Source organism: Rutidosis leptorrhynchoides, chromosome 4 (assembly GCF_046630445.1).
Source record: "Rutidosis leptorrhynchoides isolate AG116_Rl617_1_P2 chromosome 4, CSIRO_AGI_Rlap_v1, whole genome shotgun sequence".
NCBI lineage: Eukaryota > Viridiplantae > Streptophyta > Magnoliopsida > Asterales > Asteraceae > Rutidosis > Rutidosis leptorrhynchoides.
Window position 1 is genome coordinate 487,208,912 of NC_092336.1, and position 72,089 is coordinate 487,281,000.

Sequence of the window (72,089 nt, forward strand, 5' to 3'; positions counted from 1 at the left end):
TCCATGTAAAGTTCAACCCTTAAAGCTTCGGGGTTCACAAGATTTGGGCACATCAAGGCTAGTTCAGAAAATCGTTGATTATAAGCCTTGAGATCATTTCCGATCGCCTTTAAAGTTCTTAGCTCTTGTTCGAGCCTTCGGGTTTCTTCACGAGGGAAATATTCGACAATCATCTTTTCCCTCAAGTCGGCCCAAGAGAGGGCGTGAGCTTCATCGGTACCCACCGATTGTACATAAGTATTCCACCATGTAAGGGCGACACCGGCGAAGGTGTGAGTGGAGTATTTGACCTTGTCTTGGTCCCAACAACCGCTTATGCTAAAGACGGCTTCCGTTTGCTCAAACCATGTCCCCCGGTTCCATCAAAAGTGTGAGGTTTGCACCCCATGAAAGCTTTATAGGAGCATCCCTCGTTTGAGTTTCCGGCTCCATTGTTGTTGTTGTTGTTGTTGTTGTTGTTGTTGTGGTTGTTATTATTATTGTTGTTGGATGAGTGACCGGCCATGGCCGCATCTACGGCGGTGGCTATCATCCGTTCGAGAGCTTGTTCGGGAGTTTCATTGCGGCGTACACGACGAGGAGCCATTGTTCCTTCAAGACACAAGAATATCATTGATTAGCATTCTCGATAATACTAACCGTGATATAGAATAAAGATAAAGAGAAGTTTTTCCTCGAATCGCCTTAAATTCTTTATGTCATAATGTCGGAACGTTCATATGAGTCACCGTAATATAATCCCGGAAATTATATTACCCTGATTCATATGTGCATTCGACATCATTTCATATAGTCAAGGTGGCGTGTCAATCAAATTAAACAACGTGAGATTAAGATGAACTAAGAGTAGATATGAGTAGAAGCGTTCGAGTATAAATGCACAAGTAGTCAAGTAATTCCTACTTCAAGTCTATATGCCGGTTGTAGTCTAGACTCACCAATGTACCCTATGACTCGGGGTTGACACTAATGAACTCTAAATCCCTACAACCAACGCTCTGATACCATCTGTAGCGACCCGACCAAATCATATTTGACGGCGCCGTCTACTTAGGTCCCGTTACGTGGTCATAAGTCTTTAAAACAACTTTTGACCAAAAGATATGTCGCATTCATTTCAAATGTAAAGATTGTTCAAAGTTTACAAGAATAGTTCCACCACAAGTTACGATACAAAGTTTTAAGTACAAATGAAACTTATGCGACACAATTTGAAAGTAGCCAAGAGACGCTCCATGTATGCATATATACTCGACATCCAATGCAAGTATCAAAATAATGAGCGGAAGCATGTAACACATATCGTTCAAAGACCTGAGAAAAACATAGAAATCTGTCAACGAAAACGTTGGTGAAATCAAAGGTTTAAGTAAGTAAGTACAAGTGAACCACAAGATTTGCATCAATGAAATAATAGTAATACATTCCAAAAGTTTGTTTCACGAGCACCCAATTATCAATGCTTAACATTTCTCCCATTGAACCCCATCACTTAGTGCTAGAACATACACTGTTTCTCGAAAATATATTTCATTCGTAAACGGTAGCGAACCGTTTGAATGAGGGTTTGTCAAACCCATATGGATCCATACAACATAAGTTCTCGCTTACACCCGGCAAGTGTAACTAATGATAATCGAATTGAGGATTTTGTTCTAAACTCGTATGTAGAATGTTTGTTTTCCTGTACTTGTGTTCACTTAGTAAAGAAATGTTTATGTTTTCTCATCCCAAATGTAAGTTCAAAAAGAGTAAAAGTGGGACTATGATCTCACCTTGAGTGCACGAGTAGTAAAGTACTTCAACAAGTAAACGTGTGCAAAGAACAATGCAAGTCTTGACCTAAACAATAGGTTGTATCAATAACGGTAAGCACGATAGGTCAAAGATGTTCAATTAGTCCTATGGCTCGTTAAGACTTGATCATAATAGCGTGTGAATCAAATTGTCATGTTTCATGCAAGGTACAAGTATAAAAACATGTTAGAATGATTGCACAATTATTTGGTTAAGTTTGATTAAAAGTCAACTTGGTCGGGTCAAAGTCAACGGAAAAGTCAACAGGGTCGGGTTGGGTATCCGACAATTTTTCTAAGTTATATAATCATATATGAGCATGTTGGCCAAGTTTCATGTTAATCGGAGGTCCGTAGCATAGCAAACATTTTTATGTCAAATGACCAAAGCAAACAGCCAGTTTTAGTACAATGGGACGGCGTCCCAAATGGCTAGACGGCGTCCCACAATGAAGGGTGGGACGGCGTCCTGATATCCTAGACGACGTCTAGGTTCTAAAGGTGGGACGGCGTCCCCAGTATCTGGACGGCGTCCTGATCGGTTTCCAGGCCCTGTTTGCTGTATTCCTCAAATGGACGAACCAAAACACAAACAATCACATTTTATGATCCGCAAACAATTAGAACATGTATTTTATATCATCGGAAAGCTCTTTCGACAAGGAACGCAACTAAGCACTTTTAATCAACCAAAAACATCATATACTATAACCGAAATCCCGCCAAGTGATCAATAGAGGTTTATTTTCAAGTTTCAAGTTTATCAATTGCAATTTAAGTTTCGGGAATCCAATTTATACATATGATATGCCGTTTTGAAGGTAATGAAACATGTAATACAACTAAACACTTATCAATAACATTAACAAGCATTCAACGCATCAAAAGTTCGTTTTAAGAGTTGTCAACCCTAACCAAAAGTTCACAAAATCAATAATTGCGTTTATGAAGTTTCTTTAATCAATCTATACATCAAAATGAAGCTAATGATACTAGTAACACTTTTAAAACATGCACATTAACAATCTAATAACATTTGATCATCCAAAATCAAGGATTTAGCAAGTAATTTTCATAATGAACTAGTTACACCAAAAACAACAAATCGAGCATACAAATTACATACACGACATCACAATGAGCCATAGACACTAATTAACATACTTTTAAGTCAAGAACACAAATTTAAAGAAAACTAGTGTTTTAGAAATGTTACCCAAACGAGATGAAGTTGGTACCAAAATGAAGAGGATGAAGAGAGGATCACGAATATGTAATTTATTTTGTTGTAAGCCTCCTAAATCGAATTTAGATGATGATTGAATGAATTTGGAAATTGGGTGTGTTCTTGCTAGAGAGAAAGAGAGAGAGAGAGAGATGGTTGAATGGTGGTGATTGGGGTGGACTAGGTGACCTAGTCAACTAGTTTGCCCCGTGTCAATTTTAGTCCCTCGAGTTTGTAGTCGGGTGCGGAAAATACCTAAACGGAATATTTTAAAACGCGTATTAACGGGAGATGTTATAAACATATAACGGAGTTTAAATTAGTATAACGGAAAAGAAAACGGAAAAAGGCGGGATGTTACACTATACACTAAACTCTAAACACTATATCTAAACCCTAAACCCTAAACCACCAACCCTTAACCCTACACACTAAACCCTAAACCCTATACCCTAAACCCTAAACCATAAATTATGTCCCCGCGATGGTAGCCTAGTGGTTGAGGGACATGCAGCATAGCACGGTGGTCATGGGTTCAATCCCTGCCCCATATCCTTTTAAGCATGGGTTACACGATTTTCCTCTCACATGTTGGCCGTGGACCGGTCGGTGTGGGGCCGCCAGCGGGTCGGTTTACCCTTTTTCTCTAAACCATAAATTCTAAAATCTAAACCCTAAATCCTAAACTCTTAAACCTAAACCCTATACACTAAACCCTAAACCCTATATCTAAACCCTAAACCATAAAACATAAACCATAAAAATCTAAAATCCTAAACCCTAAACTCTATACCATAAATTCTAAAAACTAAACCCTAAACTCTAAAGCCTAAGCTCTAAACCCTAAACCCTTTACCTTAAACCCTAAAAACTAAACCGTAAACCCTATACACTAAACTCTAAACCATAAATCATAAATTCTAAAATTTTAACCATAAACCCTAAATCTTAAACTGTAAACCATAAACCGTAAACCCTAAATAGCAATTTCTAAACCTTAAACCATTAACTCTCAACGTTAATCTTTTTTGTCCCTTAATCTTATATTAGTTGTTAAAATGAATTTAGTTTGTACTTTAAGTATATATAATTAGAGATGTACAAAAAATATTTAAAGGATATTTCACCATAGCAAAATTAGTATAAAGAATAGGGTTAAGCAAATGCATACCTAGATCGATTCTCATTGTTAATTAATTCATTCATTCAGTATGTAATTGTCATGGAAAAAAATCGATTTCACCAATCTATTGTTGACGATGGAGATAATATAGATAGTGTAGATTAGGTTACCCGTGTTTTTTTTTTAATTATTAGAAAAAGGTATTTTATAGATGGAGTGGTATTTGAATCATTCCATCGTCGTCCAATATGATTGGTTTTAATCTTGGTGGTATAATTCGTTGTTTACAAATGGAAGCAATATAACAAAAGTTCAAATGTTTAATAAAAATAAATAATTGATAAGTCCACGTTCAATATGTTACTTTATTTGGAGATGTACATAATTGCCCTTTTTCGTTAAGCTACTTACTTTTTAGAAGAGATTCTCGGATATTAATCAATACAACTAAGCGAAACACACAAATGTTGGTTGATGTGGGAAAACAAATGAGTCAGGCAGGCAGGCGCTTGTTTATACCAAACACTCGTGCCTTTTGTTCCATGGAGTAGGGTGAACATTAGTTTGCGTATAATATAAAATTGGTTAATATGAATATTTTCTAAACATTAACTAAGTCTAGGATCGACCATCTACCTGAATTACATCTCTTTACGCCCTGCATTGTGACAACCCGGAAATTTTTGACCAAATTTAAACTTTATCTTTAAATGATTTAACATTTCCGACACGATAAGCAAAGTCTATGAAGTTGAATCTCAAAATTTTAGAACTGTTTCATTACATTTGACTGCTTCGACGATTCATGAACAATTATATGTATGTATATATATATATATATATATATATATATATATATATATATATATATATATATATATATATATATATATATATATACAAGTAAAAACGACTTTCCTACAGTAAAACACTATTTGCTACAGTAAAATGACTTTGCTACAGTAAAACACTATTTGCTACAGTAAATCACTATTTGCTACAGTGAAACACTATTTGCTACAGTGAAACCGTATTTTGCTACAGTACTACAGTGAAAACGACATTAGCAGTAAATTTACCAACAACTTCATTGATCTTTGACCTTCCGAAAAATCCTTATACTCATTGAAACTGTATCATGTACTCATCCACATCTTGTAACAATAATTGCCATATCAACTACCAGGAATTAGCAATTAGTATTTCGAATATCGCAGCAATTCTACGTCAACAGCTATATATACATATAATGTCTATCTTCTAGACTTACATACTTCGAATGTGAAGTTTCTGAAAAACATCCCAAACTATGAACTAGTTCTCTGAAATTGGAACAATGCTGATGAAGCAGCAAAAACTGTAAACGACCTTAACAGTCAAAAGTTTAATGATAAAGAATAGTATGGTGGTAAAGCTGAGAAAAAGAGAAGGTTTGGAACTGGAAAACGGATTGAGCAAAGTATGAAGGAGGCTGTGGATAAATCACAAAGACTGAACCTGCCTTCAAAGAATCCAAATGATTCAGTGTCTGCTGAAATCCTTAGTAAATACCTTGCTCTTTACTCTAAAACCTTTGCGGACAATATTCTTCATCATCATCATCATCATTATCTTAAATATTCTAAGATATCATCATATCTTTCATTATAAATATCCTCGATATTTCTGAAGATATTTTCATAACCATTCTTATTTGAAATCATTCGTCTCTTCGCGCTATTTGTGTTATAACATAAAAGAAACTATTTTAGTTTCTAACATCTGAAAAATTCGAAAAAAATTTAATGTTTTGAAGTAGTGTTGGGAACTGAAGCATGAATTAGTATAATATAATGACACTTGATCAACGTGATTATATCACAGTAAGTCATGCTGAGTTTCTAATGGAACGTGATAAGGGTTCACAGATTCCACCCTCATCATGTGCCATGTTACACGACTCTTACATTCTAATCTCTAAACATATCAAGAAAATATTTTTCTTGATGATTCGGTCTTTTCCAGATATTCTGGTAATTTGACAAATCAAGATCGTGCCATTACAATTTCTTTCTTTGAACGTTAGTATTGTTTATCCAAAATTTCATACCTACGAATTCTGAACCATTATTCGCTTGACTTAAAGTCGGGAAGAGAAAACGAAAGCATGAAGCTCCGAAATATAAAGGAGAATATAAGCCCGATAACAACCCCGAAATTTACAAACCGTGTATATCAATGCGTATAGCAATATAAAGACACGGGAGAATGAAAAACACTATAACCCCAAGGTAATGGTAGAAGAAAATAACTTCCTCTGGTGGCAGATGAAAAAGAAGAATGAATGATATGATAGCCAAGAAAATATCAAGAATCAGAACTGGATGAAGCATTTTCACAAATCTTTTGTAAGTATGAAATAAGAAAGAAGATTATAGGAGTGGTGAGAATAAATGAAACGGAAGAGGTTAATTTATAGCAAAATATCAGACATAGCAATCGAGGCAGATTACGCATTTAATCAAAGGAAATCCTAATTTCCTTAAATTTCGAAGAACCAAATCTTATTTAAATTATGAAGATTTTCTATTCCTTAAATTCCGAAAATCAATCGTTACTACATCAAGAGATAAGACGAATCTCTATTCTCCAATTCATTCTATTACGATAACTTCTCACATACGCTTCGAGTAATCGGATTGTTTTATTCGTATTATTCAATGGTGATAAAATTCTATTTACCAACTCATATTCGTCATGAAAACATTTTTATTGTCAGCCATGATGACCTCACTCAAATTTCGGGACGAAATTTCTTTAACGGGTAGGTACTGTGACAACCCGGAAATTTTTGACCAAATTTAAACTTTATCTTTAAATGATTTAACGTTTCCGACACGATAAGCAAAGTCTATGAAGTTGAATCTCAAAATTTTAGAACTGTTTCATTACATTTGACTGCTTCGACGATTCATGAACAATTATATGTATGTATATATATATATATATATATATATATATATATATATATATATATATATATATATATATATGTGCAAGTAAAAACGACTTTCCTACAGTAAAACACTATTTGCTACAGTAAAATGACTTTGCTACAGCGAAACCGTATTTTGCTACATTGAAAACGACTTTGCTACAGTGAACACTATTTGATGTCGACGAACTAGCAAACAAAAACGGATAAGGCGGCCATGCGATCGCATGGCAAAAACACTGAAAACTCATGCGATCGCATGAGGTATTGTAGCAGGCCACATACTATAAAAGCTCGATTCATTCCTCCGTATTATTATTTTTTTATATTATTATTATTATTATTATTATTATTATTATTATTATTATTATTAAGATTAATATTATTATTATTAATCTTATTATAATATTATTATTAGTAGTATATATACCTAAAATACTACGACGAGGTTATGAGCGTGTCACCTTCAAAATGGGTTTTTGAGCGGGATAAAGCTAAGGAAATTATGGGTTATTGCCAAGGAGGTTATGGGTAATGTTCGAGGGTATATTTGTGAATCAAATCTAGTGTTTATCATCTCTGTTGCGTCTACGTACTTTCCTACAATATTGAATCTCAATATTGATACGTAAGCACTCATATTTTATCTTTTATACATTAATTGTGTATCCATGTCTAGTGCTCGAGTATATATATTTATGCATGCTTGTATGCTAAATTTTGTCGTTAAACAGTTATGATGAATCACGAAGTAAATACATATATTACTGATAAAAGGTATATGATATGCATGTTTTTGGAAAGATTGCGAAAAATCAATAACTTTTCATTTAGAAATCGCGTAATTTCGGTGAACGAATTAAAAGATATGATCAACTGAATTATGATTGACATTGATTGAAATTGCTTTTGAAACTTGTTTGTAAGAATGATAAATTGGATTTTTGAATATTACCAGCCAAGTAAATGAATCCATATATAAGGCACGTCTCGTTTTGTTGAATTATTGTCAAAATTGACTTTTTGAAACGACTTTGGATAACTTTTGTATGTCGATCTCGAGCATTAGGATTGTTATACACTATGACCTGACCTAGCTTGATAGACATTTATTGACCAACATATGTTCTCTAGGTTGAGATCTATGGTTATTTGGTAATCCGAGTTTCGATCACATTTTGGTGAACGACTTTATATGCTGCTAAGGTGAGTTTCATTTGCTCCCTTTTACTCATTACATTTTTGGGCTGAGAATACATGCACTGTTTTAATAACTGTTTTACAATATTTGTATGCGTGAGTTTCATTTGCTCCCTTTTTAAATGATTTTGCAATATATGTTTTTGGGCTGAGAATGCATGCACTTTATTTTAAAAACAATGGACACAAGTACATACTAAATTCTATACTGAGTTTGAACCGAAAATCCCTTAGCTTTGGTAACTAGTAACTGCCAGTTATAAGAACTGGTGGGCGCGAGTAGTAGTATATGGATCCATAGAGCTTGATATCCCCGTCCGAGCTAGAGCACTAGCCTTTTAACGGACGTATGCTATTCGAGAAGCGAACACGTTGGTTTGCGTGTATTATTAAGATGATTATACAAAGGGTACAAATTATATATACGTTAAGTTTAGTTACCAGGGTGCTCAATTTCGTAGAATATTTTGATAAACGTTTCTGGATTGAACAACTGAAATCTTGTGATCCACCTTTATATACAGATTATGCGCAACATTAAAACTATGAACTCACCAACCTTTGTGTTGACACTTGTTAGCATGTTTATTCCCAGGTTCCCTAGAAGTCTTCCGCTGTTTGCTTATATGTTAGACAAGCTATGTGCATGGAGTCATACATGGCATATTTTTCAAGGAAACGTTGCATTCACCAAATCATCACCATGTATCTTATTTTGACTGCATTATCAATGGAAGTATTATTGTAAATTATTATATTACGGTGATTGTCTATATGTAGAAATCATCAGATGTCGAAAACCTTTGATTTAAATATTCATTTATGGTGTGCCTTTTCAAAAGAATGCAATGTTTACAAATCGTATCATATAGAGGTCAAATACCTCGCAATGAAATCGATGAATGACGTGTTCGTCCATATGGATTTGGAGCGATCGTCACATGCATAGTTAAACAAAATGGACTCAAATGACCGGTAAGACTTTTTACTCGGATTCTAGAGGGCGTGAATCATTGAACATGTATACTTTATCTGAAGGGCTTTATATTCGATGCAACAAATAAGTAATAGAGAATTTGATTTGTTTTGATTTTCAGTTGCAAATTCATGACTACAAAACTAAATGGGCATCTGAAGTGAATGAGCCTGTTGCTAAATATTATTATCATGTATGGTTCTCATTTATTTGAATATACAACTCAAGTTAGACTTGCAGGTTAATCTGAGAATGTACTTGAAAAATGATAAAAGTGAGCTCTCAATCTTGGTAGATAGATCCAGTAGTAGGTGCAACATAGTCGTCTCAATCTTGGTAGATAGATACAGTAGTGGGTGCAACATAGTTGATAAGGCAGTTGATAGGTAATTTTGTTAAAGTTTGATGACAGATATTACAAGTTCATATATAATATCTAAACCCAATGATGTAGCATGGAGATGATTTGCACGATCTTCGCAGCTAGCTAACAATACAGGAGGTAGACCATCATCCTTTTCAATCGCTTTATCCTCTTCATCTATTGCCTCAAACACTTACTCCGAGTTCCGCCTAAGATCAACAACAAACGTATAAGTAATCAACCACCGACCATGTTATCCACAAACACATATACACAAGTAGCAATTGAAAAAAAAAAACACCTTTTTCTCTCTCCTGTGTTCACACTACATCTGGCGATTTTTTCCACCCTCGTCACTATTTCAATTTGTTTATCAAATCTGGTGGGTATTTAACTGGTAATCGATTGGTTTGACTGTCATGGGCAAGAATTCAGGAGGAAAGAAGAAGAAAAAGGTAGTTGAAACTGTTCCCAGGGTTCTAAGGAATCGGAAAATAGGATTTGACGAGTATAATCAAATCGAATCTGAATCTGATGCGAGTAACACAGATCGTGTTAGTATTCATTCAAGGGATGAATCGTCAGATTCTTCTGCGGGAAATGAAGCGCCACCATTTAAATCGACAACAACAGGTATTCCTAATGACTACTCTTTTTCTGGTTTGAATAATGAGGCTGCAAAAGAATCTGTTGTAGATGACAACACTGGTATTACGAATGGAGACCAATTGAATATCAAAGATGGATATCAGTTTCCTGAACTTAATTCTGCGTGCACTAACAAGCACCAAGGTAAAGTTCATTATGCAGAGGGAGCTAATAATGGAACTGAAGCTCAGGTCCGTGACCAGGGGACTGATTCTATTGATATCCTGGAGAATCAAGAAATAGTGAAGGATGCATCTCACTTGAATCCACTTGATCAGGTTAATGTTAGTCAACCTCCAAGTTCGTTCGCTAAGGCTGTGGATGGTTCTTCTTATCTCTCTCAAAAGAAAAGTGTAAATTTTCGTTTATTTGAATCGACCGATATTATGGAGGATGGTGTGGATGTTGTGATACCTGTTTCCTCGATCAAAGAAGCGTCTAAGCGGTATAATAATACATTGTACGGTTACTTCATAGGTAAACGAATTGCGTTCCCGGTTGTACAAAAATATGTTTTGAATGCCTGGAAGAAATATGGAATAGAAAACTCCATGATGAATGCAAAAGGATTTTTCTTTTTTAAGTTTGGTACGGAGGATGGTATGATGAAGGTTCTGGAGAACGGGCCATGGATGATACGTGGTGTTCCTATCATACTTAATAAGTGGTCCCCACATATCTCGTTGACAAAGGAGAATCTAACGAAGGTGCCGGTTTGGGTAAAGCTTTATGATGTTCCTCTAGCAGGTTTTACAGCTGATGGTCTGAGTGCAATCGCGTCTAAAATTGGTAAACCTATGATGCTTGATTCGTTTACTAGCACAATGTGCATGGAGTCATGGGGTCGGCCAAATTATGCGCGAGCAATGGTTGAAGTTTCAGCTGAATATGAGTTAAAGGATAACCTTACTGTTGCCACGCCAAGCTTATTATCTAATGAAAAGGTTATTGACGTGGTTACTATCGACTATGAGTGGAGACCGCCAAGGTGTGAGGGCTGCAAATGTTTTGGTCACACGGATAGTCAGTGCCCTAAGAATATAGTTGTCCAGGTTAATGTAGCGAAGGATGTTACGCTAATTCCTGGACAACGACAACAACATGTGGATGCAGATGGTTTCGAAGATGTCATAAAGAAGAAGGGAAAAGGTGGTGCTGTTGTGGATCCAAAGAAGGGGAATAAAGGGGGTTTTGGGGTTGGTAAATCTAATCCAAAATTGGTCTATCGTCGGAAGGTTGTTCATGATGAGAAGAAGAGAAGTTCGCAAGCTGGGACAAGTAAGGGTGCTCAAGTGGAGATTCAAAATTCGTTCGGAACTTTAAATAATGATAATCTAGTTAATGAACCGAGCGATGTTGAATCTGATAAAGAGGAAACGGCTATGTTTATGGCAGGAAAAAATGCTCCTAAGACAAAGGCACCATTTGGCATGAAATCGGGTTGGTTGTGATAGGTGTTATTGTATAGGTGGGTCGTTATATGTCTTTGTTTTTTGCTAGTCTTGGTTGTTTGTAGGTCTAGCGAGGTTTGTGGTTGTTTGTGAGGTCGCAAGGTGCGCTTGTGGCCGTTGTTCTTATTTGTATTTTTATTATTTTTTTATAAATAATATTTACCGGGTAGAACCCTTTACCCAAAAAAAAAAAAAACACACATTATTTTTCTTTTTTCATATGGTTATGCAACCAAAATTTGATCAATCAATCCAAAACCTATATTCCCGATTTACTTAAAAACTCTACTCGGTACTCATTGATTAATTTCATTTACTATATACTTTCTTCATTAATGTACGAAACTGAAACGTAATAAACTACAACAACCATATCCAATTATCCATCTACCATATAATGCAAGTCCTGGTAGCTTCAAAACCCTAATTAATCAAATTAAAGCCACACATATATTTCTATGCTAAACACACTTTATACACACACTATAACATCAACATTTTAATCAATCTTGTTCACACAAACACACACACGATACAAATTTCATTGATGCCCTGTTCACTTCGAATATATGTCTTCCAACGACAACCTTTTTCAACATCTTAATTTGAACACGAGCTCTACATTGTTCAACTTCATCTTAATTTGGAGTTATGTCATTTATGATCAGAACAAAATAAACTTAACTCAACATGACATTTTATAGTCAAGATAAAGATATACTAATTTTCTACTGAAAATTAGAACAATCATAAACAAAATTTTAGAGAAATACCTCATGTTATGTTTAAATTTTTCAACATCTTCCCAAGCAGTGGCCCGTTTCTCAAATTCGAACCTCAATGACTGCCAAATTGTTGACATCAACACCTGATAGGTTATCCTTATCTTCTCTCTTTTTTGGATATCGAATGCAGCAATGTTCATCTTCCACATTGACCCCAAGCTGTAAAATGGATAACTTATTCAAATAATCAGACATATAAAAAAACTCCTAACTCTCTTATAAAAGACATTTAACAATATTTTCATAATCATATTTGACACATTATTTATATAAGACCTTAAAACAATGGATAATAAGAAAATATTTAAGGGCCAGCCAAACTCGGACGAGCCATCCATTTTGGCACCTTCAAATTTTGCTATGTAAGACCCTAATCTTCATTGTACAGCAGAGTAAATAGAGTACATAAAGTGTGGGAATGATTGAGCAGTTAAACAGAAGTCAGAGAGTGATCTGAGCTTAGTGCGCGCCGCGCACCCTTTACTGTAGCCGGGTTCAGCCCTTTTTAATCAGATATTTTGATGGGCATTTTGGTAATTGCACTTGTGGACGAATTAAAGGCAGTTTGGTCAGTTTGTGGAGTATCATTCACTCCATTTTCAACAACCTTATCTTCTTCACTTTAATTTAGAGAGAGATTGTGATTTCTTGAGTGAGAGAGCTTAAATCCAAGAGGAAGGAGCTTGTTTCGGGATAAAGTTCAAGCATTAAAGTTGTTCATTTCATCTCTATCTTCGTTTTGGTTGTAGTGGTATGCTCTAACTTTAATTTCCTTACTTTGATTTTGTGTAAGGGTTAGGGTTTGAGTAAATGATGAACATAAAACCCATATTTAGTGATTTTGGGTGTTCTTGGGTAAAATGGAGTCATGAAGGTTAAATGGTAACTAACCTAGGGTTTCAAAGTATTAAATTATGTTTATGAACCCTAATTGGTTAGTTAATTGCTAACACACTTAGTTAATTGGTAAATGGGTGTTAGTTGGGATAATGGATGACCCGAAATGGGTGTATCGACTTTAAATTAGTCAAAGGTTTGATTATTGACCTAGTTGGGAATTATGGGTGTGAAATACCCTAATTATGTCTTAGTAAGTGTTATTGTACCTTAATCACTAGCTTCTAAGTGATTGATGATGGTCTTGACCCTTAAGGGGCGGTTTTGATGAAAATGGGGCATTTAATGCATTTAAGTCATTAAATGCACATGAGTGAATTGTTGGCATTTAATCCAACTAGTTTGTTTGTTAATTAAGTACTTATTGCATTAGGTACTTTGCTTTGAAGCTTACGGAAGTATTTAACCGTCACCAAATCGTTAAGGTGAATGGAATAAGTATACATGTACGTATATGATGTGTTTACTTGTAGAAATGGATATGTGTTGTCCGAGTTAGTGATATATGCGTTGTACACTAACGGTTTTATGAATGGATATATGTTGTCCAAATTAGTGGTATATGTGTTGTACACTAACGATTTATGCTTGGATATGCGTTGTCCATTTTAGTGTTATATGTGTTGTACACTAACAATTTTATAAACGGATATGTGTTGTCCAAGGGTTAGTGATATATGTGTTGTACACTAACGGTTGTTACGAACACCGATGGGAAATTTGAGTACCATTCCTTTTACGATTGGTTAACCATGGTTGTATGAATTGTGTATTAGCATATTTAATTATGAGCTATATGCTATTGGTATTGCTAGCTCATTGTGAATTGCGATTAATGGTATATGCATAATTTTTGCATGGTTGTTGAATTGCTAGCTTGTGTACGGTATTGAGTAAGTGATGCAAGTAAGTAGATTATATATGTATATGTATAATTATTGCATTCATTAAGCGTTAGCTTACCCTCTCGTTGTTTACCTTTTTATAGGCACAGGTGTGGACAAGGGTAAGGGCATTGTTTTGGAGTAGAGATCCCGCTTGTTGTTAGGGGACGCTTTTTGGAAGTATTATCTTTTGGAGTTTGACCGAGACTTGGGTAGTTTAACCCCAAACACCATGCTCGTAGGGTCATTTGGCATTTAAACTTTTTGTGGTCGAAACTCATGATTCGTATGAAACACGTATTTTGGGCATTGTGGGCCCCGCATTACTTTTATGTTTGATTCGTGTTAGTTTTACATATATAAACATGTTGTGAAAAGCGTTTGGTCTAATTAGGTCGGGAATTGCGCACATCTTTTTACGTGTAAAAATCAGTCCGGACATAACCTGGATGGAGTTGTGCGCGCCGCGCACTTCAAGGGGAGCGCGCCGCGCACTCCCCTGTACAGCAGTTTTTAATTTTTTTTTTGGGGACTGTTTTCGGTCGGTTATTGGTTGGGTCGTTACAAGTGGTATTAGAGCATGGTCTAAGGGATTTAGGCGACTTGAGATAGGTGCCTAGACTTAGACTTTATTGTGTGTACGCTTTATGCGAGACTTGTAGGATTTTGGGTCTAATCGGGAATTGTTAGTGCTTTGGTTTATGTGAACTAACCTTGTGCTAATTATTTTGTGTTGTGTTTAGCAAACATCAAGCGAGATAGACGTTGTACTAGCAAGTTAATGCGAGGTGCTCGCGTAACAATGATTAGCTACCATCGTTACGGGTGCAATTCGTGTCAAACAAGTAATGTACGACGATTGTTGAGCAAGATGGAGTAGTGTGGTGTATATGTATATACGCTTGTGTTATGTCCCTTTGTTTCACCGTCTAATCCATTTCGTTTTATAGAATGAAGACGAGAAATGGACCCGATAATGGTAACGGGGATACAAGTGAGGACGCCGAGTTGACGGCCAAAGTTGAGGCCATCTTTAAATGTCAAAAGGCGGAGTTTCTCGAAGATGTTAAGAAGAAGTTCCTAGACACGATTGACGAGCAACTGGTCAATGTGGTAAAGGAGCAAGTTAAGGCCGTTCTTCAAGAGGATAATGTGGGGAGACGGGACTTCTTCTATAAGAATTTCAAGGACTCTCAACCTCCCACCTTAGACGGTGAACGGGACCCACTTAAGAGTGCCCGTTGGATCTCCGATATGGAGGGGGCTTTTCGTACATGTGAATGCCCTCTCGATAAAAAGACGAGATATGGTTGTAGCATGTTAAGAGGTGATGCTAAATTGTGGTGGGACGCGAAAATCCAACTTTATGGTGAAGAACAATGCATGGAATTCACTTGGGATGAATTCAAGAAGGAGTTTTTCGATGAGTACCGAACTTCGGCCGATCTTACTAGGCTTAAGGACGAGCTACGTTCCTCGAGGCAAGGGTCTATGGATTTGGACACTCTCAAATCTGTGTTTTTGTCCAAGACCCAATTTTGCCCGGAGTATGTCGGGAATGATAAAATGTTGAAAGAAGATTTCTATCGAATCTTGAATGATAACTATCAAGAGAAAATTAGTGTGAACGTGGTGAAGAGCTTTGATGAATTGTTCAATATGGCGAAGGGTTTTGAAGCGCTTGTGTTGAGAAAGAGTAGTTTTACTTTTGGTAAGAGGAAGTTCGAGAATTCGAGTCAATCGAGCTTTTCCAACAAAAAGAACAAGAAGGGCTCCGAAAGTGTTAATAGCGTGAAGAAAGGTGGCTCCGGTGGTCATGTACCCACTTGCTATACTTGTGGGCAAAAAGGTCACATCTCTCGTGATTGCCCCAACTCACCTTCCACACCCAAATTTACTTGTTTCAATTGTGGTAAAGAAGGGCACAAGAGGCCCGAGTGTCCCGAGTTGCGCAATGATAATGTTAAGCGATTAGAAAAGGCGGCGGGTACGGCTAGGGGTCGAAATTATTTGATGACCAATGATGAAGCCAAACAATCGAACGAAGTTGTCTCAGATATTTTCATGGTTAATTCTAATCCGACAAGGATACTTTTTGATAATGGTGCTAACTTGTCGTTTGTGTCTCCTAAATTTGTACCTAAACTTAATAGACCGCTAGCTAAGTTAAGTCGTCCGGTAGAAGTTGAAATAGCGGACGGCAAGGCGGTGCTAGTGGTTGACGTGTGTAAAAATTGTGATGTTGTATTTGGTGCCGAAAGTTTTAAAATCGATCTCATTCCGATGACTTTGGGTGATTTTGATATCGTTGTTGGTATGGATTGGCTCGATCGTCATAGAGCCGATATTGCATGCCATGATAAGTTTATTTCAGGTAAAAACCCCAAGTGGGGGAGAGTTAATTATTCATGGCGATAAACGAAGAAGACTTATGCCGATATGTTCCTTTGCACGGGCACGTCGTTTTCTTATTAGTGGTGGCATGGCTTTTCTTGCCCATGTTGTTGATACTCGTGATAAGCCACCACCTATTCGTGAAATTCCGGTGGTAGGTGAATTTGAAGACGTTTTTCCGATGATGTTATAGAAATTATCCCAACTGAATTTAAAAAGGCAAAAGAAAATAATAAGGGAAAGGGCATAAAAATAGAGAAATCTAATTCCAACCCCGATGAACTTTATATGTATCATCAACCCCCGAAGTCCTTAAGTTGTAACAATGACCCGGGAACCTCTAAACCACCAGGTTTTTCTAAACCAATGTGGAAAATGATGGCTCGTATTAGGGGAACATCATATATCCCTAGAAACTTGGCAAAACGAACTAAAACCGAAGAAGAAGAAACAAGCGAGTCGGAATAAGATAGTTGTATTCGTGTGGTGTAATATATGTAATATAGTGTGCTTATGCTTTATGATATATGTAAAAATTGCTTGTATTAATAAGTATTTTTTTTATGAATCTAACTCTTGTCTATTTTACAGTATAAAAACACAAAATGGATAGACAACCCAATATTTTAAGAGACCTACCCGGAGACATGATTGATGAAATCTTGTCTAGAGTCGGTCAGAATTCTTCGGCACAACTATTTAAGGCGAGATCAGTTTGTAAGACATTCGAAGAACGTTCCAAGAATGCCTTGGTTTATAAAAGGCTTTCGTTCGAAAGATGGGGGATATCACATTGGGAAATCCATAAGTTACGATGTGTTTACTTTGACGCATATATTGCGGGGAACCCAAATGCTATTTTACGCAATGGGTTAAGAAATTATTTTGACTCAATATATCCGAATATTGGACTTCGTGATTTAGAAAAAGCGGCTAACATGCAACATAAAGAAGCATGTTATGCTTACGGATTAGTAATGTTCGCTTCTCACCAAAGTGAGAACAAGAACATCGGGCTACAACTATTAAACAAAACGTTCCCACAAGTGACGGAGTCGGTAATTGGGGTAAGAAATGAGGTTTTTAGATTGTTACGGGACTGTTGGACATTACGTAACCCTCGTCCCTTTGACGACGTTACAACACGCTGTCTTATCAACGGCCATAACGGTTATGTTCCACAAGACCAAGGATGGGAAGTAATCCTAGTAAAACCAGAATGCATGACTTGTTTCTGGACGTATGAATTACGTGTCTTTATTGCCTTTGCTGAACAACTTGTGTACTAGCTAGAATTATCTTCACAACCATCTCGTATCAAATTTATTGTGTGCTATATTTCATGCTATATGTAAAATAAGCGGTATTGTAAGTTTGTAAAATATTGTGTAAAAGTTTGAACGCGAAATATTATTATAATCAGTTTTTCATATAGAATTGTAGTAGTTGAATTGTATATTAGCTACTAAGTATGAACTTAACGGGTAGGTACTACCCGAATTTAAACTTATAAAACGCTAATATGAAGAAAAAGCTTTTATAAATGAGTTCATATTATGCTATGAAATACTATTAACTACTCTTAATATTCTGTATGATTAACTTGTTCCATTTGACTATTTTGAAGGAAATGGCACCGACTACTCGACACACCGTGAATATGAATGAAGAGGAATTCCGTACTTTTCTAGTTTCAAACATAGCCGCAGTACAGGCTGCACTACATACCAACAATAACCTTGGATCTAGCAGTACAGGAAATCGTGTAGGATGCACCTACAAAGAATTCACTGCCTGCAAACCTTTGGAATTTGATGGAACCGAAGGACCGATCGGATTGAAACGGTGGACCGAGAAGGTCGAATCGGTGTTTGTCATAAGTAAGTGTACTGAAGAGGACAAAGTGAAGTACGCTACGCATACCTTCACAGGTTCTGCGTTAACATGGTGGAATACCTATCTAGAGCAAGTGGGACAAGACGATGCGTACGCACTACCGTGGTCAGCATTCAAGCACTTGATGAACGAGAAGTACCGTCCCAGAACCGAGGTCAATAAGCTCAAGACAGAACTTAGAGGGTTACGATCCCAAGGATTTGATATTACCACGTACGAAAGACGATTCACAGAATTGTGCCTATTATGTCCGGGAGCATTCGAAGATGAGGAAGAGAAGATCGACGCGTCTGTGAAAGGATTACCGGAAAGAATCCAAGAAGATATAAGTTCACACGAGCCCGCCTCCATACAACAGGCATGTAGAATGGCTCACAAACTAGTGAACCAGATTGAAGAAAGAATTAAAGAACAGACTGCTGAAGAGACCAATGTGAAGCAAGTCAAAAGAAAGTGGGAGGAAAACGGTGATAAGAATCACCAATACAACAACAACAGCAATTACAACAATAATCGCAACAATTATCCCAACAACCGCAACATCAATCGCAACTACAACAAACGGCCCCACAACAACAACAACAACAACAGCAACTACAACAATCATCCCAATAACAATAATAACCGCAACAACAACAACAATCAGAAGCAGCTATGCCAAAGGTGTGAAAAGTATCACTCGGGGTTCTGCACCAAATTTTGCAACAAGTGTAAAAAAAATGGTCATAGCGCGGCGAAGTGTGAGGTCTACGGAACAGGGGTTAATAGAATGAAAGGAACAAATGGTGTCGGAACGAGTAATGGCGGAGCAAGTAGTGTCGGAGCAAGTTATGCCAATGTAGTTTGTTATAAATGTGGAAAACCGGGCCACATTATTAGAAATTGCCCGAACCAGGAGAACACGAATGGACAAGGCCGCGGAAGAGTTTTCAATATTAATGCGGCAGAGGCACAGGAAGACCCGGAGCTTGTTACGGGTACGTTTCTTATTGACAATAAATCTGCTTACGTTTTATTTGATTCGGGTGCGGATAGAAGCTATATGAGTAGAGATTTTTGTGCTAAATTAAGTTGTCCATTGACGCCTTTGGATAGTAAATTTTTACTCGAATTAGCAAATGGTAAATTAATTTCAGCAGATAATATATGTCGGAATCGAGAAATTAAACTGGTTAGCGAAACATTTAAGATTGATTTGATACCAGTAGAGTTAGGGAGTTTTGATGTGATAATCGGTATGGACTGGTTGAAAGAAGTGAAAGCAGAGATCGTTTGTTACAAAAATGCAATTCGCATTATACGAGAAAAAGGAAAACCCTTAATGGTGTACGGAGAAAAGGGAAACACGAAGCTACATCTTATTAGTAATTTGAAGGCACAAAAACTAATAAGAAAAGGTTGCTATGCTGTTCTAGCACACGTCGAGAAAGTACAAACTGAAGAAAAGAGCATCAATGATGTTCCCATTGCAAAAGAATTTCCCGATGTATTTCCGAAAGAATTACCGGGATTACCCCCACATCGATCCGTTGAATTTCAAATAGATCTTGTACCAGGAGCTGCACCAATAGCTCGTGCTCCTTACAGACTCGCACCCAGCGAGATGAAAGAACTGCAAAGCCAATTACAAGAACTTTTAGAGCGTGGTTTCATTCGACCAAGCACATCACCGTGGGGAGCTCCTGTTTTGTTTGTCAAGAAGAAAGATGGTACATTCAGGTTGTGTATCGACTACCGAGAGTTGAACAAACTTACCATCAAGAACCGCTACCCACTACCGAGAATCGACGACTTATTTGATCAACTACAAGGCTCGTCTGTTTATTCAAAGATTGACTTACGTTCCGGGTATCATCAAATGCGGGTGAAAGAAGATGATATTCCAAAGACTGCTTTCAGAACACGTTACGGTCATTACGAGTTTATAGTCATGCCGTTTGGTTTAACTAATGCACCAGCTGTGTTCATGGACCTTATGAACCGAGTGTGTGGACCATACCTTGACAAGTTTGTCATTGTTTTCATTGATGACATACTTATTTACTCAAAGAATGACCAAGAACACGGTGAACATTTGAGAAAGGTGTTAGAAGTATTGAGGAAGGAAGAATTGTACGCTAAGTTTTCAAAGTGTGCATTTTGGTTGGAAGAAGTTCAATTCCTCGGTCACATAGTGAACAAAGAAGGTATTAAGGTGGATCCGGCAAAGATAGAAACTGTTGAAAAGTGGGAAACCCCGAAAACTCCGAAACACATACGCCAGTTTTTAGGACTAGCTGGTTACTACAGAAGGTTCATCCAAGACTTTTCCAGAATAGCAAAACCCTTGACTGCATTAACGCATAAAGGGAAGAAATTTGAATGGAATGATGAACAAGAGAAAGCGTTTCAGTTATTGAAGAAAAAGCTAACTACGGCACCTATATTGTCATTGCCTGAAGGGAATGATGATTTTGTGATTTATTGTGACGCATCAAAGCAAGGTCTCGGTTGTGTATTAATGCAACGAAAGAAGGTGATTGCTTATGCGTCTAGACAATTGAAGATTCACGAACAAAATTATACGACGCATGATTTGGAATTAGGCGCGGTTGTTTTTGCATTAAAGACTTGGAGGCACTACTTATATGGGGTCAAAAGTATTATATATACCGACCATAAAAGTCTTCAACACATATTTAATCAGAAACAACTGAATATGAGGTAGCGTAGGTGGATTGAATTATTGAATGATTACGACTTTGAGATTCGTTACCACCAGGGGAAGGCAAATGTGGTAGCCGATGCCTTGAGCAGGAAGGACAGAGAACCCATTCGAGTAAAATCTATGAATATAATGATTCATAATAACCTTACTACTCAAATAAAGGAGGCGCAACAAGGAGTTTTAAAAAAGGGAAATTTAAAGGATGAAATACCCAAAGGATCGGAGAAGCATCTTAATATTCGGGAAGACGGAACCCGGTATAGGGCTGAAAGGATTTGGGTACCAAAATTTGAAGATATGAGAGAAATGGTACTTAGAGAAGCTCATAAAACCAGATACTCAATACATCCTGGAACGGGGAAGATGTACAAGGATCTCAAGAAACATTTTTGGTGGCCGGGTATGAAAGCCGATGTTGCTAAATACATAGGAGAATGTTTGACGTGTTCTAAGGTCAAAGCTGAGCATCAGAAACCATCAGGTTTACTTCAACAACCCGAAATCCCGGAATGGAAATGGAAAAACATTACTATGAATTTCATCACTAAATTGCCAAGGACTGCAAGTGGTTTTGATACTATTTGGGTAATAGTTGATCGTCTCACGAAATCAGCACACTTCCTGCCAATAAGAGAAGATGACAAGATGGAGAAGTTAGCACGACTGTATTTGAAGGAAGTCGTCTCCAGACATGGAATACCAATCTCTATTATCTCTGATAGGGATGGCAGATTTATTTCAAGATTCTGGCAGACATCACAGCAAGCATTAGGAACTCGTCTAGACATGAGTACTGCCTATCATCCACAAACTGATGGGCAGAGCGAAAGGACGATACAAACGCTTGAAGACATGCTACGAGCATGTGTTATTGATTTCGGAAACAGTTGGGATCGACATCTACCGTTAGCAGAATTTTCCTACAACAACAGCTACCATTCAAGCATTGAGATGGCGCCATTTGAAGCACTTTATGGTAGAAAGTGCAGGTCTCCGATTTGTTGGAGTGAAGTGGGGGATAGACAGATTACGGGTCCGGAGATTATACAAGAAACTACCGAGAAGATCATCCAAATTCAACAACGGTTGAAAACCGCCCAAAGTCGACAAAAGAGCTACGCTGACATTAAAAGAATAGATATAGAATTTGAAATTGGAGAGATGGTCATGCTTAAAGTTGCACCTTGGAAAGGCGTTGTTCGATTTGGTAAACGAGGGAAATTAAATCCAAGGTATATTGGACCATTCAAGATTATTGATCGTATCGGACCAGTAGCTTACCGACTTGAGTTACCTCAACAACTCGCGGCTGTACATAACACTTTCCACGTCTCGAATTTGAAGAAATGTTTTGCTAAAGAAGATCTCACTATTCCGTTAAATGAAATCCAAATCAACGAAAAACTTCAATTCATCGAAGAACCCGTCGAAATAATGGATCGTGAGGTTAAAAGACTTAAGCAAAACAAGATATCAATTGTTAAGGTTCGATGGAATGCTCGTAGAGGACCCGAGTTCACCTGGGAGCGTGAAGATCAGATGAAGAAGAAATACCCGCATCTATTTCCAGAAGATTCGTCAACACCTTCAACAGATTAAAATTTCGGGACGAAATTTATTTAACGGGTAGGTACTGTAATGACCCGAACTTTTCATGTATATATATATTAATTGAGATTGATATTTACATGATTAAATGTTTCCAACATGTTAAGCAATCAAACTTGTTAAGACTTGATTAATTGAAATATGTTTCATATAGACAATTGACCACCCAAGTTGACCGGTGATTCACGAACGTTAAAACTTGTAAAAACTATATGATGACATATATATGGATATATATATAGTTAACATGATACTATGATAAGTAAACATACCATTAAGTATATTAACAATGAAGTACATATGTAAAAACAAGACTACTAACTTAATGATTTTTAAACGAGACATATATGTAACGATTATCGTTGTAAAGACATTTAATGTATATATATCATATTAAGAGATATTCATACATGATAATATCATGATAATATAATAATTTAAAATCTCATTTGATATTATAAACATTGGGTTAACAACATTTAACAAGATCGTTAACCTAAAGGTTTCAAAACAACACTTACATGTAACGACTAACGATGACTTAACGACTCAGTTAAAATGTATATACATGTAGTGTTTTAATATGTATTTATACACTTTTTAAAGACTTCAATACACTTATCAAAATACTTCTACTTAACAAAAATGCTTACAGTTACATCCTCGTTCAGTTTCATCAACAATTCTACTCGTATGCACCCGTATTCGTACTCGTACAATACACAACTTTTAGATGTATGTACTATTGGTATATACACTCCAATGATCAGCTCTTAGCAGCCCATGTGAGTCACCTAACACATGTGGGAACCATCATTTGGCAACTAGCATGAAATATCTCATAAAATTACAAAAATATGAGTAATCATTCATGACTTATTTACATGAAAACAAAATTACATATCCTTTATATCTAATCCATACACCAACGACCAAAAACACCTACAAACACTTTCATTCTTCAATTTTCTTCATCTAATTGATCTCTCTCAAGTTCTATCTTCAAGTTCTAAGTGTTCTTCATATATTCTACAAGTTCTAGTTACATAAAATCAAGAATACTTTCAAGTTTGCTAGCTCACTTCCAATCTTGTAAGGTGATCATCCAACCTCAAGAAATCTTTGTTTCTTATAGTAGGTTATCATTCTAATACAAGGTAATAATCATATTCAAACTTTGGTTCAATTTCTATAACTGTAACAATCTTATTTCAAGTGATGATCTTACTTTAACTTGTTTTCGTGTCATGATTCTGCTTCAAGAACTTCGAGCCATCCAAGGATCCGTTGAAGCTAGATCCATTTTTATCTTTTCCAGTAGGTTTATCCAAGGAACTTAAGGTAGTAATGATGTTCATAACATCATTCGATTCATACATATAAAGCTATCTTATTCGAAGGTTTAAACTTGTAATCACTAGAACATAGTTTAGTTAATTCTAAACTTGTTCGCAAACAAAAGTTAATCCTTCTAACTTGACTTTAAAAATCAACTAAACACATGTTCTATATCTATATGATATGCTAACTTAATGATTTAAAACCTGGAAACACGAAAAACACCGTAAAACCGGATTTACGCCGTCGTAGTAACACCGCGGGCTGTTTTGGGTTAGTTAATTAAAAACTATGATAAACTTTGATTTAAAAGTTGTTATTCTGAGAAAATGATTTTTATTATGAACATGAAACTATATCCAAAAATTATGGTTAAACTCAAAGTGGAAGTATGTTTTCTAAAATGGTCATCTAGACGTCGTTCTTTCGACTGAAATGACTACCTTTACAAAAACGACTTGTAACTTATTTTTCCGACTATAAACCTATACTTTTTCTATTTAGATTCATAAAATAGAGTTCAATATGAAACCATAGCAATTTGATTCACTCAAAACGGATTTAAAATGAAGAAGTTATGGGTAAAACAAGATTGGATAATTTTTCTCATTTTAGCTACGTGAAAATTGGTAATAAATCTATTCCAACCATAACTTAATCAACTTGTATTGTATATTATGTAATCTTGAGATACCATAGGCACGTATACAATGTTTCGACCTATCATGTCGACACATCTATATATATTTCGGAACAACCATAGACACTCTATATGTGAATGTTGGAGTTAGCTATACAGGGTTGAGGTTGATTCCAAAATATATATAGTTTGAGTTGTGATCAATACTGAGATACGTATACACTGGGTCGTGGATTGATTCAAGATAATATTTATCGATTTATTTCTGTACATCTAACTGTGGACAACTAGTTGTAGGTTACTAACGAGGACAGCTGACTTAATAAACTTAAAACATCAAAATATATTAAAAGTGTTGTAAATATATTTTGAATATACTTTGATATATATGTATATGTATATATTGTTATAGGTTCGTGAATCAACCAGTGGCCAAGTCTTACTTCCCGACGAAGTAAAAATCTGTGAAAGTGAGTTATAGTCCCACTTTTAAAATCTAATATTTTTGGGATGAGAATACATGCAGGTTTTATAAATGATTTACAAAATAGACACAAGTACATGAAACTACATTCTATGGTTGAATTATCGAAATCGAATATGCCCCTTTTTATTAAGTCTGGTAATCTAAGAATTAGGGAATAGACACCCTAATTGACGCGAATCCTAAAGATAGATCTATTGGGCCTAACAAACCCCATCCAAAGTACCGGATGCTTTAGTACTTCGAAATTTATATCATATCCGAAGGGTGTCCCGGAATGATGGGGATATTCTTATATATGCATCTTGTTAATGTCGGTTACCAGGTGTTCACCATATGAATGATTTTTATCTCTATGTATGAGATGTGTATTGAAATATGAAATCTTGTGGTCTATTATTATGATTTGATATATATAGGTTAAACCTATAACTCACCAACATTTTTGTTGACGTTTTAAGCATGTTTATTCTCAGGTGATTATTAAGAGCTTCCGCTGTCGCATACTTAAATAAGGACGGGATTTGGAGTCCATGCTTGTATGATATTGTGTAAAAACTGCATTCAAGAAACTTATTTTGTTGTAACATATTTGTATTGTAAACCATTATGTAATGGTCGTGTGTAAACAGGATATTGATAATGCTAAAAACGAACATATATTTCATAGCATTATTCCTCAAGAAAGACAAGCTTTTAGTTGCAATTGTTCTATTTACAAGTGATATTCGTTTAAATAATAAAAGGTGAAGACAAAAGACAGATTCGACGAATTGAAGACGCAAACGACCAAAAAGCTCAAAAGTACAAAAGACAATCAAAGAGGTTCCAATTATTGATAAGAAACGTCTCGAAATTACAAGAGTACAAGATTCAAAACGCAAAGTACAAAATATAAAATTGTACGCAAGGACGTTCGAAAATCCGGAACCGGGACCAGAGTCAACTCTCAACGCTCGACGCAACGGACTAAAAATTACAAGTCAACTATGCACATAAATATAATATAATATTTAAATAATTCTTATAATTATTTATATATTATAATAAATAATAAAAACCGTCGGCAAGAAAGACTCCAAAGGGACTGAGCTGTAATTTCATTCTCCGCGACTCGCGGAGTTTGAAGGCAAAAATGCCGCGAGTCGCGGAGCCCCAAAAGTCGACTTTTCCTATAAAAGCAACCGAATTCTGATCGCAAATCATCATCTTTTTCTTCTTCTCCTCATACGTAAAATATATATATATATTTATAATTTATATTTTAATTTTAATTATAATTCTAATAATAAGGGTATGTTAGCAAATGTTGTAAGGGTGTAAGTCGAAATTCTGTCCGTGTAACGCTACGCTATTTTTAATCATTGTAAGTTATGTTCAACCTTTTTATATTAATGTCTCGTAGCTAAGTTATTATTATGCTTATTTAAAACGAAGTAATCATGATGTTGGGCTAATTACTAAAATTGGGTAATTGGGCTTTGTACCATAATTGGGGTTTGGACAAAAGAACGACACTTGGGGAAATTAGACTGTGAGCTATTAATGGGCTTTATATTTGTTTAACTAAATGATAGTTTGTTAATGTTAATATAAAGATTTACAATTGGGCGTCCCTATAAATTACCATATACACTCAATCGGACACGATGGGCGGGGTATTTATATGTACGAATAATCGTTCATTTAACCGGACACGGGAATGGATTAATAGCCACTAGAATAATTAAAACAGGGGTGAAATTATGTACAAAGGACACTTGGTATAATTGATAACAAAATATTAAAACCTTGGGTTACACTCAGTCGATATCCTGGTGTAATTATTAAACAAAGTATTAAAATCTTGTTACAGTTTAAGTCCCCAATTAGTTGGAATATTTAACTTCGGGTATAAGGATAATTTGACGAGGACACTCGCACTTTATATTTATGACTGATGGACTGTTATGGACAAAAATCAAACGGACATATTAAATAATCCAGGACAAAGGACAATTAACCCATGGGCATAAAACTAAAATCAACACGTCAAACATCATGATTACGGAAGTTTAAATAAGCATAATTCTTTTATTTCATATTTAATTTCCTTTATTTTATATTTAATTGCACTTCTAATTATCGCATTTTTATTGTTATTGTATTTAATCGCACTTTTAATTATCGTACTTTTTAATTATCGCAAGTTTATTTTATCGCACTTTTATTATTCGCAATTTCATTTATCGTTATTTACTTCATGCTTTAATTTAAGTCTTGTATTTATTTTTAATATTTTACATTTGGTTTTAACTGCGACTAAAGTTTTAAAATCGACAAACCGGTCATTAAACGGTAAAAAACCCCCTTTATAATAATAATATTACTTATATATATATTTGTATTTTTATAAAAGTAAACTAATATAGCGTTGAGCTTTGTTTAAAAAAGATTCCCTGTGGAACGAACCGGACTTACTAAAAACTACACTACTGTACGATTAGGTACACTGCCTATAAGTGTTGTAGCAAGGTTTAAGTATATCCATTCTATAAATAAATAAATATCTTGTGTAAAATTGTATCGTATTTAATAGTGTTTCGTTGTAAAATTTAATAGTATTATATACCACTCCGCTACCACATCAAGTATTTTTGGCACCGCTGCCGGGGACTTCTCTTAAAAGCCGGAAGCGCAACGCTAATATAAAAAAAAAAAAAAAAGATTTTTAGTTTACTTTTATTAAAATTCGTTTTTGTAAAAAAAAAACGTTTTAAATATTCGAAAATATAAAAAGAAAAACAAAAATATAAATATTTTTAGGAGTTTGATAAATATTTAAGTTTTATAAAGTTTCTTTGTTTTTATAAAAACATAAGTTTTATTTAAGTATTTTGTTTTTATTTAAAAACATATAAATATAAAAAAAATATATATATATAAATCTAGTTTTAAGATTTTTATTTATAAAATTATAAAGTGATTCTATTTTTATTTAAGTTTTAAATATAAAGTTTTATTAATACACATATTTAAAAACAGAAAATAAAATAAATAAATAAATAAAGAAAAACGCGTTGAAATTAAACCTGTCAGTTGAAATTCTGAACCCCGCGACTCGCGGGGTTTGATGCATTAAATACCGCAACTCGCGGAGGTATTCTGACACGCGACAGAAGCCCTAATCAGGCATTAATTACGGAGTTATTATTATTATTATTTATTAATTAAAACCCTAATTATGTTTTTAGTTTTTAATTAGTTTTTAGTTTTTATTATTATTTTGTATATTTTGTTTAAATTAGTTTAATTAATTTGTAAAATTAATAGTTTTATTAAATAAATAATATAAAAATAATATTTTTATAAAAATTGTAATTTTTACAACTTTTTGTATATTTTTATATTTTGTCCCTTTTTAATCGCTTTAGCGTAACTTTTGTATTTTTAGCTCATATTTAGTTTTAAACTTAGTTTTTGCCATAGTTATTTTTACTCCTAGATTTTTAGGCTTTTTCGTAGAATTCCTTAAGTGCTTTTTCTTTAGACTAAGATTTAGGTGCTTTAGAATTTTGCGACGCCTTTTTAAGTTTTAGTTTCTTTTTAAGTTATTTCCATTTGGGATTTAGTTTTTCTTGTAAGCTTTAATATTTTTAAACGACTTTTTACCTATGTATCAATTATCATTCCAATTAGTAATTTCAATTTGCGATTATAATTTTAAGTTAGTTGTAGTAATAAGGTTAGGTTAGTCAAGTATTTTTAAGTTTTATAAGTTTCTTTTATTTTTCCGTCACCTTTTATTTTTCAACCATTTTTCTTTTTCGACCTTTTTCGACGAACTCTTTTTCTTTCTTATTTCTCGCTATTCTAGTTTTAGGACATAGATTTTTATTCTACTTCTTATCTAAATTTCTTAAAATTACGAAAATTTATTTTAAGTGGTTAAATTAATAGACATCAAAATTTTCTGGTTCGTAGTAATAGTTGAATTTGTACGTGGACCGGGTTATTGGAGCCAAACAGTCCTCAATTATATTGAGACCAAACGAATCCTGCCCCTCTGCTGCATCTTTTGGCTATTCGAAACGTGGGCAAAATCAGAAAAGTCTATTAATTGGATAACTTATTATAATTTTTCTTTCCTTTTTAAAACTAATAGGATATTCAGTGAATGCACCGAGCAAGTACTTCAGTTCAAATTTCCGATAATCCATTTTTTGAACCCGACCTCACAATTGAGAATCCGGAGAATATTCAGGAACGGTTCGTAGATCCTGAACCACTAAACTTTCCTCCGGAACCACCAATCATTCAAACAGAGATTGTTGAGGAACGAACCATTAAATCAGAATCATCTAGTGATACCGATTCAACAAATTCAATTATGGAGAATCTGGAACCATTAAGTATGGAAGACCGAATGAGAGCTAAACGCACTGGCCAAGGTCACGCAATTACTCATCCAGACATTAATGCGCCAGATTATGAAATCAAAGGACAAATTCTACACATGGTGACTAATCAATGTCAATTTAGTGGTGCGCCGAAGGAAGATCCAAATGAACATCTACGTACCTTTAATAGGATCTGCACACTATTTAAAATCCGAGAAGTGGAGGATGAACAGATATATCTCATGTTATTTCCCTGGACTTTAAAGGGAGAAGCCAAAGATTGGTTGGAATCGTTACCTGAAGGGGCGATTGATACATGGGATGTTTTAGTTGACAAATTTCTTAAACAATTCTTTCCTGCATCTAAAGCCGTAAGACTACAAGCAGAAATTGTTACGTTTACACAGAAACAGAATGAAACTCTATATGAGGCATGGACAAGATATGGAAAGTTGTTAAGAGGATGTCCGCAACATGGTTTAGACACCTGTCAAATAGTACAAATATTCTACCAAGGATGCGACATCACTACAAGGAAAGACATAGATATAGCAGCTGGTGGTTCTATTATGAAGAAAACCGAAACTGATGCGTACAAAATTATTGATAACACTGCTTCCCACTCACATGAGTGGCACCAAGAAAAAGATATCGTTAGATCATCTAAAGCAGCTAGAGCCGATTCTAGCCATGACTTAGATTCCATTTCCGCAAAGATAGATGCTGTGGAGAGACGAATGGAAAAGATGACTAAAGATATTCACTCAATACGAATTAGTTGTGAGCAGTGTGGAGGACCACATTTGACAAAAGATTGTCTCAGTATTGAATTAACAATGGAACAAAGAGAGAATATTTCATACATAAACCAAAGGCCTGGAAATAATTATCAGAATAATTATCAACCGCCAAGACCGATTTACAATCAAAACCAGAATTATAACAGAAATATTCCATACAACAACCAACAAGGTCTAGCAATCAACAAGTATCTAATAATACTTACAATCAGCAAAGACCGAATTTTCAAAACAAACCACCACAACAAACCGATGATAAAAAGCCGAATTTAGAAGATATGATGACGAAGCTAGTTGAAACTCAAACGCAGTTTTTCACATCTCAAAAACAAACCAATGAGCAAAATGCTCAAGCATTTAGAAATCAACAAGCTTCTATTCAAAATCTGGAACAAGAAGTAAGTAACCTAGCAAGGTTAATAGGTGAAAGAAAACCGGGAAGTCTACCTAGTGATACAAATGCTAACCCCCGGAATGAAACAGCTAAAGCCAATACCACAAGAAGTGGTACAACACTTAAACCACCTGAAATACCTGTAACTTCTGATGAAGCCATTCCTACTCCACAAGAATCACAACCTGATCAAGATAAGAAAAAAGAACCGGTAGTTGAAAAGGTTAATGAAGATAACACAGCTAAGGCTAAACCTTATGTTAAACCATACCAACCACCACTTCCTTATCCGAGTAAAATGAAGAAAGAAAAACTTGAAGCCGAGCAATCCAAATTCTTGGATATGTTTAAACAGATAAATGTAAATCTTCCTTTCATTGATGTGATTTCAGGAATGCCTAGATATGCTAAATTCTTGAAAGATCTAATCTCAAATAGAAAGAAAATGGAAGAACTCTCGGCTGTTACTATGAATGCTAATTGTTCAGCAGTGCTGTTGAATAAGATACCAGAAAAACTATCTGATCCAGGAAGTTTCACAATTCCATGTTTTCTGGGTAGTCTTAGTTCAATAGAAGCATTGGCAGACTTAGGTGCTAGTATAAATCTAATGCCGTATTCACTATACGCTAAACTAGACCTTGGAGAATTGAAACCAACCAGAATAAGCATACAACTAGCCGATAGATCAATAAAATATCCTAGAGGGATAATGGAGAACATGCTAGTTAAAGTTGGTACTTTAGTATTTCCAGTAGATTTTGTTGTTCTGGACATGGAAGAAGATTCTCAAGTTCCTCTCATATTAGGAAGACCATTCTTAAACACGGCTAAAGCAATGATAGACGTGTTCGGTAAGAAACTGACCCTAAGTATAGAGGATGAGAGTGTTACCTTTTCAGTTGATAGAGCAATGCAACAACCACAATCTGCAGATGATACATGTTATTATATTCAAACTATAGATGCACATGCAGAATTATTAGAAGAATTTTCAGAATTACAAGGAACAGGAGAATGTTCTTTAGGAGAAGGTAATGAACCAATTGATGAAGCTGAAATGTTAGCTACACTTATGGCTAATGGATATGAACCAACAACAGAAGAAATTCAAATGCTAAAAGAAGGAGACAGATATCGATACAAATCATCGATAGAAGAACCTCCGAAATTAGAGTTAAAGCCACTTCCAAACCATTTGGAATACGCTTATTTACATGGTGAATCTGAATTACCTGTAATAATATCGTCTTCTCTTACTGAAAATGAGAAATCACAACTCATTTCTGTGTTGAAAGCTCATAAACCAGCCATTGCATGGAAGATTCATGATATTAAAGGAATAAGTCCTTCGTATTGCACACATAAAATCCTTATGGAAGAAGGTCATAAAACGTATGTGCAACGCCAACGAAGACTAAATCCTAATATGCAAGATGTAGTTAAGAAAGAGATTATTAAACTGCTAGATGCAGGTTTAATTTATCCAATCTCTGATAGTCCATGGGTAAGCCCAGTTCAATGCGTGCCTAAGAAGGGTGGCATGACTGTCATTACAAATGAGAAAAATGAGCTTATTCCTACTAGAACTGTAACAGGATGGCGTGTGTGTATTGATTATAGAAAATTAAATGACGCCACCAGAAAAGATCACTTTCCCTTACCTTTTATTGATCAAATGTTGGAAAGATTAGCCGGAAATAGTTACTATTGTTTTCTAGATGGATTTTCCGGATATTTTCAAATTCCAATAGCACCCGAGGATCAAGAGAAAACCACATTCACGTGCCCTTATGGTACTTTTGCTTACAAACGCATGACATTTGGACTTTGCAACGCCCCTGCAACCTTTCAAAGGTGCATGATGGCAATTTTTCACGACATGATAGAAGAATGCATGGAAGTTTTCATGGATGACTTTTCAGCCTTCGGTGATACATTTGAATCATGTCTAGCTAATCTTGAACGAATGCTTCTTAGATGCGAACAATCAAATCTAGTACTTAATTGGGAGAAATGCCATTTCATGGTTAAAGAAGGCATCGTTCTTGGACATAAAATTTCAAAAGAAGGAATTGAGGTGGATAGAGCTAAAGTAGATGTAATTGCTAAACTTCCACATCCCACCAATGTTAGAGGAGTTAGGAGTTTTCTAGGGCATGCCGGTTTTTACCGACGTTTCATAAAAGATTTTTCTAAAATTGCCACTCCTATGAATAAACTCCTAGAAAAGGATGCTCCATTCATCTTTTCAGATGAGTGTATCAAATCTTTTAATATTCTTAAAGAGAAACTCACTAATGCACCGATCATGATAACACCAAATTGGAATCTACCATTTGAACTAATGTGCGATGCAAGTGATTTTGCAATGGGAGCCGTTTTAGGACAAAGGATTGAAAAACGATTTCAACCTATATATTATGCTAGTAAGACGTTACAAGGAGCACAAACGAACTATACAACTACTGAAAAAGAACTCCTTGCTATTGTCTTTGCTTTTGACAAATTTCGATCATATCTCGTTCTAGCAAAAACGGTGGTCTATACCGACCATTCTGCTCTTAGATACTTATTTTCAAAACAAGATGCTAAACCAAGATTAATCCGTTGGATCTTACTCTTACAAGAGTTTGATATTGAAATCCGAGATAAAAGAGGAGCAGAAAATCTCGCCGCTGATCATCTTTCTCGTCTTGAAAATCCCGAATTAGAAGTTCTAAATGAATCAGCCATACAAGACAATTTTCCTGATGAATATCTATTGAAGATAGATTATAAAGAAATCCCATGGTTTGCAGACTATGCAAATTACTTGGTTTGTGGATTCCTTGAAAAAGGATTATCGTACCAAAGACGAAAGAAATTCTTCAGTGATATAAAACACTATTTCTGGGAAGATCCACATCTGTTTAAAAGTTGTCCCGATGGAATAATACGCCGATGTGTATTTGGAGATGAAGCTAGTAAAATATTAAACCATTGTCACACAGGACCAACAGGAGGGCATTATGGGCCTCAACTAACAGCAAGAAAAGTTTATGAAGCTGGATTCTATTGGCCTACAATTTACAAAGACGCACACCTTCTTTGCAAATCCTGTGATGCATGTCAAAGGGCCGGAAAAATAAGTCAACGTGATGAAATGCCACAAAATGTCATCCAAGTATGTGAAGTATTTGACATTTGGGGTATTGACTTTATGGGTCCATTTCCAAAATCTCATAATAATCTATATATACTCGTAGCCATTGATTATGTATCTAAATGGGCGGAAGCACAAGCTCTCCCAACTAACGATGCACGAGTTGTAGTCAACTTTTTAAAACGTCTTTTTGCAAGGTTTGGAACACCGAAAGCTTTAATAAGTGATCGGGGTACTCATTTCTGTAATAATCAACTTGAGAAAGTTCTTAAAAGATATGGAGTAACTCATAAAATCTCCACCGCATATCATCCACAAACAAGTGGACAAGTTGAAAATACCAACCGAGCCTTAAAAAGTATTCTAGAGAAAACCGTAGGATCAAATCCGAAGGAATGGTCCATTAAATTGGAGGATGCACTCTGGGCTTTTAGAACAGCCTACAAAACTCCAATTGGAACCACACCTTTTAGACTTGTTTATGGAAAAGCATGTTATCTTCCAGTAGAAATTGAACACAAAGCATTTTGGGCTTTGAAGACATGTAATCTTGATTTACATGAAGCCGGACGTCTACGATTAAGTCAACTAAACGAATTAGAAGAATTAAGACATGAAGCATACGAAAATTCGTTAATCTATAAAGAAAGAACGAAGAAATGGCATGATAAAAGAATCAGAAGTTCAAAAGAATTTAAAGAAGGAGACATAGTTCTTCTTTTTAATTCACGATTCAAGCTATTTCCTGGAAAATTGAAATCAAGATGGTCTGGACCATTCATAGTCAAAAGAGTTTTCCCATACGGAACGATAGAATTGATAAATTCAAATGGGATTGAATTTAAAGTTAATGGTCACAGAGTTAAACATTACATACATGGTCCGATAGAAGTCGACAACGAAGTTAATCACAATTTCGACACCACAGCTAACTAAGTGTGGGGAGAATCAAGTCTTTAAAAAATAATATGTATTTCTGTTAGAGTTAGATTGTCTGTTTTCGTGTAGTTCTCGAAAATGGAACCCGAATGGTCTTTCCCTAGCAGACCCTAAAGAACTAGTCTTCTCCCCCCATTCTGAATTTTTATTTTTTTTAGGTTTTTACGAAATGAAGACTGCCTGTGAACTAAACCATGGTCTAATGCTACACGCTTTGATCACTAAACGTAATAATGACATACTACCGAGTGAATTAGTATCAGTAATCAGAGAAAGAATGGACGGAGTTAGAAAAGAATCCAGATGCGAAGATAATAAGTTACAATTTGGTAAAGGAAAATCAAAATCCGCAGCGAAAAGAAGAGCACGACACCTAGAAAGATGTCACAAATGCGAAAAATGGTCACATGGAGGTAAATGTTCAAATAATCAAACCTATTCAAATACCGAATTTGTTACTTTATGCAGAGACGGACCGTTCATATGTTTAGAAGAAAAGACACTGAATGCTCGAGGTTACGCCTATGTAGCCATGGAAAACCAATTAAACCGACTATCTTATGAATGGGATAGATCATACAACTAAGAAATGTATTTCACAGGTATGTCTGTACAGTTTTTATTTTTATTTTTAACCTTTTGATAATAAACGCTAATTTGTTCGCTAAAAAGTATTAAATTGGTATTGAATAAAATTAGGTTTGGCGACCGAAATTATTGATATCATTCAAAAATTTATTACATCACTGCGAAATTTAACGTTTATTCTTAAGGTATAAATATCTTTAATCAATCAACCCAAAATATTTCAAAAATTCGTCATGAGTTAAATTAGGTCTTGGAACCGAAATTACTTTACCGAAAAGAGGGGCGCATATTTTTGATAATATTTGATTGATTAAAGTGGGATAAAAAGACAAAAAGATTTTTAATTTTATTTTTACCATGTTTTTAAAATTAATATATAAATCTTAAATTAATATTGTAAACTTTGTAAAAACAATATTTTTAAAATTGTAAATATTTGAAAAATTAATATAAGTTTGGTATGAATTTATAATATGAATTTTTAAATTAAGTTTGGTGTGAATTTTTAATTTTTAAAATATGAATTTTTAATTTTATGCATTTCAAATTTTAAGTTTGGTGTGAAATTTTAATATTAATTTTGAATTTTATATTTAAGTTGTGTGAATTTAAAAACAAAAATTTACTTTATCTCATTAAGTTAAAATATAATTTTTAAAATTCGTCGTAAGTTGAAGACTAGGTCTTTGAACTGAAATTGCTTTACCCGAGGGAGGGACGAGAAATTTTATTATCATTATTTTTAATCTTATTGAATTAAAGTATGCCAAAAACATTAAAAAACAAAAAAAATCTTAGCTTTTAAAACAATCGCTACAAAAAGACAAATTTTAAAATTTTGTCGAAGGACGGACTAGGACATCGATCCGAAACGACCTCGTCCTAAATAACAAGGGAAACAAAATTTTAAAAATTAAGTACTTAATTGTTTTATAAGTTAATGATTATATAAAAAAAAAAAAAAAAAAATAGCAAACTCCGCGACTCGCGGAGTTTGAAGGGGAAATCTCCGCGAGTCGCGGGAGGACCAATTTACAGAAAAAAATAAAACGCAAGAACAGCTCAAACCACACACCACAACTCAAAAATACTGCGAAAACTGCACGAAAAAACCCGAGAAAAAACCTCCAAAATCACAATTTTTAACCGTTAATCACCAAATCTTTTACTAAAATCATGTTGAGAAGGATGCTATCTAGGAATTACTCAAGAAAAACGGTAAATTTTTACACCTAAACACCATTTAATCCGAAATTAGTGTTCTTGAGCCATTTTTTTCCCAATTTGATTTTAATGCTTTTTAGTGTAATTAGGCTTAATTTGTTTATGTATTATGCTTATATAACCTAGATTGATGCTGTTTAACATGATTAGAAGCTTTAAACTTCAAATTTTGAGTAATCTAGGGTTTGTGTTCTTGAGCAAATTTGGGGCTTTTTGATATAAACAGGTTATGGCCGATTTTTGTCATGAATTGTTGCTAAAATAAGTAGTGTAACATTTTTAGGTAGTTAAATGATCCAAACTTTGAGCCTAAATATGATTTTGAGAATTAAAGTGGACTTTTTCAAGTCTAAAATTCATGAACTTGATTTTTGAAAGACAATGCCATTTGAAACTTGTTTAATTACTAGTAATGATTATTTTGACATGTTATTTGAGTTGAATGCTTATGAACTTGGCGAACATTTTCGTATATGCTTCTTTGAAAAAGTGTAGATTTGATAAAAATGTGAAAATGAGCTTAAGTTTGATATAAATTGATCATGTCATTGTAATTATTTTGATTGATGATTTTGTTGACACTAATGCATATTTGGATGCATAAAAATTGTGTTTGATGTGTTTTGCAGACTGAAAGGGGTGAATCTTCATCCCAAGCCCGCAATGCTCCTGCTGAGAATGTGGAACAACAGGAGGTGGATAACTACTACAAGCAGGATATACCTCATCCAGTCATGACCTTTTCTGATATGCACTTGGAAGAGTTGCACCCGAACCTGAGATTTGACAGACTTTGGATAGATTATCCAAAATATCAAAGGGGTTTGCATACTCTTCATTCTAAGGTTGTTGAGGTACCGAGGGTCATAGAATGGGGACCCTTATAAGCTGTAGAATTGGCCGGGCCAATTAGGAAATTACTTGTACAGAGGTATGGTAATTCTTCTTTTAATGACTGGGTACGTTTATTCACCATGCGTAGACCTGTATATAAAGTATGGTGTGAAGAATTTTTGTATAGTATAGAGTTGAATGATCGGGTAGCTAGTTTAACCGATCGTTCTTTTATTAGATTTTTGTTAGGCGGTTCGATGCGCCACATGTCTTTACTAGACATGGCTCAGGCTTTACGTATATATACGCCTGAGGAGTTAGCATCTGCCGATTGTAGAGGGTTGATACTAAACGGTAGAAAGATAGATGAAAATTTTGATACACACGGTGTGTGGAGTCAAATGACAAGCCATCACCGTTTCAAAGGGGGAAATTACTCTTATTTGGATATAGATAGAGCCGAATTAAGAGTGATTCATAGGTTTTTAGCTAATTCGATTACACAAAGGGGTAAAAACAAGGAAAAGGTAAATGAACAAAATTTGTTTTACCATATGTGTATTCGAGACCCACAAAGCGCTGTAAGTATACCATATTGTGTGGGTTATTATTTATCAGCTATGGTTCGGGGGATGCGACCGCATAGCATAATAGGAGGTGGTATTTTTATTACTTTGATTGGTGAATATCTCGGTGTGGATATAAGTCGGGGGGGATTATTAGTAGAAGAACCGGAACCCCGCGATACTATAGGTTTAAATGTATACCATGGTGCGAAAGTTTTGAAGAGGCGAAATAACGCCGCAGTACAATACCATGGTAGACATCCACAGGTGGAGAGAAACCAACAGCAAGGTAATGCAGGAGGGGGGAATGAGATGCAAGAAATGCAAAGGTTTATAGCTTCTCAGGAATACGAAAATGCTAGACAGAGAGCATTTGAAGATTGGCAAGTTCATCAGAACCAAATCATAGCTCATTGCCAACATATAGGTAGAAACTATATTCCTACACCGAAACCCATCTTCCCTCCTTGGTCTATAGAGATGCAGCCACCATATCCTACGTATAACCCTGCCGAAGCATTCTATAGCACCTATGGTTATGCCTGGAACCCCTATTGGTACCAGTATCATCCCTAGTATACTTAGTTTTTTTTTTTTTTTTTTTTGTAATTTGTAATTATTGATACGTTTAATGCTTTTGTTAATATTGTAATCATTTTTATAATTATCTAACTTTTATTCTTAGATTTTAATAATTTTTGAATGTGGGGTAATATACCAAACTTCAAAAATATGTATATATGTTTGCAGTTTATCTTATGTACACAACAGGGTAAAACAACGCATTTTCAAAGACTGGCATTAAGTTCAGCAAAAGCTACTAATTTTGACGACAAGATGCAAAATATATGTGAAATAACAACAAGACGGAATGAACAAATGATGTGCACCATTTATCATTCAGCAAACAAACGCCAATATATTTGGAAACTTTGGTAAAAATTTAATCATTTTCATACAAATCACCCTCAATAATTTAAATTGTTACTGATTTCTTGCAAATGAGGGCATTGCAAGATCTTAAGTGTGGGAAGGGGTTAAATTCTTTCGGATTTTAAAATTTTTATCTTAAACACTTGGTTACCATTAAAAATACTAGTAAATCAGTAGTTGTATTAGAATCTAGTGCTCTCTGATAATAAAGAATAGCCCTAGTTTTATATACTGACTACCCAATTCTAGTAAAATTTTTCAAAATTTTCAATTAAATGAATTCAAAATCATGTTTATACATATTTATGAACGATAAAACTAGGTTTTAACACCGAAATTATTGTTACCTCGGAAAGGACATAAATTGAGAAACAAACTAAAATGTTAAAATTCATTTAAAATGGAATAGAGGACGATAAAAAGGAAAATAAAAGCCAAGTGTGGGAAAATTTATCAAGTTATCTTAAACATATGTCACATATATCTGTAACAAATAACTGAAAATACTTTTGCTTTGGACTAAACTAAACTGTTTTACCAAATGAAAGAAAAGAAAAGATGGATCTACACGATGAATCAATTCCATCATTAAAAGGAAGTAAAGTCTTCCGAAAAAGAAACGCGCTTCTTGATCTAGGTCATGAAGTTGTCGTCCAGGCCAGCTGTAGGTTGACGAAAAATCCAGAAAAGTCATCACTAAAATCAGCAGGAAATCCACGGACCTCAGCATCAAACAGGGTCGCCAAGTGGTCAGATTTATCCTAACCATGAGAAGGATTTATCTCGTACAATGGGGGGGGCACCATGCAAATTAGCTGGATAAGACTAATGAATCAGATCCCTAGAAAGGATAATCTCCTTAAAGATTAAAAATCAGCTTTTAAGACTGATATTACTCAATCCTAGAGATTGACCTTAAAGATTGAGAATTCAAACTCATGGAATTCAATGATATCTAAATTCGAGCTTAAACGAGAAAATATTTTGATCAAAATTATAAACCGATTTGTTTTCTGAAAACCCATTTTCAATGCGTTCATTACCATTGAACGTAAAATCCTAGGAATTCACCTGGAATTCATTAGGTCACCTGAACTAAATCGGGTGTCAACCGTAAGAACGGTGGTTGCATAGTGGTCAAAGACAGGACCTTGTGCCATACCGAAAAATCATAAGGGTGAACTTTACTATTGCTCCTACCAAGGATAGTAATTGCGTCCGACACGTTATAGACCATAATTAAAAGCATGTCAGGGGACATTGCCTTAACAGTTGCTTGTTCAACGCTTTCCTTTACAACCGGACGGTAGTTTACCGAAAGGTAATATACGGGACAAGTAAACTGGACGTGTTGCTTTCCAAATACAAGGTTAGCAAGTGGGTGACACAAAACCGCAAGTTTTGAGCTAAAATTTTCAAATCTGAAACCCACCAAACCCACAAAAATATTTTGCAAACACCGGTAAAGGGTTATCCCGGAAAACTTATCTAGGGTAAAAACTAGATTTAATTTTCAAAAGATCAAATGTTTTCATAAAGATCCAATTTCCTTAATGGATCTAAATTTTTATAGTCATGTGGGACTGTAAACCATATCGTTACTACCATTGTTTATACCGCCATATAGAAATCACTGATATACAAAGTGTGAAGAATAAAGAAGTGATTCTAGTATTTCAAGACGATATTGCTTGAGGACAAGCAACGCTCAAGTGTGGGAATATTTGATAATGCTAAAAACGAACATATATTTCATAGCATTATTCCTCAAGAAAGACAAGCTTTTAGTTGCAATTGTTCTATTTACAAGTGATATTCGTTTAAATAATAAAAGGTGAAGACAAAAGACAGATTCGACGAATTGAAGACGCAAACGACCAAAAAGCTCAAAAGTACAAAAGACAATCAAAGAGGTTCCAATTATTGATAAGAAACGTCTCGAAATTACAAGAGTACAAGATTCAAAACGCAAAGTACAAAATATAAAATTGTACGCAAGGACGTTCGAAAATCCGGAACCGGGACCAGAGTCAACTCTCAACGCTCGACGCAACGGACTAAAAATTACAAGTCAACTATGCACATAAATATAATATAATATTTAAATAATTCTTATAATTATTTATATATTATAATAAATAATAAAAACCGTCGGCAAGAAAGACTCCAAAGGGACTGAGCTGTAATTTCATTCTCCGCGACTCGCGGAGTTTGAAGGCAAAAATGCCGCGAGTCGCGGAGCCCCAAAAGTCGACTTTTCCTATAAAAGCAACCGAATTCTGATCGCAAATCATCATCTTTTTCTTCTTCTCCTCATACGTAAAATATATATATATATTTATAATTTATATTTTAATTTTAATTATAATTCTAATAATAAGGGTATGTTAGCAAATGTTGTAAGGGTGTAAGTCGAAATTCTGTCCGTGTAACGCTACGCTATTTTTAATCATTGTAAGTTATGTTCAACCTTTTTATATTAATGTCTCGTAGCTAAGTTATTATTATGCTTATTTAAAACGAAGTAATCATGATGTTGGGCTAATTACTAAAATTGAGTAATTGGGCTTTGTACCATAATTGGGGTTTGGACAAAAGAACGACACTTGTGGAAATTAGACTATGAGCTATTAATGGGCTTTATATTTGTTTAACAAAATGATAGTTTGTTAATGTTAATATAAAGATTTACAATTGGGCGTCCCTATAAATTACCATATACACTCAATCGGACACGATGGGCGGGGTATTTATATGTACGAATAATCGTTCATTTAACCGGACACGGGAATGGATTAATAGCCACTAGAATAATTAAAACAGGGGTGAAATTATGTACAAAGGACACTTGGTATAATTGATAACAAAATATTAAAACCTTGGGTTACACTCAGTCGACATCCTGGTGTAATTATTAAACAAAGTATTAAAATCTTGTTACAGTTTAAGTCCCCAATTAGTTGGAATATTTAACTTCGGGTATAAGGATAATTTGACGAGGACACTCGCACTTTATATTTATGACTGATGGACTGTTATGGACAAAAACCAGACGGACATATTAAATAATCCAGGACAAAGGACAATTAACCCATGGGCATAAAACTAAAATCAACACGTCAAACATCATGATTACGGAAGTTTAAATAAGCATAATTCTTTTATTTCATATTTAATTTCCTTTATTTTATATTTAATTGCACTTCTAATTATCGCATTTTTATTGTTATTGTATTTAATCGCACTTTTAATTATCGTATTTTTTAATTATCGCAAGTTTATTTTATCGCACTTTTATTATTCGCAATTTCATTTATCGTTATTTACTTCATGCTTTAATTTAAGTCTTGTATTTATTTTTAATATTTTACATTTGGTTTTAACTGCGACTAAAGTTTTAAAATCGACAAACCGGTCATTAAACGGTAAAAAACCCCCCTTTATAATAATAATATTACTTATATATATATTTGTATTTTTATAAAAGTAAACTAATATAGCGTTGAGCTTTGTTTAAAAAAGATTCCCTGTGGAACGAACCGGACTTACTAAAAACTACACTACTGTACGATTAGGTACACTGCCTATAAGTGTTGTAGCAAGGTTTAAGTATATCCATTCTATAAATAAATAAATATCTTGTGTAAAATTGTATCGTATTTAATAGTGTTTCGTTGTAAAATTTAATAGTATTATATACCACTCCGCTACCACATCAGATATTTTAGATTATCATTATTTGATAATCTACGTAAAGCTTTTTAAACCTTTATTGATGAAATAAAGGTTATGGTTTGTTTTAAAATGAATGCAGTCTTTGAAAAAACGTCTCATATAGAGGTCAAAACCTCGCAACGAAATCAATTAATATGGAACGTTTTTAATCAATAAGAACGGGACATTTCAAAGACAAGTTGAATTTCGCATTGAGTTGGTTCCGGGGGCTACCCCCATTGCTAAAACTCCTTATCGCTTAGCGCCGACGGAAATGCAAGAGTTGTTAAATCAAATCCAAGAGTTGCTTGAAAAGGGTTTTATTTGACCGAGTGCTTCGCCATGGGGCGCTCCGGTTTTGTTCGTGAAAAAGAAGGATGGTAGTATGCGAATGTGCATCGATTATAGGGAGTTGAATAAAGTGACGATCAAGAATCGTTATCCTTTGCCTCGGATTGACGATTTGTTTGACCAACTCTAAGGTGCGACGTATTTCTCAAATATTGACCTACGGTCCGGCTATCACCAAATGCGGGTCCGTGAGGAAGATATTGAGAAAACAGCTTTTCGAACGCGTTATGGGCATTTTGAGTTTGTAGTTATGCCTTTTGGTCTTACGAATGCACCGGCAGCATTCATGGACCTTATGAACCGAGTGTGCCAACCTATGTTGGACAAGTCGGTGATTGTGTTCATTGACGACATACTAGTCTACTCGAAAAGTATGAACGAACATGAACGACATTTGCGTGAAGTATTGAAGACGTTACGAAAGGAGAAGTTATATGCTAAGTTGTCCAAATGTGAATTTTGGCTAAGGGAGGTTCAATTCCTTGGCCACATTGTGAACAAAGACGGTATTCAAGTAGATCCAGGGAAGATAGAGACGGTGAAGAGTTGGAGACAACAGACTACGCCTACGGAGGTCCGAAGTTTTCTCGGATTGGCCGGTTATTATCGTCGGTTTATCCAAGACTTTTCTAAGATCGCTTCTTCGTTGACGAAATTGACGAGGAAGAACGCGAGATTTAATTGGGAGAAAGAGCAAGAGATTGCTTTTCAATTGTTAAAGGAGAAGTTATGTCAAGCTCCGGTGTTGGTATTGCCAGAGGGGGTGGAGGACATGACGGTTTATTGTGATGCTTCGCTAAATGGGCTCGGGTGTGTTCTTATGCAAAGGGGTAAAGTCATTGCTTACGCCTCTCGTCAATTAAAGGAACACGAAACGAGATATCCGACTCTTGATCTTGAGTTGGCGGCGGTTGTGCATGCGTTGAAAATTTGGCGCCATTACTTGTATGGTGTCAAGAGTACAATTTATTAGGATCATAAGAGTTTGAAACATCTCTTTAATCAACGAGACTTGAATTATCGTCAACGTAGGTGGATGGATGTGGTGAAAGATTATGATTGTGAAATACTTTATCATCCGGGCAAGGCGAATGTGGTCGCGGATGCGTTAAGTCGAATGAGTCATCACCCGGCGTTACGATTGGGATTGTTACGTATGATTATTACTAATGATTTTCTTAAAAACAACTTGGTGTGATTCAAATAGAGGCTTACGTTCACAACAAGCATGCGGAGCGAATTGTGGGACAATCGGAGTTCATTACTATGGGCTCGCGTGGTTTGTTGTCTTTTCAAGAAAGTGTGTGGGTGCCTAAGATGGGTGATTACCGACAAGTGCTACTTGATGAAGCACATAAGTCCAAGTATTCCATTCATCCAGGCGCGACGAAAATGTATCTTGATTTAAGGAAAGATTATTGGTGGCCGGGCATGAAACGTGATGTTGTAAAGTATGTTGAGCAATGCGTCACGTGTTTGCAAGTTAAAGCCGAGCACCAAAAGCCGTATGGTAAGTTACAACCGTTAGAAATCCTGAAATGAAAATGGGAGCACAATACCATGGATTTCATCACAAAGTTACCTAAAACGGCGAGAACACAATTTGATTCGATTTGGGTTATAGTAGATCGATTGACGAAAAGTGCTTTGTTTCTCCCCATTCGGGAAGCTATATCGTCGGAGACCTTGGCTAAGTTATTTATCAAGGAAGTCATCTCTCGACACGGTGTTCCTATATCTATTATTTCGAATCGAGATACCCGTTTTACATCTCGGTTTTGGGAAAAGTTTCATGAAGATATGGGTACGCAATTGAAATTGAGCACGGCGTATCATCCTTAAACGGACGTTCAAACCGAACGTACAAATCAAACTCTAGAGGATATGTTACGGGCGTGTATTATTGATTTTGGTGGTAGTTAGGATGAGCACTTGCCTTTGGTGGAATTCTCGTACAATAATAGTTATCATACTAGTATCGGGATGCCACCTTATGATATGCTTTATGGACGAAGGTATCGAACTCCAATTTGTTGGGGTGAAGTGGGTCAAAAGGAAATCGGGAGTACCGATTTGGTTTTAGAAACGAATAGCAAGATCGATATAATTCGAGATCATTTGAAAAAGGCGCAAGATAGACAAAAGTCGTATGCCGACAAGCGTAGACGAATGATTGAGTTCCAAGAGGGCGACAAAGTGATGCTTAAAGTTTTGCCATGGAAAGGTATTATCCGGTTTCGAAAACGGGGAAAGTTAGCTCCTCAGTTTATTGGGCCATTTAAGGTTTTAGCTCGTGTTGGTGAAGTCGCGTATCGTTTGGAATTACCCGAAGAGCTTGCAGGGATCCATAATACATTTCATGTTTCCCATCTCCGTAAGTGTCTTGCGGATGATTCATCATGGGTGCCTTTGGACGAAATCGAGCTAAACAATAAGTTAGAGTATATTGAGGAGCCGATTGCCATACTCGATGAGAAGGTCAAAAGGTTGAGACATAAAGAGATTAGAACTTTTAAAGTTCAATGGCGTCGTAGTAAGGGTTCCGAGTTTACTTGAGAGCCCGAAGAATTCGTGTTGGTTTATCTTCCTTCTTGTCATGCAGCTTGGATCGCGAGGACGTGCTCCGATTCAAGTGGGGGAGAGTTGTAAGACCCTAATCTTCATTGTACAGCAGAGTAAATAGAGTACATAAAGTGTGGGAATGATTGTGCAGTTAAACAGAAGTCAGAGAGTGATCTGAGCTTAGTGCGCGCCGCGCACATCAAAGGGAGCGCGCCGCACACCCTTTACTGTAGCCGGGTTCAGCCCTTTTTAATCAGATATTTTGATGGACATTTTGGTAATTGCACTTGTGGACGAATTAAAGGCAATTTGGTTAGTTTGTGGAGTATCATTCACTCCATTTTCAACAACCTTATCTTCTTCACTTTAATTTAGAGAGAGATTGTGATTTCTTGAGTGAGAGAGCTTAAATCCAAGAGGAAGGAGCTTGTTTCGGGATAAAGTTCAAGCATTAAAGTTGTTCATCTCATCTCTAGCTTCGTTTTGGTTGTAGTGGTATGCTCTAACTTTAATTTCCTTAATTTGATTTTGTGTAAGGGTTAGGGTTTGAGTAAATGATGAACATAAAACCCATATTTAGTGATTTTGGGTGTTCTGGGGTAAAATGGAGTCATGAAGGTTAAATGGTAACTAACCTAGGGTTTCAAAGTATTAAATTATGTTTATGAACCCTAATTGGTTAGTTAATTACTAACACACTTAGTTAATTGGTAAATGGGTGTTAGTTGCGATAATGGATGACCCGAAATGGGTGTATCGACTTTAAATTAGTCAAAGGTTTGATTATTGACCTAGTTGGGAATTATGGGTATGAAATACCCTAATTATGTCTTAGTAAGTGTTGTTGTACCTTAATCACTAGCTTCTAAGTGATTGATGATGGTCTTGACCCTTAAGGGGCGGTTTTGGTGAAAATGGGGCATTTAATGCATTTAAGTCATTAAATACACATGAGTGAATTGTTGGCATTTAATCTAACTAGTTTGTGTGTTAATTAATTACTTATTGCATTAGGTACTTTGCTTTGAATCTTACGGAAGTATTTAACCGTCACCAAATCGTTAAGGTGAGTGGAATAAGTATACATGTACGTATATGATGTGTTTACTTGTAAAAATGGATATGTGTTGTCCGAGTTAGTGATATATGCGTTGTACACTAACGGTTTTATGAATGGATATATGTTGTCCAAATTAGTGGTATATGTGTTGTACACTAACGATTTATGCTTGGATATGCGTTGTCCAATTTAGTGTTATATGTGTTGTACACTAACGATTTTATAAACGGATATGTGTTGTCCAAGGGTTAGTGATATATGTGTTGTACACTAACGGTTGTTACGAACACCGATGGGAAATTTGAGTACCATTCCTTTTACGATTGGTTAACCATGGTTGTATGAATTGTGTATTAGCATATTTAATTATGAACTATATGCTATTGGTATTGCTAGCTCATTGTGAATTGCAGTTAATGGTATATGCATAATTTTTGCATGGTTGTTGAATTGCTAGCTTGTGTACGGTATTGAGTAAGTGATGCAAGTAAGTAGATTATATATGTATATGTATAATTATTGCATTCACTAAGCGTTAGCTTACCCTCTCGTTGTTTACCTTTTTATAGGCACAGGTGTGGACAAGGGTAAGGGCATTGTTTTGGAGTAGAGATCCCGCTTGTTGTTAGGGGACGCTTTTTGGAAGTATTATCTTTTGGAGTTTGACCGAGACTTGGGTAGTTTAACCCCAAACACCATGCTCGTAGGGTCGTTTGGCATTTAAACTTTTTGTGGTCGAAACTCATGATTCGTATGAAACACGTATTTTGGGCATTGTAGGCCCCGCATTGTAAAACTCACTTTTATGTTTGATTCGTGTTAGTTTTACATATATAAACATGTTGTGAAAAGCGTTTGGTCTAATTAGGTCGGGAAGTGCGCACATCTTTTTACGTGTAAAAATCAGTCCGGACATAACCTGGATGGAGTTGTGCGCGCCGCGCACTTCAAGGGGAGCGCGCCGCGCACTCCCCTGTACAGCAGTTTTTAATTTTTTTTTTTGGGACTGTTTTCGGTCGGTTATTGGTTGGGTCGTTACATGCTACAACCAAGTTATTTCACTTGTGATATACTACTGACAATGGTACTACTTTTTTTGTATAGCAGTAACTATGGACATTAACTGCCGAGTACTCAAGTATCGTGTACTTTTTGTATTCAAATTTTCAAAGTTGTTCAAACCTGTTCATTCTTACAAACCAAGTAACATTGTTAGTAATCAATGAAAATGACCCAGAATACGTACTTGGGAGGGTTTAGTTTTGATAGAAAGGTAAGTAAGCATCCAACATTGTTCACCAAGAGTATGAAAAGATTTATAATACACCTTCCGTCTAACTTATCTTATTATATATATATATATATATATATATATATATATATATATATATATATATATATATATATATATATATAAACGAGAACCACTAAAAAGTTGAGAATTGCGAGAACTATTTAATTTAATAGTTTTTATGTGTTTAAATGCAACAAATTACATGCATATGTTAATTAATGCACATATCATTAACAAACATATGTTCATTAGCTCAAATTACATGTTAAATTGTTAATTTTATGAAACTGTTCACATGTTAGGAAACAAATATGCACATGTGAACGAGAAACTATATATTGAATAATATATGTAAAATATAAGTGTTTTTCAACTATTTTATGTTCATTCATACTCTTCATCAACGTTCATGTGTGATTCAATCTAGTTAGATGTGAAAATCTTTATAAATCAAAAGTTCTCGCAGTTCTCGCTTTTTTTATGGTTTTCGTTTGAACTTTTGACTATATATATATATATATATATATATATATATATATATATATATATATATATAATAAAAAATCACTCACTGAGACGTGGAACTATAAAACATAAATCCTTATAGTTGAAGTAAACAATTGCTTACTTGAAGTAGTTTTAAATTTTAACCGATGAGTTATATCTTTGGTTCTTAATATCTCTGTGCACACAAGCTGCCCAACATCATTCCTGAAAAATAATAAAAATATGTAACAAAACGATGAAGTATAGACCATTTTTGAAGATACACAAGAAGGGTTTGCATAGTGCTAATTTTTCCTTCATCCTTTATGCATCACAAAATTTGTTTGCATAATGTTCTCCTGCAGTAGCTAATATTAGTGATATGTACGTAGACCAATTCATGCTAAAATGGATTATGAACTCTCAAGTATAGTAAATTAGTTTATAAAACCGCATTACTATAACAATATCAAATAAAATAATTACCTTTAATTGTCCCTTGAAAGATCCACAACTGGATTAGTAAAACCGCAGACCAAGTAATTCGGGTCAAGCCAAACCAACGATGATAATATGCAAAAGAATCTAATAATTATATCAACCTGCAAAATTAAGAGATAGATGATAATTATGGAGAATGATCGAAGGATTGATGGAATTATATTATTAACTCTACCAAAGACTCAACGTTGTTATTCAAAGACAACTTGCTCAATTTAATCGATGATGCTGCTGTTCTAGACCAACATTATCTACAAAACAAAATTAATGAAAAAAAAGAAGAAACAATAATCAACCAAAGATACAAACTTACTTAACATAATTTTTATAATATCTAAGTTCTTTCAAAGTACAAATTGTCAATTCTATAAACCACTTTAGCATCATCATCATCATCATCTGCAGAACAAAAAAAAACAAAAAAAAACAAAAATGAAAAAACTTAATTTTAATTAAATTTGAATAAACGAAATTGGTAAACGTAATCAAGAATAATCTAAGCAAAAGACATAAGTATAACCTGAAGAAAGATTCGCCTTTAACTGAGTACGTCAATTAAACGACGAAAGCGAAATTTCAATCCAAGGAACCCTAAGTTTAGAAGGGGAAAACGATGAAAACAATCGATTATAATCATAAATTGTCCTTATAACGGCTTTAGACGACCAAATTATGAAGATAAAACCCTTCAATCATTCATCTTGCTCATCATTCAGAGGATAAAAGGTTTTTATGATCCAAGGAATAGAACTGTAGCACCAAAAAAACATATATGTTACAATAAATAAGCGCCACAAGTTGAATAATGAGTAAAATTCATAATTGACATGATTGTCAATAAATTGTGAGCTGACATAACTTTTCTCTCTTGTTCTCCACACTGTATGTTCCGGCATCATCTGTTAGCAGATCAGCAAATTATTTCGAGAGCAAAGCTAAAAATGAATTATAGCTCACCTATATGCTCTTGCACCCTACAACTCAATTACTCGGAATAATATAAATCTGTTAAGATAATTTGGCAAGCAGGAAAAAAATATCATACCTTATCGTCAAAACACAATGCACAGGGCTGTGATGTTGGAGCATCTGCTGCCTACATGTGTATTTTCTTGTGGGCATTGTATAAACTTAATAAAAGTAAAGGATCAAGGGGTTGTATACTTGTATGTATCCATAAGATCGGGCCAAACTATGACGTATTAAACTGAGAACAAATAGAGTATGGATTAATATAATCTTATACTATCACAACACAATTAAGGATATTGAAATATACATAATCAATGCAATTATCACTTAAACTGAAACTGAGTATGGTTCAAAGTGTATTACAACGAATACTTCTAACAATCATCTTTGACAATTCATTTCCATATCTACTAACCCTCATCAAAAAATTGGACGTTTAGTGCCAATTTGTGTGTGGAGTGCACTGTAGTTTTGGCCAAGGAAGAAAAGAGTCAAAGGAGATATAGTTAAGGGGTAATATTTGTATATATTTAGGGGTAAAAGTGGGGTATAAAAGATAACTTTTGAGATTTAAATGTAACTCTTTAATTTAATATAATAAATATTAAATAAAACTCACCCAATTTTTTAACGGAATTTATTTTTTTCTTGCCGCGAGTTAGATTTCTACGTTATCACCATTCAAATCGAAATAATTTTACGAACAAAACGTAACTAATTATATTGGAAACGGAGTTTTTTATATATAAAAAAGTGAAACATTTTGAATTAATTATATATACATATATCATAAACAAACTAAACCAATTATATCACATGAGTTCGAGTACTTTAATCCATTTTGTTCGCTTATTTTTTTCTCTGTTCTTGCTCAACATTAGTTTTATAAAAGACGTTAAAATGTTCTATCGCAACGCACGAACCATTAGGTATACTAGATAGCAAACGACATATATCCAAATACAATCGCAGCAACGCGCGGTCCGAATTATTTCTAGTTCAAAACATAACCAAATAGGTTGGTCTTGTTTCTTCTTCAACCTTTAATATTATTCTGATTCTGAATCAAAACATTAAAGAACATCAAGAACATTCATTTTCATCAAAAAATTCTATTTATGATCACATGTATAATGCAATAAAATTTTAAAAACGGTTATACTTACTTAGACCACACATCTTGGACAATCCCGTGTTGTCACATTCAAAAATCTTTTCGCCAATTGTAGCCAAAAGTCAATTACCTGCTTTGAATAAACCCTAAAAAAACTGATCAAAAACCCAATAAAATCCCTAAGCCACATAAATAATGACCTTGATTTTTCCTATCCAGAAGCTTTGAATTCTTCTTCCATATAATCTTGTAGTGAACAATGAAAAAGCAATATACATTGAAGGATTGATGATCGTAAAAACCCTAATAAAATTTGGTAATCAATCAAATAGGTAACAATTATTTGTTAATTAAATTAAACATTAAACATACAAATTATACGAAATCCATACCGTCTTCTTCCTTTTCCCCATCATCGCGTTATTCGGGATCAACTGTAACACCTTCAGGGTCTTTATATTTGTACTTACTTTTCAGTTTGTAGAGCAGTTTATAATAGAAATAGTTGTTTCCCAATTCCGGCTAAATTGAGATGGAATTGAAGACGATAATGGATGAACACAATTGAAGATGAGATGGATGAATATTTACCCTAATTTTGTTAGAAGCCAGCGTGTTTTTTTTTTTTTTTTTTTTTTATTAAAAGGGTATTTTAAGGATGGAGTGTATATTTTTTTTTTTTTTAGTGAATGATTAAGGACCGTTGGATCAACGGGTATTATAATGTAATTTTCTAATCTAATGGTAATTAAGGGTGTTTTGAAAACATTTATTAGCTAATCGAGACTCTCTTTTAATATATAAATATAAATATATATATATATATATATATATATATATATATATATATATATATATATATATATATATATATATATATATATATATATATATATAGTGATATAGTGATGTAATATATGTACACACATTTTATCTAGAAAAATAGAAGTATAAAAAGTCTTAAACTCTTAGACCAATTTTAATGGGGCATCACCAATTTCCGTCAGATGACATGGAATCCCATTTGGCACACATTTGACGCCCCTGACGTCCTTAATGGGGCGTCACCCCTGATGCTTGATGCTTAAGGAGCGTCAGTCAAGAATCCGACGAAAAAAAAAGTAGGCGTCAAGGATGTATGGACCAATCAGATTTCAGCATTAATATTTATATATTATTAATTAATATATTTTATACCCAACTACCAATAATATTTTACCACATCACTCATCACAAATTTAACACTCAAACTTAACATTCCCCATTATTTAACATTCACTTCATGACATTGTCACATTATAAAAAATACATCATCTGCCTTTGACATCCCAGTCATGATTATAATTGGTCTTACAAAACTTTAAGACCTTATAAAAACACGCATAAATTAAACTAGAAACTTTGTAGACTCAAATTGAAGAGACCAAAGCCAAATCCTTTTTACGATTCAAAGGTTGGCAGCCTAATTGAATAAAATTATACCTTCCAAAATGGCTACTGTAATAAACTAGTACTAAATAAATTAAAAAATGAACAAAAGTATACATAAGAATCAGATTCTATTAACCATCTATGATCAAGACATTAACATGCACTGATGCACAAACCCATATAAATATGTGTTTGCTAATTAAACAAAATAATCATCAACCAACTATTTTCAAATTACAACTAATTACCATTAATTATGTCTTTTGACAACAATTCAACCAATCACCATCATCATTATCACAATCATCATCATCATCATCTTAGCTCTTTGAAGAAGAAACTAAAAGAAATGCCACACAAGATACTTGACAAACCGAACCAACCTCAAGCTAACATGACTCGTAGTGTCACTAATCTATATGATCGCAAGCACAATTTTGGGTTCGGCGTGTTCAGAGAGGATGTCGATGCAGAAGCTATGGATTTCATTGATTCGAGACACAAGAACTTTGATCATAGCTAAACAATTGATCATCTCAAACAATGTCTATGATGGAAGGCTAATTGAACATATCCTATGTTATCCGTGCTTTTTGTGTTTGATCATGAATGTATATTGCTAAATATTGTTGTATCTTTTCAATGTAACAATGTTTGTATTTTTTATTTATAAAGTTGTTCTTGTTCTTCATTATAAATAAGATAAAAGGTTACTTTATGTTTTTACAATTTCATCTTTTACGTCAAAAGTAATGTATTAGTTAAATAAATACCGGTTGGATTGTACAAACTACATACTAATTATCTTTAAACGTAAAATGTACATAATCTACTATGAACTGTTACAATGATCATTCGCCTATAGAATACAGATATCTATTTGCATGTGAAGAATGTTCAATGGCGTGGAGGGAGCTCTACTCGTTGTTTAAACAAGTAAACATCATCAATTCAAGTGTAAATGGTTTTGCTAAAACACATTTAAAACGTTGAGGTTTGGAACCCCAAGGGTGGATTAATGGTTAGATGCTTGAAAATCTCTAAAGGAGACTCATGTTCAATCCTCACTAACTGATGGAAAACCGTGTGTACTTTTAAATTTTATAAACGCAGCGGAACATGAAAATAAACATATTTTTATTTAATAATAAACATCTTTTATTATTTATAATAAACTTTCAAGTTAAAACATTCACACGATTAACGATCCCAACAAGATCCAATTACACCACTAATAATTGTCAAGTAAATAATTCACAAAGAGGGGTTTAGATATACCTTTAGCGAGCGATGCAAGAACGGTAGAAAGAATTCTCCATGTCTAGGTTGAAACATATATTCAAAATGTATGAATCTCTCTATAGTTGATCCACACAGCACCTCAAACAACACCAATCGAATGCTAGTCTGTATAACCCAAGGATAATAATTAATCAAACCCTTTGATTAATTAATTAAATGAATTGATTGCTCAATATAACTATTCGCCTTGCCTTTTGTTAGTACCGTCGAATGAAAATAAAACATATAAAACATTTGTATATGTTTTGATTAAAAAGAAAAACAGAAGACGTATCCTCTTGTTATGTTGATGAGTTTATGTTTTTTTCACTCGGCACATATTAAAAACAAAACTACACCCTTATATAGGGGTGATCATGTAGTCAAAACCAAAACCAAATTTGATACGTCCCTTTTTCTTTATTATTTCTTTTGTATATTGAACAACCAAAAATCAACAAACCCTTTGTCTTAACTCTTATCCCTTTTGTCGTAGTGCCCACAAAAAATCACCAAAAGATTACCTTTTGTTTTCTTTCTAGATTTTGATCCGTGATACAATTTGATGAAAGATTAACTTCATATTATTTAATCATGTTTGTCTTTCAAGTCAAACTTGGATGGAAATAAATTAATTAAATAACAATTATTTAATTAAATTATACTTTACAAATTAATATAGGTTATAATTATATATCATCAATATATAATATTTGGTGTCTAAATACTAAAGTGTGTGACCCCATAGGCTTGTATATAAGCGGTAGTATAGATTTGTGTTATGACGTGCACATTAAACCAACACTAACTACATTTGGGGTCTTGCCTTTCAGAAAAATAATATAAATAAATAAAAATTAAAAACGTTGAGATCGATTTAGAGAAATGTAGTCGAAGATTCAGTGTCGATCAAATGTCCAAAGTATTCGGTGACAGTATATATGATTCATAATGGTAAAATAATTTTCTTTTGTTTTTGGAAAGGCAAACTCACACATTCACCTAATATTAACGCGAATATGTACACCACAAAATGTCTTCTCTTACGTTGAAGGTCTGGGGTGTAGCTTGTTTAGTGTAAGCCAATTCTACGATGGAGATGTCAAAGTCGTATTCGAACGTCTTGAATGTGCGGTGCAATCCTCGAACCCTCAACCTCAAAGTTTTAAGGGGACCTCGATACTGCCAAGCCATTGGCTCTTTGGTGATTCATAATGGATAATGAAGTATCGATCTGTTTACAATTTCATTCTACTTTATATTTTGTAGGAAAAATATAACGAAACCGCATATACGAAACATATAAACTAAATAGTAGTAAACAATCAAACCGGAAAGAATATGGAACCGGGCTTGTGTTTGACACAATTCCCTTAAACAGATTCTTCGTCTGTTCCCAGGGTACACCGGTCCTAAGCAGCGTACTGCCGGACTTGAACTTGCCTGAAAATTCGTCGGACGGGGAGACCTTGTTGAATCCAGAAAGAATGCTTCAAAAAAAATATTGTTGCAAACCTTGTGTGTTATTTTACGTAGTTATTTGTTGGTGTATTTTCCAAAAATCAACCATCATTTTATAGCTCAATTTGTAACAACTCCCATCATACTCATTAACACATATAATTAAAGTCATTTAATTATTTAATGAGTAGTAACTCAAATGTTACTTGTGTATGGGAATTTCAACGAGTGACCAGCCATTAACATCATTTAATTATTTAATGATTATTCCCATAACTGAAACCATTATAGAATAATTTAAATAATTCATATTTGATGGCTCATACTTGATGGTTTTTAATGATGCATTTATGTTATAAAAACATATAGCAAAATTGCTCACTCACATCATATATAACACCTTATCGTAGCTTATAGCTTAACTTTTATAACTACTTTTCAACTTTGTTCTCATTCCTATATGGGACAAGTTATAACCAAATTTGAGATCCGATATCTCATTCACCATTATTTTAATTTGGACACATCTTAGCTCGTGTAAAGCCCTCGTTAAAGGTTACAAAACTTGCTAACTAGTTATTAATATATAATATTTCATCGTATATTAATTGATGTCCAAATATAATGAAACACACATATTTCCAACAATCCCCCACATGAATGGAGATCGATCTCAGAAACAACAATGTTCCGATTAAGTTTCAACAGTCGAATCTTGCATACGATAGGTAGGTGTTACCCTTTGAACCTTCGCTTATGAAACGCACTTAGTCTACTGGCTCTGAGTAGATGGCGATGTCTTTGAACTCGTCTGCCGTTTGTGTAGGCGACAATACGTTTCACACAAGATTCTCCCTGACAACTTCAAGTCCTTATAGTTATGTTCGTTATGGTCATGAACATTAGCCTGGTTCTGTGAGAGCCATTAAGTATTGTGCCCCAACAATACCCTTCGAAGCGACCCCACTTCTCTCTCACATAGGTGATTCACCACCGAATGGCTACTGATTAACCACGCATGGTAATTGCAGTTGAATCATTAAAAGCCTTAGGCTTAGCCTCGTACTAGTCACTTTAAGGAATGGACTAGGAAGTCTACTCTTAATTAGTAAACTCCCTTTGAAAGGTGTAGGGGTTGCTAGTTTAGTAATTAACTCCCCCACAGTGACTTCACCAGTTCATACAAGTAGGTTGTCCTATTGAACTCAGATCTTGGGATCTCCAGTCAACTGAGTTAGGTTTTCCTTCATATAAACTTAGCTTTTCAAGGGCTTCAGTCTCATTCACACGCACGACTCATACACTAACTCTCTGCTTAAGCCTTTTCTCAGCGGATCCGCAATTTTATCCTTCGACTTCACATAGTCAACATTGATAAATTTTGTAGAGATTAGTTGTCGTACTTTATTATATCTACGTCTCATATGTTTATTCTTACCATTACACATTATAATATGAGCTCTACCAATCACCGATTGGCTATTACAATGTATACATATGGCCGACATCGGTTTAGGCCATCTTGGTATATTCTCAACAAATTGACGTAGCCATTCTGCCTCTTCACCAACTTTATCTAAAGCAATGAACTCTGATTCCATCATGGATCTAGTAATAACCGTTTGTTTAAACAATTTCCATGATAGAGCAGCACCTCCAAGTGTGAATACATACCCGATTGAGTACATTAAAACGCGTTATCATGAATCATATTATTGATATCAAAATACAAGACAACCCCACATTTTCAAACTAATGTGTTCGTTTTACACAACTAACTAGGGTTACTGCTAATCCTTTTAAAGCTTCCTCCACATGTCTTGCAACTTGATATCATAATCATATATATCTAATATGATTCTAATCAATTATGCGTTCAAATGCCCACACATAAGATTTGAATCTTTTGATATTCATATTTTTTTTTTTTTGTTTTTTTTTTTTTTGCACATTTGAGCAATTCTTAGTCATATTCTAAGTTTGACCTAGAGACGTCGAATTTTTAAACTTAACAAAAGTTTCGCACTCAAATTATATCTGCATCTGAATACTGATTAGGTAATTCAAAATCTCAAGATAATAAAATAATAAAGAATGACATCTTTATATTTATATTTATCTTCACTATCATAATTCACATAAAATGTGAATACTTTACATTATCAATGATGTTCACAAATCTGTTTCACACTATACAAAATCTTTCTATTACTGAATCAAAGCGATTTTGTCTTGAAATAAATTCAACACAATGAACAAGTATAAATCTAGTATTCCGTATACTACAAGTCCATATCACGAGAATAGAAGATGCATCATTCATATTCTCCCATAACTTTTCTCACAAGAAATGTGATACGATATCCCTTGTTTCATGACAAAATCAACACACCGCCTTAAATATACCTTTAAGACGGTTATAAGTATCACTATCTTTGTATACATTCAGTATTGGTTCCTCTATAAGCATAACGTGTGTGCTATTTATCGAGGAAGTTCCTTTAATTCTACTAGTTCATTTTGAACTAGTTCATTAGGTGGGGCTCGGTCTTTCATTCAACCAATTTAAATGATGATCTCGTTAATTTGGCTTCAACACACGTTTCACATTTATGGGTTGAGTCAATATGGAATGTTGGTATGCAATTCAATTTAATTAAACGATGAATGAAATTAAAGTTAACATGACCAAGTCTACCATGACACAATTAGAAGACTCAAGCAAATAAGCAGAACTAATGCCAGTTTTATTAGCTTCACTGTTAACAACCATTACATTCAATTCAATTTAAACATACCATTAAGGGCATACCCCTTACCAACATACATAGCATTTTTGGTCAACACGACCGACCTTATCAGACTCAAACACAATCTTAAAGCCAAACTTATTCAACACCCACCCAGACACAAGATTCTTATGAATCTCAGGAACATACAACACATTGGTCAAAGTGAGTTCCTTTCCAGAGGTCATCTTTGTAACGACCCTGGTTTTTCCAACGTTATTTATTAATAATTATTATTATTAATACGCTTGATTAAACGAATGTATGTTATTATATTTACATGTTGCTTTAATTGCCCGTACTTGAACTTTAAATGCCCGAAACGTCTTTGTGACACCCGAAACTTGCACGAATAATATTTTTAGATATTATTTACATTCATGATTAATTTTATTAATCATTTTAATTAACTAAGGCCTTTAGTTAGTTACTTGGGCTTAAGATGGACTTTTATTGGATTACTTGCTAACTACTTGCAACTTGGGCCTTTTAAGTGTTAATGGACTAGTGTAAGCCCACCCTACTTATATTATGGATTAATCTAGCCCATGTTTACATGTAAGTATGATACTTGAACTTAAACTAGATGGTTAGCTTGGAAATGGAATCTAGTTGCCATAATCCCCATGAACACCATCTTATTATCCAACTTTATGAGCTTTACCATGCTAATAACCTTAGAAAAACTCTCTCCCCCTCCTTTTGCTGCTGCAGCCGTGAGGTACCATGGATGGGGAGGTATTTTTGGCTTTCAAATTTTGATAACTTGGCTACTAGTTCTCTCACACTTCATTCATTCCAAACACACTTGATTTTCTCTCAACTTTTTCCTCTCTTTTTCTCTCTAGTTCTTGTAAGTAACTTGACTTTCTCTCTTCCTTTCTTCTTGCTAAAACCGAATTTAAACATCACATAATCATCATCATCTTTTGTTGTTTGTTACTTAATCTTGTTGTAGTTTAATTACTTGTAGATTACTAAGTTGTTTACTTACTTACTTACTTGTCTTTCTTTACATGTTTCAAGAATCAACTCTTTAGTTTGATTCTTCACTTATATCTTGTATTTATCAAGAACATCCAAGAACATAATCTATCTAGTTATGTTCTACATATTTTGTTTCAAAAGATTTAAAGTTTATAATCTTTATAATTGTTACTTGTGTTCTTGTTTGTTGTATGTTACTAGAATACCACCTTCATGGTTGGTTTAGGCTTATCATTCATTTTCTTTATTTCTTATTGTTAGTTGCTTACTACACATTTGAACAAGGACATGAAACCAACAAGAGCTTACACTTTGGTGCAAGTATCATGGATCCAACACTTGGTTGTGATCTTTCTTAGTGTTCATGAACTTGTTCATAAACTTACATGTAACCTTGGTCATGATTACTAGTTAATCTTGATCTTATATTTCTTGGATCTAACTTGTTAGTTCAAGAACAACACTTTAAACTCTCTAACTTGTGTTGATTTGACTTAAGAACTATAGATCTAAACTTTTGAGTCTTGAATCTTCAAGATCTAATTAAGAACTATGTTCTACAAGCTAAAGATCTTGCTTACTTAAGTTCAATTCAAGTTTGTAACTTATTATTGTTTTAAAAGTTCATGTGTGTGCTAGATCTAAGACTTTGACGAAACCTTGGTTCATCAAACATTATACAACTCTTAAGTGAGTTGATCTACATGTCTTAGACTCACACTTGTGTTGCTAGTGTCAAAACTTAGTTAGAATTACTTTCATTGTTCATGTGTGAGTAGATCTAGGACTTGATGTAACCTTGGTTCATCAAATTCATGTCTTAGACTTGCACTAAGGTTATGATGGACAAATCTTGGTTAAGATGATGTATACACATCCATGAGTTGTGCACTTGAAGCTAGACGCATCAAGGATGAGAACCATGATGAGCATCCAACACCAAGATCACCGGAACCCTTGAAAACCCACTGCATTCTGTCCAAAAGTTTCTGACCTACTGCTTCTGGAACAGACCAGTAGACCTGGGCTGTTCTAACCTTGATTTTTAGATAGAACTTTTCGAGTAGATAACTTTTCATATAGGACTCGTCTTAATCCGAGTTACGGTTTAGGATTTATGGCCCTCCGATCGTTACCATGTCCTTTAACGTTGTGCAGAAATTTCTGACCTACTCGCACTTAGACCGTCGCCACGGTCAAACCAAGACGAGTTTGCTTCTGTAAATTTTACCACACTTAAGGGACTCATAGACGGAGCCATGACCACTGGTCTCACCTTAATTCAGTAAGGGTAGAGGCCGTGGTGACTGACCGAAGTCAGCCTTTGTTTTAAACGACTTTCATAAACGAGTCTTACTTGTTACCTTTTGTTTAATGATGATTGATGATGACCCTTATGACCTTAATTACGTACTTGTAAACCTTTTGAGATGACTTATTGACTTAGTGCTATTTGACTTAGGTTGAGGACGTTTGGACCGTTACTTGCACACCATTTTCCCGACTACTACCTTACCTTTACTACTAATCATTGTGAGTTATAGCATTCCCTTTTTACTTTAACTTATTTTGGGAACTGAGAATGCATGCGGATTTTATGTTTTACATACTGGGCACGAGTACTTAAACTTTATATATGTGTGGGTTATATAACGGCAGAAACATTCCCTTTAGCTCGGTAACGTTTAATCATTGGTTTTTGAACCGTGAACGCGAATCTTAGATATGGATCCATAGGGTTTGACATCCCCACTCGGGCTAGTAGCGCTAGCATTTAACGAGTGTTTAATACTTCGAGGTTATACGCACTTGCCAAGTGCACTTTAAGGGGGTACATTAAACGTTAAGTTAGTTACCGGGTGCCCACGGTTAAGCATATATTTTTACATACTTTTGAAACGCTCGTTGTAGCACTGAAATCTCGTGGCCTACTTACATTACTGTTATACTTAAACTATAGCTCACCAACCTTTGTGTTGACCTTTTTAAGCATGTATTTTCTCAGGTGCTTGAAGTCGCTTCCGCTATCTTACTAGTCGTGCTGTAGAACCCGCTGCCTAGAGTTGTTATCGCATGACTACTTATGTTGCATTCAAACTTTTTACTTATGAATTTATGTTATGTAACGACCATTATGGTCACGTACACTTATTTAATGCTTCTACATAGTGAAGCATACTTTGATTTGTAAAACAATTGACGTATGTTATGACGTCACTTTTATTAATGAATGCAAACTCTGTTTTGAAAACGCATATAGTACTTAACCTTGTAATGATCCTGTTGTTGATGGTCCGTACATGATGATTTAGTACGGGGCGTCACATTTGGTATCAGAGCATTGGTTGTAGGGAATTAGGATGCATTAGTGAGTCTAAGACCGACCCGAGTAGGATTCACTAATAGGGCTAATCTACAACTTGTTAGTTTACTTGTTTCCGCTGAACTTACTGCATGCTGCTGCTTACTGTTACTGCTATATGCCGTATGCTACTACGTGATTTCACTACTGCATGCTAATACTTACTTTCGATTGCATGCTAGTTTCGTACGATTACTGATATTGCCATGCTACTTATTGTTATACATGATTTAAACTGTTGGCCTATTATTTGCTTGCTTTATGACATACTGACATGGAAAATTTATTTTTCCTTGTTCAGATGTCGGACGTTCCACCTACTGACATCCCGAGCGGCTCAGGCCCCGTTGTTCCACCCACTGCTGCACCTGTTGCTGCTGCTGCTGCTGCCGACATTCCGGCCCCGACACCCACTGGCGACCCCGGCGCCTCTAGTTCTGGAGCTAGCTCTAGTGTGCCTATCTCGGCGTCTTCTTCCAGACCCCCGAGGCAACTGGCTCGCATTGGTGACATGGAGATCCCCGCGGAGTTCGGGGAAGGTCCCTTCCGTAATCACTGGCGCACACCTTGCCGACGCACTGCCGACGGCCGCTTAGCCGTGATTACGCCAGGCCGACACCGACAGATGTTGGCCGCTTTCGGATACGTTGAGCCACCCGCGCCACCACCGCATGATTCAGACGACGGTTCTTCCACCGATGCTTCTTCAGACGACACCTCATCTGACGACTCCAGTGATGAGGAGGATCCCGCTGACCGACCGATTCAGGCACCTTCTACCCCGCCGAAGAAGCGGTATCGCTTCGCTGGCATAATTCCTGGTCGTACTGTCACTGACGCTTATGGTCGGCGTCGTAGGATCACTGCTCGTAAACGGCTGGTGTCGTACCCCGCCGACCCACAGATATTACCGTCTCCACCCAGAGCCGGACCATCCACTTCAGCACCACCGGCTCCACCTGCACCGCCAGCACCACCTGCCCCACCATCTTCCTCTAATGAGGAAATGAGGCGGGAGATTGAGATTCTCCAGACTCGAGTTACTGAGCTCGAGGAGCAGTTGGCTCATGTTTTGGACATCTTGTACCCACCATCGCCGTAGGACTTTGTACTAGATTCTGTATTGTAATTTCTTTTGTAATTTCATATTTCACTTATGTAATGTACGAACTTATTGTAATGTATGAACCTATTATCATTAATGAATGGAATTTGTGTTGCTTACTTCTTGCGCAAGTGTTCTATTTACGTTATCATCTCATGGTTTTGTGGTACTTATATCTGCTTGCGTTATTTAATCAACATGTGTTGTGCTGTTTTCATGTTGGTTGTTATATAATGTACTATTATTATTTGCATAATGGATTTTGACTTGAGTCAAAATGTTTGTATAGAACATCATGGCCAACGGGAGATCTATCCCCACCGTGGCACAAATTGAGGAAATGATTAACGAGCGAGTCGCTGCTGCACTAGCTGAAAGACAACCCCAAGTTCCACCACCACCGCCTGTCAATCCACCTGTCGTCCGAGATGGGTGTACTTACAAGGAATTCCAAAACTGCAAGCCACACTACTTCAGTGGCACTGAGGGACCCGTCGGTCTCACCAGATGGTTCGAAAAGTTGGAATCGGTATTCAGGGTTAGCAATTGTTCTGAGGCTAACAAAACGAAATTTGCATCTTGCACACTTTCGGATGGCGCGCTTACATGGTGGAATACCATGGCCCAAGCGCAAGGAATTGATGAGGCGTATGCTACGCCTTGGGAAGAATTTAAATGTGCTATGATCGAGGAATACTGTCCGAGAACCGAGATTCAAAAGATGGAAATCGAATTTATGCAATTGAAGACCGTAGGGAACGACCTTAACAGCTACAACCGTAGGTTTTTGGAATTGGCTCTTATGTGTCCAACCATGGTCACCCCCGAATTTAAGCGTTTGGAGAAATACTTCTCGGGACTTCCTAAGTCCATCAAGGGTAATGTTACCTCATCCAAGCCACCAAGTGTTCCCGAAGCAATGCGCATGGCGCATACTCTCTTGAATCAAATCATCCTTGACGAGCCGGAGAAGGCTAAGTTTGAAACTGTTAGTGGTGAAAAGAGGAAATGGGACAACAACCACAACAACAACAGGGGTAGGAACTATGATCAAAACCCGGCAAAGCGACATGAAGGGTTTAGGCAAAACAACAACATGCACAACAACAACACCAACCCCAACAACAACAACCGCACCAATCCGAACTACAAAGGAACCTTACCACAATGCAATAGGTGCTACAAGCACCACACTGGGTATTGCAATGTTATCTGTGAGAAGTGCCAACGATCTGGACATGTTGGCAAGGATTGCAAGGTTACCACTTTGAATGTGAAGCCAAACCACAACAACAATGGGCCTAAGAAGTGTTATGAATGTGGAAAGACGGGCCATTTCAGAAACGAGTGTCCTAACAAGCGTAAGGATGGCGGACCACCACGTGCTAGAGCCTTCAATGTTAATGCAAGAGATGCACGCGACAACCCCGACTTGGTGACAGGTATATTCAAGATCAACAATCTTTTAGCTTCTGTCCTATTTGATACTGGTGCCGATAGGAGCTATGTGTGTAGACATTTTTGTGATAAGTTAGATTGGTCGTTAGTTCCTTTGAAGGAAAGTATGCTTGTCGAGGTCGCCAATGGAAAACTTGAAAAGGTTGACCATATTAGTCGTGGAGCTATTATCAACATAGCTGGTGCAGATTTCGAAATTGATTTGATACCTATCAAACTGGGAAGTTTTGACGTGATCGTCGGTATGGATTGGTTGAGCAAGATAAAGGCCGATGTTATCTGTGGAGATAAAGCACTTCGCATACCACAAGGAGATGGCGAACCACTGGTTATCTATGGAGAGAGATGTACCTCGAAGTTGAACCTCATTAGTTGCGTGAAAGCGCAAAAGATTATGAAGAAGGGACGCTTTGCTGTCCTAGCACATGTGAAAGTGGTAGAAACTGAGATGAAGAACGTGAACGACGTTCGAATTGTGAACGAATTTTCTGATGTCTTCCCAGAGGAATTGCCTGGATTACCGCCGCAGAGAGCAGTAGAGTTTCAGATTGACTTAGTGCCAGGAGCTGCACCTGTAGCTCGCGCACCTTATAGACTCGCACCTTCCGAGATGCAAGAATTACAGAGTCAACTACAAGAGCTATTAGATCGAGGGTTTATCCAACCAAGCTTCTCACCTTGGGGCGCACCTGTGTTGTTTGTAAAGAAGAAGGATGGATCCTTCCGTATGTGTATCGACTACCGTGAACTCAACAAATTGACTATCAAGAATCGATATCCTCTTCCACGAATTGATGACCTTTTTGATCAACTACAAGGATCGAGCGTTTATTCAAAGATCGATTTGCGATCCGGATATCACCAGCTGAGGGTGAAGGAAAGTGACGTGATGAAAACTGCATTCAGGACCCGTTATGGTCATTATGAGTTCCTCGTGATGCCATTCGGTTTGACAAATGCCCCTGCCGTGTTCATGGATCTCATGAATCGTGTCTGCAAGCCTTACTTGGATAAGTTTGTTATCGTCTTCATAGATGATATCCTCATCTACTCTAAGAGCGAAGAAGAACATGAGCAACACCTTCGGCTAGTGCTTTAACTCTTAAGACAAGAGCAACTTTACGCCAAATTCTCCAAGTGCGAATTTTGGTTGAAGGAAGTACAGTTTTTGGGTCATGTTGTGAGCGACCAGGGTATCAAAGTTGATCCCGCCAAGATTGAAGCCATCAGCAAGTGGGAGACCCCCACTACTCCAACGCATATTCGCCAATTTCTAGGTCTCGCCGGTTATTATCGAAGGTTTATCGAAGGATTTTCTCTGATTGCGCGTCCTTTGACCGCACTGACTCACAAGGGCAAGAAGTTCATTTGGGAACCCACACACGAATCAGCATTCCAAACTTTGAAGAAGAAGTTAACCTCCGCACCTATCCTATCACTTCCTGAAGGCAGTGACGACTTTGTTGTTTATTGCGATGCATCGAAGAGTGGTTTTGGTTGTGTACTGATGCAACGATCAAAGGTTATTGCCTATGCCTCCCGCCAATTGAAGATTCACGAGCGGAACTACACTACACATGATCTTGAACTTGGAGCCGTTGTCTTTGCACTCAAATTGTGGAGACATTATCTGTATGGAACTAAGAGCACTATCTTCACCGACCACAAGAGTCTCCAGCACATCTTTGATCAGAAGCAACTAAATATGAGACAGCGTCGATGGATTGAGACGCTCAACGACTACGATTGTGAACTCCGTTATCACCCTGGCAAGGCCAATGTTGTAGCTGACGCTTTAAGCCGAAAGGAGAGGACGGCACCTCTCCGTGTTAGGGCTCTGAACATCACCATCCATTCGAACCTCAACAACCAGATCAGAGTAGCCCAAGTTGAGGCTCTCAAGGAGGAGAACATATCTCACGAGCATTTGAACATACTTGTCTCTCGATTCGAGGTTAGAGAGTCTGGACTCCGATGTTATGCCGGAAGAATTTGGGTACCTTACTATGGAGATCTACGAAGCCTGATACTTGATGAAGCACACAAATCGAGATATTCGATTCACCCCGGTGCAGGTAAGATGTACCACGACCTTAAAGAACAGTATTGGTGGCCAAATCTTAAGAAGGACGTTGCGACTTATGTTGGTAAGTGTTTGACTTGCTCGAAGGTTAAAGCCGAGCATCAGAGACCTTCTGGGTTACTTCAACAGCCGGAAATCCCACAATGGAAGTGGGAAAGGATCACAATGGATTTCATTACTAAGCTGCCGAAGACGGTGGGCGGATGCGATACTATTTGGGTTATTGTTGACCGCCTCACCAAATCTGCACACTTCCTAGCGATGAAGGAAACTGATACAATGGAAAGACTTGCTCAGCTGTACATCAAAGAGGTTGTATCTCGTCATGGTGTACCTTTATCAATCATCTCCGATCGCGATCCCCGTTTTGCTTCCAGATTTTGGCGTTCTTTGCAAGAAGCCATGGGAACTCGTCTTGACATGAGTACTGCTTATCATCCTCAGACTGACGGGCAAAGTGAACGAACGATTCAGACCTTGGAGGACATGCTGCGTGCATGTGTCATTGATTTTGGAAAGGCCTGGGAAAGGCATTTGCCACTCGCCGAATTCTCGTACAACAACAGTTATCACTCAAGCATTAATGCTGCACCTTTTGAAGCATTGTATGGTCGTAAGTGCCGATCTCCTATTTGTTGGGCCGAAGTAGGCGAAAAGCAAATCACCGGACCCGAGGTAGTTCACGAAACCACGGAGAAGATTGCTCAGATCCAAGCTAGACTTAAGACTGCCCGTGATCGCCTAAAGAGCTATGCCGATCTTAAACGGAAAGACTTTGAATTTAATGTTGGTGATCGTGTAATGTTGAAGGTTGCACCTTGGAAAGGTGTGATCCGTTTTGGAAAACGTGGAAAGTTGAACCCACGATACATTGGTCCATTCGAGATCTTGGAACGTGTTGGACCAGTTGCATACCGTTTGGATCTACCAGCACAATTGAGCTCAGTTCATCCTACCTTCCATGTGTCAAACTTGAAGAAGTGTCTTGCTGCACCCGAACTCATCATACCATTGGAAGAACTTACTATTGATGACAAACTCCACTTTGTGGAGGAACCTGTTGAGATTATGGATCGTGAGATCAAAACTTTGAAACGCAACAAGATTCCGATTGTACGAGTACGATGGAATGCCAAACGAGGACCTGAGTTTACTTGGGAACGAGAGGATCAAATGATGCGGAAATATCCTCATCTTTTCCCGACTCCTCCATCTACTTCAGCTTAAATTTCGGGACGAAATTTTCTTTAACAGGTGGGTAATGTAACGACCCTGGTTTTTCCAACGTTATTTATTAATAATTATTATTATTAATACGCTTGATTAAATGAATGTATGTTATTACATTTACATGTTGCTTTAATTGCCCGTACTTGAACTTTAAATGCCCGAAACGTCTTTGTGACACCCGGAACTTGCACGAATAATATTTTTAGATATTATTTACATTCATGATTAATTTTATTAATCATTTTAATTAACTAAGGCCTTTAGTTAGTTACTTGGGCTTAAGATGGACTTTTATTGGATTACTTGCTAACTACTTGCAACTTGGGCCTTTTAAGTGTTAATGGACTAGTGTAAGCCCACCCTACTTATATTATGGATTAATCTAGCCCATGTTTACATGTAAGTATGATACTTGAACTTAAACTAGATGGTTAGCTTGGAAATGGAATCTAGTTGCCATAATCCCCATGAACACCATCTTATTATCCAACTTTATGAGCTTTACCATGCTAATAACCTTAGAACAACTCTCTCCCCCTCCTTTTGCTGCTGCAGCCGTGAGGTACCATGGATGGGGAGGTATTTTTGGCTTTCAAATTTTGATAACTTGGCTACTAGTTCTCTCACACTTCATTCATTCCAAACACACTTGATTTTCTCTCAACTTTTTCCTCTCTTTTTCTCTCTAGTTCTTGTAAGTAACTTGACTTTCTCTCTTCCTTTCTTCTTGCTAAAACCGAATTTAAACATCACATAATCATCATCATCTTTTGTTGTTTGTTACTTAATCTTGCTGTAGTTTAATTACTTGTAGATTACTAAGTTGTTTACTTACTTACTTACTTGTCTTTCTTTACATGTTTCAAGAATCAACTCTTTAGTTTGATTCTTCACTTATATCTTGTATTTATCAAGAACATCCAAGAACATAATCTATCTAGTTATGTTCTACATATTTTGTTTCAAAAGATTTAAAGTTTATAATCTTTATAATTGTTACTTGTGTTCTTGTTTGTTGTATGTTACTAGAATACCACCTTCATGGTTGGTTTAGGCTTATCATTCATTTTCTTTATTTCTTATTGTTAGTTGCTTACTACACATTTGAACAAGGACATGAAACCAACAAGAGCTTACACTTTGGTGCAAGTATCATGGATCCAACACTTGGTTGTGATCTTTCTTAGTGTTCATGAACTTGTTCATAAACTTACATGTAACCTTGGTCATGATTACTAGTTAATCTTGATCTTATATTTCTTGGATCTAACTTGTTAGTTCAAGAACAACACTTTAAACTCTCTAACTTGTGTTGATTTGACTTAAGAACTATAGATCTAAACTTTTGAGTCTTGAATCTTCAAGATCTAATTAAGAACTATGTTCTACAAGCTAAAGATCTTGCTTACTTAAGTTCAATTCAAGTTTGTAACTTATTATTGTTTTAAAAGTTCATGTGTGTGCTAGATCTAAGACTTTGACGAAACCTTGGTTCATCAAACATTATACAACTCTTAAGTGAATTGATCTACATGTCTTAGACTCACACTTGTGTTGCTAGTGTCAAAACTTAGTTAGAATTACTTTCATTGTTCATGTGTGAGTAGATCTAGGACTTGATGTAACCTTGGTTCATCAAATTCATGTCTTAGACTTGCACTAAGGTTATGATGGACAAATCTTGGTTAAGATGATGTATACACATCCATGAGTTGTGCACTTGAAGCTAGACGCATCAAGGATGAGAACCATGATGAGCATCCAACACCAAGATCACCGGAACCCTTGAAAACCCACTGCATTCTGTCCAAAAGTTTCTGACCTACTGCTTCTGGAACAGACCAGTAGACCTGGGCTGTTCTAACCTTGATTTTTAGATAGAACTTTTCGAGTAGATAACTTTTCATATAGGACTCGTCTTAATCCGAGTTACGGTTTAGGATTTATGGCCCTCCGATCGTTACCATGTCCTTTAACGTTGTGCAGAAATTTCTGACCTACTCGCACTTAGACCGTCGCCACGGTCAAACCAAGACGAGTTTACTTCTGTAAATTTTACCACACTTAAGGGACTCATAGACGGAGCCATGACCACTGGTCTCACCTTAATTCAGTAAGGGTAGAGGCCGTGGTGACTGACCGAAGTCAGCCTTTGTTTTAAACGACTTTCATAAACGAGTCTTACTTGTTACCTTTTGTTTAATGATGATTGGTGATGACCCTTATGACCTTAATTACGTACTTGTAAACCTTTTGAGATGACTTATTGACTTAGTGCTATTTGACTTAGGTTGAGGACGTTTGGACCGTTACTTGCACACCATTTTCCCGACTACTACCTTACCTTTACTACTAATCATTGTGAGTTATAGCATTCCCTTTTTACTTTAACTTATTTTGGGAACTGAGAATGCATGCGGATTTTATGTTTTACATACTGGGCACGAGTACTTAACTTTATATATGTGTGGGTTATATAACGGCAGAAACATTCCCTTTAGCTCGGTAACGTTTAATCATTGGTTTTTGAACCGTGAACGCGAATCTTAGATATGGATCCATAGGGTTTGACATCCCCACTCGGGCTAGTAGCGCTAGCATTTAACGAGTGTTTAATACTTCGAGGTTATACGCACTTGCCAAGTGCACTTTAAGGGGGTACATTAAACGTTAAGTTAGTTACCGGGTGCCCACGGTTAAGCATATATTTTTACATACTTTTGAAACGCTCGTTGTAGCACTGAAATCTCGTGGCCTACTTACATTACTGTTATACTTAAACTATAGCTCACCAACCTTTGTGTTGACCTTTTTAAGCATGTATTTTCTCAGGTGCTTGAAGTCGCTTCCGCTATCTTACTAGTCGTGCTGTAGAACCCGCTGCCTAGAGTTGTTATCGCATGACTACTTATGTTGCATTCAAACTTTTTACTTATGAATTTATGTTATGTAACGACCATTATGGTCATGTACACTTATTTAATGCTTCTACATAGTGAAGCATACTTTGATTTGTAAAACAATTGACGTATGTTATGACGTCACTTTTATTAATGAATGCAAACTCTGTTTTGAAAACGCATATAGTACTTAACCTTGTAATGATCCTGTTGTTGATGGTCCGTACATGATGATTTAGTACGGGGCGTCACAATCTTCAAGATCACATTGCCTTCTCCCTTGATATCAGCAGTGGCAGAGTTTGCCATGTAGAGCTTTTCTCCACTAGTAACATCCTTAAAGGTGTTGAAGAGGCTCTTATCGGCACAAACATGACGAGTAGCCCCAGTATCAATCCACCACTCTTTGGTATTTGAGGAAACCAGATTAACCTCAGAGATCATCACTGTGAGGTCAGAAATCATAGCCACGAGGTTTTCAACATCCTCAACCATATTCTCTTGGTGCGAGTTCTCTTTCTTGAGCTTCTTGCATTCACTCGCCCGATGACCCGGTTGGTCATAGTTATAGCACGTGCCTTGAAATTTATTCTTCATGACCCCACCTTTAGGTCCAAGCTTAGACCCTTTCCCCTTGTACTTATTCTCAGCCTTTCCTTTGCCTTTGTTACCTCTCGAGGATTGACCGTATTCAACAACATTCACTTTTGCTGAACTAGGGGTACAACTCTTTTTAAGAGCAACTTTGTTGTCTTCCTCAATTCGAAGACGGACCACAAGGTCCTCGACGGTCATTTCCTTTCGCTTATGCTTAAGATAATTCTTGAAATCCATCCAACTTGGTGGTAATTTCTCGATTACCGCTGCAACTTGGAATCCTTCACTAATCACCATACCTTCGGCATGTATATCGTGAATGATGACTTGCAGTTCTTGGACTTGACTCATAACAGTCTTTGAGTCAATCATCATAAACTCCAAGAATTTAGCCACCACCCATTTGTTGGTGCCCGCATCCTCAGTCTTGTACTTGCGTTCTAAAGACTCCCATAATTCTTTGGTAGTCTTTGTTTTGCAGTACACATTATAAAGCGAATCAACCATGCCATTCAAAACATAGTTACGGCACAAGAAATCAGAATGACTCCAAGCCTGAACCGCGCTCACAGTTTGAGCATCTTGTTCCCCTTCAACTTGAGGAGCGGTTTCAGTTAAGAACCTCGCGAGGTTCAGCGTGGTCAGATAAAAGAGCATCTTTTGCTGCAACGCTTGAAATTCACACCCGTGAATTTCTCGGGTTTCTTGGCATGAGAAATAACAGCATTAGGAAGCGGAGCAATGGTAACAGCAGTAGCAGAGGACACGATCGGCTGAGTGCTCATGGGTTGTGATTCCATTCCGAAATCTGAAAATTCGTCAGAAATTAGTAACCCAAGTGATTAAAAGATTAAAAGGATTAAATTTTTTTTGTCAACAAACAAGTATATTCTGACCAAACACCTCAATTAATTAAATCATGTTATACCAAACTACCAACTCAGAACCATATATAAGATTCATGTAAACCGAATAATTTAATTCGTACACATTTAGCGAACAGAACTATTGAAACTTTATAAATTCACCTTGGAATCTCAACTGACAATTATACTCAGTTAGTAATTTTCCAACAGCAAACGAATAACATGAATTCAGCAACAAGATAAACTAATTTCGGCCTCAAAGAAACAAATTCTAATTTAATCAGTGTGAAACA

The 72,089-nt window shown here is 35.8% G+C and overlaps 1 protein-coding gene and 1 long non-coding RNA gene across 14 annotated transcripts; both read right to left on the reverse strand.

Annotated features, from left to right (window-relative positions):
* Nucleotides 1-9,552: 9,552 nt before the first annotated feature.
* LOC139844631 (uncharacterized) lies at nt 9,553-51,843 on the reverse strand. 13 transcript variants are annotated; one of them, XR_011758040.1, is made up of 10 exons: nt 51,639-51,843; nt 51,447-51,549; nt 51,299-51,376; nt 50,206-50,367; nt 49,681-50,059; nt 49,474-49,559; nt 49,146-49,261; nt 48,802-48,884; nt 12,531-12,701; nt 9,553-9,867 (listed from the first exon to the last, which is right to left on the reverse strand). It is a non-coding gene; the product is annotated as an uncharacterized lncRNA (long non-coding RNA). The 13 variants fall into 13 exon arrangements; XR_011758041.1 differs by having other exon boundaries at nt 50,206-51,192; XR_011758047.1 differs by lacking the exon at nt 51,447-51,549.
* Nucleotides 51,844-58,113: 6,270 nt separating this feature from the next.
* On the reverse strand, nt 58,114-71,587 carry LOC139842368 (uncharacterized). Its single transcript, XM_071832516.1, has 2 exons — nt 70,576-71,587; nt 58,114-58,178 (listed from the first exon to the last, which is right to left on the reverse strand). Exons 1-2 carry the CDS (start codon nt 71,585-71,587, stop codon nt 58,114-58,116), a joined length of 1,077 nt encoding a protein of 358 aa, XP_071688617.1.
* Between the last annotated feature and the right edge of the window lie 502 nt (nt 71,588-72,089).

Excerpts from the sequence above, each read along its gene's own strand:
- LOC139842368 (XM_071832516.1), bottom strand. The coding sequence starts at position 71,587 with ATGCTCTTTTATCTGACCACGCTGAACCTCGCGAGGTTCTTAACTGAA. Across the intron at positions 58,179-70,575 it reads CTTGAAGATTGTGACGCCCC|TGAAGCTAATAAAACTGGCA; the intron begins GTACTAAATCAT and ends GGTTGTTAACAG.